The sequence below is a fragment of the Peromyscus maniculatus genome, chromosome X (assembly GCF_049852395.1).
Source record: "Peromyscus maniculatus bairdii isolate BWxNUB_F1_BW_parent chromosome X, HU_Pman_BW_mat_3.1, whole genome shotgun sequence".
Classification (NCBI taxonomy): Eukaryota; Metazoa; Chordata; class Mammalia; order Rodentia; family Cricetidae; genus Peromyscus; species Peromyscus maniculatus.
The window spans coordinates 89,019,722-89,091,810 of record NC_134875.1 but is presented as its reverse complement, the minus strand read 5'-3'; the positions used below and the strand labels follow the sequence as shown (position 1 = coordinate 89,091,810).

The window sequence follows — 72,089 nt, the reverse complement described above, 5'->3', positions numbered from 1 at the left end:
CTTTCAGAAACAGGATTGGCTGAGGAGTTGGCGAGGTGAGGTTGGCTGTGGCTTGCTCTCTGATCTTTCAGCTTTCACCCTAATATCTGGCTCCAGGTTTTTTATTGATAAGACCTTTTAAAATTCATGTTACAGTAAGATGTGCATAAAGGTAAATAAATGGCACACCTATGTTGGTGGCAATCAACAGATGTCTAATTGGACTTAAGGTCCATTCAACAGGAAGGATATCATGTTTGGTACTAAAAACCTAGTCAGCTTCCTGAGACTAGTAAGCACATGAACTTTAACACATAATCTGTTATGTCACTTTTCTAGACCAACATGATGCTTTCTACATTCTAAACTTTGTCCTTATACCCACAGATAAGTGTAGCTATCATCCCTCATCAAAGAAGCTTCTTTTTACAGGAACTGGAGAATATAGCAGAAAATGAAAACTGGACACAATGCACAGAACTGTGGATCACGGTGAGTCCAGCCCCAATTGATGCCCTGAGTATACATGGGAACTGTAACAGTTCCCCCCTTACCCTGAGTCTGTGGCTCAGGGAACATCTCAGAAGAGGGAGCAGAAAGATTGTAAGAGTCGGAATAACAGGAAGTCTGATGTGAAACAGGCTGCCTTAGAAATGGCTGCACAAGCAAGACAGTGTAGTAAGAATGGGTAGTAAAAATGGCCATGTTAATGTATAAGGGGGGATTTTTGCAGGGTCACACACCTAGACAAAGATCTATGGGCAACTAATGATTCCTGGGAAAGGGAGAATTAGTTTCTCTCAGGGATGAGCCCCTTTTTGTTTTTCAAATGCAGAATGGTCAGCCCTTAAACCATCCATGTGCCACTAGTATACAGCAGGTTATATTTATATATTTTTATGTATACACACACACACACACACACACACACACACACACACACACACACACACACACACACACACTTTAATCTACCAACTTGAGAGTATGGGAAGTGACATGTGTGTGGGTGGAAGGAGGGTAGTGAGGAGGGATTGGAAGGAGCAAAGGGAGAGGAGAAAGTGATATAGCTGTATTTTAATTAAAAACATTAAAAGGTGAAAAATAGTCTGCTTGACTTCAATTCCAGCACTCAAGAGGCAGACACAGGTGATCTCTGTGATTCCAGGCCAGCCTAGACAATATAGTGAATTCCTGGCCAGCTACACAGTGAGACCCTGACTCAGAACAATCACAGAGTCAAATAAAGTAGTCTATTTTAAGCAGAATTTTTTGCATATTTATTGTACATGACACTGTGTTGCTTGAAGGACGTTTTATAAAGTTATATATTGTAAATTGACTATATCTCACCACTAAATTTTTTTTATAAAGAAAGAAATCATTTATGTAATGTGTTTTTTTAAAAAAAAGAAACAAAATTGTGGGACATTAGAGCAGGGTGGTCTTCAAATTCTAATGTGTGATTTTGAATACTTTTTATCTGAAGTAAACTAGCTTACAGTTAGCACCTCAAACCTATGTAAAAGTAGAGAGGGGACAAATGCCACCGTATTGACCCCTGACTTTCACATATGTGTTGTGACTCTCTCTCTCTGTCCCTGTCTGTCTCTCTGTCTGTTTGTCTGTGTCTGTCTCCTATCGTTTCCCCCAGAGCCTTCTGGGATGCCAGGAATGTCATATTCAGATGAGGCTTGGACATGGGAACTGTAACAGTTCCCCCCTTACCCTACATGGCCCTGAGATAATTTTCCACAGAACTACCTGGTGTAGAGGCATGGGAGAACGCTGACTCCATTGTCTACACTGTCCCCGTTCTCATCATATTTTTAGGCTGACACAACCAGAAACCTACACGTTCTTGTTTGTCCTCCAGGGCCAAGTCTCAAAAAGAAGAGGGCTTTGATGTACTAGTGGATCCAGAGGTCAAGGAGTGAGATGCAGGCAGAAGAGGAAAGAGTAAATTCAGAAGATTTGGGCACTCAACCTAATGTTTTTAATGGTCCTAAGAAAGTGTTTGATCATCAGGAATGCTTAGTAGCAAATCTTCTTGATTTGATGGGGATGAGAATGAATGATTTTGATACCTACTCCTTACACCAGAGCACCTCATGCTTATCTTTTCCTTTGGACTAACCTTCTCAGGATGCATCCTTGAGTTTAGAATAAGCTTCATGCCGAGAATCTAAAAACAAAAAAGCTAATGCTTCACTGTAAGAACCTCAGACCTCAACACAAGCACAGTGTAGAATGAATTTAGACTATAGAAGCTTAAACTGCAAAATCACCTTGCAACTCAATCAATTTGTACAAATTAAGTTAAATGACCTGTTGTGCCTTATATTAAGGCTTTCATAACTATCTACCAAGTTTAGGATCTATACACAAAGAAAAGTAACACCTCTGATACAGTAGGTGATGTTTCTTTATGTCTAAAGCCCCCTCCAAGGAGAACACAAAAGGCAACAGAACTCACTAAGTATCTTCTTCCCCTCTTGGAAACCACACCATCTTTGTATTTTCCTATATATACCAAATTATACAAAAAGAGGTGTATTATTATTTTACACAATACTGAGTCAAAAATATTGACAAAAGCAGCTTAAGAAATGTATGGTTTATTGTATATTTGAAAGATATAGTCCATTAGACTGGGGAAATCATGGTGGCTGGAGCTTGAGGTTGCTGAGCACACTGATTTTGCAGGTAGAAAACAGAGAGATGACCACACCTGCTTAGCTCACTTTCTGCTTTTCATTCAGCTCAGGACCCCAGTCCATGGAAATGGCGCCACCTACATTGGGGGGGGGGGTTTCTTCCCACTTCAATTAACTTAATCAAAGCAATCCTTCACAGATGTACCCAGTGATTTGTTTACATGGTGATTCTAATCCTGTTATACTGAAACTAGAAACTTTAACCTTCACAGGAGAAGACCAAGTCCTGTGATAACATAAGAAATAGAGTATTGAGTTGTCTGACTACCTTTGTACCTACAACATTCCCTAAGGTGCTTGGGGACAATTAGAGTTCATGTCCCTTTTTCAATTACTGACCTAAAGCAAAACAAGGATTTGCTAAGACAATGCTCTGAGGAAGTATTCTAATTTATCAGTAATTTTCAGTCATTACCTTTAATATATGATTTTACACAAATGTATATATATTTTATCCTAATAACTTAATGTAATCCTGAGGGAAAATGGAAGTTTTTGGATAGAGTTAGAAAGCATGCAGATTTGTTCAAAATTCTACAGACTGCCTGTATCTCAGTACCTTCCAGATCAGGACTCTACTACTTTGGATTGTAATATCCCAATAGGAATCCACAGACAAAGGATGATTGTAATGACTGTCATAAAAAAATGGCACACTGCATGACAGCATCAGAAAGGAAGGAGAAAATGCCCTACATTATTTATCAATAGATTACTTAAGGATTTCATGAAACTCATCAACTATGATGCCTCACCCTCAAAAGGTCAAGCTGTTCTGGGACATTTAATTATCCAGCCAGTTTCCAATTTCTGCAGAAAGCTTCAGAAACTACAGATGGAAACTGACCCCACAGACCTAGCTGTTAAGACACGGGCTTCTCAGTGTTCAACAATTGAGATAAGGGAAGACAAAAGGATAAAAAAGGTGAGAACGGGGTCTAATCTGATTTTTTTTTCTTATCTTGCCCTTTTCCTCTTTACTTTCACTACCATCCAAGCTCTAAGACAACTCATTTATTTTTAATCTGTATAATACTGGAGATTCATCAGTGGGTTCTTCATGAATTCATTTATAGTGCTAAGTGTGGATATCACAATTTAAGCATTCACAAACAGAAAGATATGTAAATTGTTTCATGAACATTTCTACACAATTTTTTGTTGGAAAGTAAATTTTCATCCAGGCAGGATAAATGTGAGCAAAGTTTTTGTTAATATAGTAGTTATACACTCCATCTGAAACATTCTCTGTATTAACCTTGATGGTGGATACAAAAACCACATTGTGATAAAATCAGAGAATTTATCACATCCACAAATACAAAGAACAAGTACTGACTTCTGAGTTAACTTGATTAAGGTTGGTGGACTATATTTGTCCATATATATATACTATACTTTTCCCTATGGAATTAGTTAAATTTGTGAATTGCATTATTTTGTGTTATATTGTGGTGATAAAACACCATGACAAATATCAACATGAGATTGAAAAGGTTTATTTGACTTACATATCCCAAGTCACAGTTACTGAAGGAAGTCAGGGGAGGACCATGTAGGCAGGTGCAAAAGCATAGACTGTGGAGGAATGGGACTTGCGTTCCATTGCTTGTTCCACCTGTTTTCTTATAGGGGTTTCATCACCACCAACAGTTATTAATCAAGAAAATTCCCTAGAAACATTTCTGAAGGCAAATCTGGTGGAGGCAATTCCTCAGTTGAGGTTTACTCTTTCTAGATGACTTTCATTTGTGGAAGGCTGACAGAAACTCCCCTGTCTATCAAGAGATTAATGGATAAATAATAAATAATATTGTATATATAGAAAATAGAGTTTAGTTAATACACAAAGAAAAAATTGTCATTTGCATGAAAGTAGATTGAATTGGAAAACTGTAAATCAAAATAAGCCATATTCACAAAGATAAACTTTCATGTAATAGAAACATTATCTTTTCATTATCTTCATTTAGATGTCTTTGATATCAATTTACATGCAATTCAGGCATCTGCAACTTAAATAGTCTCATTTGAAATCCTCATTTATTCATTTTCTTTGCTCTGGTCAATACTAATCAGTCCTCCTACAGTCTTTCTCATAGCTAAATGATGCAGTTACTTCTTAACTGGTGTAGAGCTTTTGTCCTGATCCAAGCCACTAGCATATTTCTTCTGAGTTCTTAGAATAAATTTGCTCTCCATGATTCTCAACACAAAAATCAGAGTGATCTGTGGGTCATGTACAGTCATCCTGTTTGCTTCCATGACTGGCAGATCACTCCAATTTTTGTGTTGAAAGCCCTATAAATGTATCTCATGCCTAAGTTAAAAAACAAAAAACTGTCTTGCTTATAATCTGCAAGTCCCCTTATTATTACCCACCCAGTATCTGGCTGTCTGCATCTATTCTCCCATTTGATCAATGTGCTCTATTCACACTGACTTCTATGCAGTTCTGTTAATATTCCAGGTACCTTCTTTTTTCTTTAGGTACTCAATATTTTATTCCTTTCCAATAGACTACTCTTTTTCCTGATACATGAATGGTATCACATCTTTGCCTTTTCCAAGTCTACTCAAATATTGACAACTCAAAGGGGCCCTAAACTTTTATATTTCTACTTTCTTGATATTTTATTTTCAACTTCTGAGTTTTATTATTTTCATTAACATTTACAAAAAAAATTTCACCAAGAATGTTGATACAACTTTCAATTTGTGATTCATATACGTACCAACAGAGAAATTCTTTGTATTAATCTTTAGATTTATTGTACATTATTTCACTTGGACAAGATATGATCTCATTTACATCAAGGAAGGAAAAAAAAACTAGATGGTTTCCTGGACATTTCTGAGTTCTTTCAACTGGTTTCCTGAGCAGAAAAGAAAAGATAACAGTTGGAATTACGTCTTTCTATAGATAATATGGCAACACACATTTTAAGTATAGTATGAAAGAATTGTCTCTTGAGGATTCAGACATACCTGATTCAGACACTAAAGACAGTTACAAGACTGTATTTCTGTGCAGTTTTATGAAAACACTGTCTTCTTAATCCTTTTGAAAAGAGGAAGAGAATTGTCATGACTTTAGACAAGGGTGATTGCATCTGAAGACATTTATATTTTTTTTTCACTTGGACTGGTGTAGCTTGGTTTACTGGGTAGAGAAGGTGCTGGGTAAGGTGCTTAATCTCAGAATTCAGAGGTTTGGGGTACTTAGAATCTTATCTTACACACTCTGTAGTCTTCAGATAAGGTCCATTATATGCAGAGAGGCAAGAAGCTTCAGAAACTCCCAGTTTCCTCCATTGCTTCTTTGGGTTTAGAAGCATCACCTAGTACCATCCTCTATTTTTGTCCATACCACCAAAGGCCTGAAGTACTTCTCCAGATGCTTCATGCTTTGAAGTTGTTCAATATGCTGGATACCTCCTTTAATGGAATATTTTGACACATTATGAGTCCTACCTTCCAAAGCTGTAAGTAATAAACTTGCATTTTCTCTCCAGATAATGGTGGCTGAAATTGTGGCATCTATTATGTGACCTGTGACTCCTATTCCGAGATATGTGCTTTTTGAACAGTTTTGTGTTGGATCTGAGACTTATTTTTATTTTTAGCAATGGACCATTACAATCTGAGTATGCATGTTCCTGTCCACATAAATATAAAAAAGCCCATAAACTGCCTAAGTTTTCTAAAAAGATTTTAAAATCTAATTTGCAAATAAGAAACAACAGTTTTGCTTTCCAAGCATTTTATTATCTTTCACTCACATCCATCAAATTATGGAAGCTCTGTATTTAGGGAGAAATGTAAAAAGATTATTTTGGTATAGAATTTGTTACTTTTCAGCTATGACTTAAAATGATTACTTTCTCCATCAATATTTGGGATCTTATATAAATGTTTGTGAATATTCACAATAAGTATGAATCATAGAAAAATATAAAAAAATCAGTAGTTGCTATTGTCATAAATAATTTATATTTATTTGAAGATAAAAGTAATAATCCCAGTTAGAAGCTTGCTGTCTATCTCCATACTATCTAGGTAAAATATTATCTGAAGAACTTGCTAGCTGTACGATCTCAGGAAAATTCAATAAATTATTTCAGGCTTTGGTTTTTCTATGTGTGAAATGGAAATGTTAGTTAGGATATTATAGAACTATGAGGATTAAATAAAGAAATATTTAAAAATATATATTCACCCAAACATAACAGTGAAAAAGCACATATGAACTCACAGCAATTGTGATAGCCTGCACATAAGATATGCTTAAACTCAAACCAGACAAAATCCCATCATGAGAAGGGAAATCCCATCATGAGAAGAAAATCCCCATCCCTAGCTGAGGAGCTATTGGCATTTGATTGTTGCTGGGAGCAGACGATTCGGCTCTTTTTTTTTTTTTTTTTTTTTTTTAATGGTGTGATGCCTGGTGTATCAACCGTACTTCAAGGCAGGCTTCATGCCCAGGAATAGTTGGCTATTACAAACTGGACTCTGTAATTGAGAAGTGTAGTTACTCCAGAAAACAAACCTCTCTATATAATTTAAAATGTGTGAGAATCTATATTTTCATGAAGTTTGTTCTGAATTTTTGTTTTCTTTTCTTTGCAACCAAAAAATTTGAACTACTATATATATTGTTTTAAATAAAATCTATAAGTGAAAAAAGAGAAAGTGTGTGTGTGTGTGTGTGTGTGTGTGTGTGTGACAGAGAGAGAGGGGGGGGAGAGGAAGAAGGAGAGGGAGAGGGAGAGGGAGAGGGAGAGGGAGAGGGAGAGGGAGAGGGAGAGGGAGAGGGAGAGGGAGAGTTGGTTAATATTATGCTACCAATTGTATTGTGTATCAGGAAAACATTATAGCCCTGAAGTCTCTGCTGCCATAGCCCTGTGACCAGTGCATCCTTATTGCTTTCTTTCTCCAGATGCAGAAGATAAGAAGAAGGCAGGTCTATAACCTCTATTTACAAGAAGTCTGGAGGGATCTTAGGGAAGGCCTCCTGTGGAGGCAAATTAGGAGTGTGGACCCATTGATTGTTAGTCAAAGAATAACCAAATGATAGTCTTTTAAATGATAGTCTTTTACATCTACTGGCTATTCTTATAAGAGTGATCCTCAATAATTCAAGAAACTTTGAGTTTAATCCCAAACACCACCATAAATAAACATAAGAAATGTGAATTCATCATGTCCATAGAAGCCTTTTATTATTTCCTTGCAGTTACCATAGTGCATGACACATAGGTTTAGTACAGCATTTATTTACCATATAATGTACTGTAACTACTGGGTTGTGTGTCTTGTTGTTTGACATTAAAATTATTCAGTGGGTATGAGTTATCAGAATATATATATATATATATATATATATATATATATATATATCCTGTATTATTGAGAACTCATAAGTTTTAGAAATTGTTCTAAATTAATCTCTAATATAAATTAAAAATTACAACCATATTAAGTAAGATATTCATTATTCATTCATTTTTTACAGTTTTGAAATGTGATGTGATGGCAAAAGAAGTTAGATATATTGCTTAAATCTCTATATTTTTCAAGATTATTGGGGAAATTATCTGTGTTTTGTTTGATTGTTTAAGATCCTGTATAGAGAAAGGTCTGTTGCACACTAATGAGTTCAAAATCACCAACAAGCTTTTAAAGGCAACACATCTAGGCAAGGGGAATCATGGTATTTTTAAATGATTCTAGACACTGGAGCATTGGGTTCTGTAGTCTTGGGAATAGTGTTATGTTATCAAAATTTTAGTTCTCATGGTTTTACTTTTCCCGTTTCTCAAATTTGCCATCCTCCAAACATTTGTTCAAGACCTTAGGCTTTAGTTTAGTATGGACCCAACTTACCAGCCAGAAAAGGCCAAGATTCATACATTGCTGAGAATCTACAGTGGTATGCATTGCTTGATTCTAGAATCATTTTGTTTGCCAAGATTCAAAGAGAAAAAGCTTGCTTGAAGTTGAGGTAGTGTGATCCCCCCAGATCTGGAGATGCTGTAGTTGGCAACACTAAGGTTTTCGACTTGAAAGGGCCAGAAAACATGACTCACCCCACCTGACATCTCCCTCCCATGTGGAAATGAAAAGACATTATTGTGTGTAACAGGAGATGGTATGTTAAGAACAAGAGAAAGTGGATTGAGATATGTAGGCACAAAATAGTAAAGCAAGGAAACAGAAAGGAAAAAGGAATTACACGTGAAATAACCCATGAGAGAAAGTTATGAATCATCACAGTTTCTTAATACTATTAAGAGTATGTAGTGAATCCTCGAACCCACTGACCAAGAGCAAGCTCTTGGGAAAAACTCTTGGTGCCAGGAAAAAGCAGGGTAGGGTTTTCAAAGTCAAAACGTGGCAATCACATCACACCAAGTGCAGGCTGAGGGTTTTTCTCTCTTTTTTTACAATGTAACCTTTGATCTTGAAAAAAATCACACAAATCATTCCTTCAGAAAAACCAAACTATTTGTACACATCAGGACTCTCTCTCAGCAGGGAATGAGGGCCCTTTTGGTTGTGTAACACTTTATCAAAAAGAGTGAGAAGCCATTTGTTTACAGGCAGTTGTGGCTTCCAAGTGGAGGGGGTGCTATATGAGGGCAACTTGACCTTTTCTAAGTCATTTCTGTGGTGTCAAAGAGAAGAGTTCACATACCTTACCATGGGCACAAAAGATGTCACCTGGATATCACTTTGATATCCTCTAGGTTCCCAGGTCTGCTGGAACAGGATACAAGCTACCTGTGTTTAAACTATTTCTTTTATTTTTAAATTATATTTTCAAATGCACTTACTAAGTAGTGGGTTTCCATAGAGTTTTTTTCATAACTTTGTCTTCCTTTGTCTTCTAACTACTGATTTTTTTGCATGTTAATTTTGTATCCTGCTGCTTTGTTGAAAGTGTTTATCAGTTCTAAGTGTTTATTGGTAGAGTTTCTGAGGTTACTTATGTGTATAATCATATCAATTACAATAAGGGCATACTCATTTCTTTTCTTCCTGTTTGTATCAGTTTTGTTGGTTTTCTCATATTATTGCTATAGCCATGACTTCCAACACCATATTGATTAAGAAATGGAAAAACTGGGTGTTTTTGTCTTGTTCCTATTTTAACTGGAAATGCTTTCAGCTTTTCCTGCTTAATATAATGTTTACTTAGTTTTATCATATATAGCTTTTATTTTGGTAACATGTTCCTCTCTAGTTTCTTACAGACTTTTATTACAAGGGAATGTTGGATTTTGTCAAAAAGCCTTGTTTCTATCAAGATGATCATGTACTATTTGTGCTTGAGTCCATTTACATGATGTATTACAATTATAGATTTGCTTATGTTGAAGGATAGCCTGTCTGGAATTAGCCCAATTTTGTCATGGTAAATGATTTTTTGATATGTTCTTAAATTCAGTTTGCAAGTATTTTATTTAGAAGTTTTACATGCGAATTCATCTGGGAGATTGGTCTGTAATTTTCTTTTAAAATTGTTTTATTGTTTTATATATTTATACAATCCCTTTTATTTCTTTCCAATGTCCCCATTCCCCCCTCTTATCTCCAATTCCAATTTAAATCCTTCCCACCAAGTCCAGTTCCTATATTCATGTCTTTGTTTTTCATGTGAATTTAATTGGAGTATTATACTTGAATGTTGGTGGGGGTTATTTATAGGAACCAGGGCAATTTATCAGTGGCCACACTATTACTGAATATAACTCCCTTCCTCTAACAACTGTTAACTGCTAATAGTCTCTCAGGAAGGAGTATGGCTTCATGGATCTCTCCATAATCCACGGTGCAATGTTGATGGGTCCAGTCATATGTAGGTTTCATGCAGATAACCACAGCTATAGGGAGTTCATTAGTGTAATTTATATTTTATGTCAAGAAGATGTATTTTTCCCAGTCCAATGACTCTTACATTATTTCTCCTCCTCTTCTATGAGTGATACAGCTGTCCTATATTGGCATGTTGGCCAGTTATGGGTTTCTGTACTACTATTCTCTACTGTAAGAAGCTTCTCTGTGGAAAACTTAGTATGGCACTAATGTATGAATATAACTATACTTAGAGGGCAGTTTGAAACCTGACCATTAATCAAAACAACAGCAGTTGGTTCCATCCTAGATTTCATGACTTCAAAAGTCACAGACTCTTGACCAAGTTTACAGAACTAAGAATGAGTTCTTATTGCTCAGGCTTTATATTCAATCTAAAAGTGATCGGCTAACCCCATGCAAGTAATGTAACGATTCTACTAGAGTGGGCACATCTTACCTGGTAGTTTGCCGAATTCATAAAAGACTGAAGGCTAGCCAGCAGAGAGGGAAATTTCAACTCTTTTCTAGCTTGATACCTCTATATCCTGTGGCCAAAGTGTGCAATGTATTCAGCAATAGGACCTTAGAATAAGGTTTGGAGGGACTCCAAGTACAGTAGCCTGTACTGTTTGGAGTCCTCTGGGAATTTTCTGATTAAAAAAAAATAGGGCGGTATCCCCTACAGCTAGCCCTGGGTTTCAATTTAATAATCCATGACTTCTGAGAGGAGAATTATCCATTTATGGAGAGTATCTCCACTCAAACTTCATTTTACATTATAGATTTTGAAGATTTACTTATTCTTATTCTATATGTATATGTGTGGGTGTTTTGCTTGCATGTATATCTGTGTACCATGTATATGCCTGGTGGCTTTAGATGTTACAGATGGTTTTGATTTGCCATGTGGGTGCTGGGAATTTAATCTGGGGGGGGGGAAACCAGTACTGAGTCATCTCTCCAGCCTCCAAATTATATTTTTTATAAAGTTTATAAAATAATAGATTTTCATATGGCTTTTTCATAATCCTTAGTTTTTGTTACTCTGCTCTCCAACTTCCTCTTCCCTAGTCTGTCACCCATCTCCCAACTTAGACCCCCAGTATTCCCTTCTCCACTTTTATGTATGATGTGTTCTACTATCCCCTTTCTCTTAAAGCTCCGTCTACCCTAACACCTCTTTCTATTCATAACTGGCACCCAACACAATGCTCTCAAAGTTCATATGAGTACCTGCATGTAAGAGAGAGCGTGAGGTGTTTGTCTTTTGGACCTGGCTTAGTTAACTCAGCATACTTTCTAGATCCATTATTTTTCCTGAAGGATTCATTTTTCTTTACTGCTGAATAATAATTCATTGTGTGTATGTACCACATTTTCACTATTTATTTATTTACTGATACACACTGATGCTGCTTCTATTTCCTCGTTATTGTTAACAGAGTCACAAATAATCTGAAAGTACAGATATCGCTGTAGTTAGAAGTTGACACTTTTGAGATGCCCTGGAAAATTTCTTCTTCTTCTTCTTCTTCTTCTTCTTCTTCTTCTTCTTCTTCTTCTTCTTCTTCTTCTTCTTCTTCTTCTTCTTCTTCTTCTTCTTCTTCTTCTTCTTCTTCTTCTTCTTCTTCTTCTTTTTTAACTGTGTGTCAGGGTTTGTTAGTGTTCCTTCTCCTATTTTGTGGAATAGTTTGAGAAGCATTGGTGTCATTTTTTGTTTATTTCTCTGGTAGAATCCAACAGTGAATCCATGTGAACTTACAATATTTTTTACTGAGGATGTTTTTTAAGTTATTGGTTAAATTTGTTAAAATATAAGCTCTTTTTGGTTTGAGCCTAGAAATTCATCTATTTCTTTAAAAATGTGACCTTACATTCTTCCCTCCATGCCTTTCTCACCATGATGTATCCTTGAACCAAAAGTTAAACTAAATTCTTAAGTTCCTTCTTGACAAGTATTTGGTCAAAACAATGACAAAGATCATATATATATATATATATATATATATATATATATATATATATATAATTTTCATCGTCTGTACTGTTTATATCTTTTCTATACTTGCTGAAGCTCTGTCTAATTATTCCATTAAGTAGTTGGAGTAGAATAATAATTTCCTAAATATAACCATGGATTCTTCTAACTCTCAGTTTCGCTTTAGGAAATTTATGAAGATTATGTTTCTCAATACATATTAGTATGAAATTGTTGGTTTTATTGAATGTTGAAGTCTTTAATATAATAAAACATTCATTTGATAGTAGAATTCTAGGAATTTCTGAAATATACTTTATTAATATCTGTATAGTATAGTCAATACTATTTTTGTTTTTATGATTTTTGGTATGGCACATATATTAATTTATTTTTATTAAAAATTTTACTATATAATATTTTTGATCATGTTTTTCCTCCTTCAACACCTTCCAGATCATTTCCATTTTTCCTACCCACCCAACTTCATGTTCTTTGTCTCCTTCTCCTTTCTCTCAAAACAAAACAGAAACAAAATGAAAGTCAAAGCAAACAAACAGTACGACAAAACATAACCAAAACAATTCAAAGTGAAACCAAATCTCACCTTCTACAAAAATTTGGAGTCTGATTTGTGTTGGCTAACTATCCTTGGGCATGGGTCCTGAGCTAGAGTGTGGTTGATATATCCACTAATTCTCCATAGGAAAAAACTAATTTTCCCTTTCTTATCAAGTATCAGTTGCAGATAAATTCTTGGTTAAGGGTGGGATTTTGTGTCTACTTTCTTTTTTCAGTCCTGGATTCTGTCTGGTTTGAACTTGTACAGGTCTTATGGAAGTTGGCACAGTCCCTGTGTATCAATTTTGCTTAGGCTGGAAGATGCTGTTTCCTTGGAGTCATCCTTTGGCTCTTACAATCTTTCATCTCTTCTTCATATATCCCTAAGCCTTGAGAGAAAGGATTTGATGAAGTTATTTCACTTAAGACTGAATTTGTAATGTCCCCCACTCTCTGCACATTGTCCAGTTTGAGTTTCTGTGTTAATTTCCATCTACTACAATTAACTGCAAAGTTCAAAGCCTCTTTCTTTACTAGTTTTTATTACATGCATATATATATATATATATACACACATTCCTTAACATAACCTGTTCAGTCCATATAATATTACTTGTAAGTGTATTTTCAGGGCTCACCATTTGGGGTAAAGAACCTGAGATTAGATAGGTTGTAGTCCTAGGGAAAAACCTACCACTATTATTCTGATAAAGGAACATAGCAATAAGGTAACTCCTAATAATGTATTGCTATACTCATAGATGAGTGCATTGCTCAACCATCCTCAGAGAAGTTTCTATTACTTTCAATCTACTAATATTATGATAGTAGGACTGAATTTCTTACAGACAAAACGTTGTCATATCATGATCTTAAAAATTATTCTTCCAATCAGGGAGTTTGTTGTGAGATTGTGTCTCTTAGTAACATTAGAAGCTATGCCCATAAAGTCTCACTAACATGACCTACCAAACAAGAACTCAACAAGAATGACAATAATGGACATGCCAAAGTGGATAGGGAAAAGCCTATTAGGTCTCAGCTCTGTACAAAGAACTATAGGAAACTGGAGAAAGCTGGGAGCAGGAGAGGTGGTCTTCTCAGAGTATACCACTTCATTGTCCAATGCCAACTGGTGGAGTTAATGGAACAGAATGTATGCTTTCTTGATAATAAGCAGACAGTATATACAGATGGCAGAGTGTATCCCAGACATAGGAAAAGATTGCTGCTTTTCTTAAATACACCATTTAATGATCACTGTGGATAGAGCCAAGTGTAGAGATAGTTAAAGAAAGGACATTTAAAAAAAATAAATGCAGCTTTCTTGTATGGTGGCTCACATCCACAGTCTTAGTATCTTGGAGGAAGAGACAGGACAATCCAAAGTTCAAGAACGTTTCAGCAATATAGTGAATTCAAAACTAACCTGGGCTACATGAGACACTGTCACACAAAGACAAGACAAAGAATAGAAAGGAACGAAGAAAGAAATGTTTCTGTAAATTTTATGGTTTTTTGAAATTCAGTCCTCTGAGCAACTACTGTGTTCCAAGGCCTCTACTTGGTGCTAGATACACACAAAACTAAGATTATGCATGTCCTGAAGAAAATCTGAATCTTGTAAAAGAGATCTACATATAAATAAATAAGATATAATAGTGGATGAGGTTCTAATGTTTTTCAGACTGGGAGTAAAAAGTGGCTAAAATTAAAATATCCAGTAGTAGTATGCTAACAATGCTCAAAATTTCATTCCCAATAAGACAAAATAAGCAACAAATTAATTTTCTTACTCATCTATCCATTTAAAAAGTATGGGACTTTTATATGCAGTTGACAATGACACTACATAAGTAAACAAAACAAAGTTCTGAAGTTCCTTTCATTGTCCATATATCACAATAGGAGAAAAGAGTCAAGATTCATATGAAACTGTGAAAGACCCTAAGTAGCCAAACCAGTGTTGAACAAAAAGAACAAAGATACAGGTATTAAATTATCTTATTTCAGAATATGACAAAAAATGATAGAAATGGCAGTATGATGATGGTATAAAATATGAATTATAAGCTAAAGAAAGAGAAAAGACAACCCAGAAACAAATTCAAATGTTTTCATGGGCTTTGATAAAGTGCTAGTGAAAGTGGATATTCTTGTGCAGAAAATTAAAACTGGAGGCAACGGGGTGAGGCGGGGGAGAGAATGTCAAGAGTTTAGTGGACATTGCTTCAAACAGAGTGAACAGTAAGTATAAATGCTAAAATGATCGTAGTGATTTTCTGCCAAAGAAGGGTGAAAAGGAAGGTCAACATTCTTGGTGTACTGTGAGTAAGAAGAGTGATATTAAATGAAGCTCAAGAAGAAACCAAGTTCCACATGCTGGAAGACTTTGCATTTTGTTCCTAATATGAGAAACCATTAGCTGGTTTTGAATAGGGAAGTTAACTTGTCTCGTTTTCAATTTTAAGAGTTCACTTTGGCTTCTTTGTAGAGAATGGGTGATAGAAAGGTAGGAATAGAAGTCAAGGTCCAGTAAATTTGGTATTGCAGCTGTTCATACAAAAGATAACAAATTCCTTTGAAACGGTATTGTTGAAGAGAAGAGTGGATGGATTCAGGACAGGTTTCAAAGATAGGGACAAGGAGAGGTGGTATCTACGTCTTTAGCTTGAACAATGAAAGAACATTTTGTTCTAGATTTGACCTGAGTTAAACAGAGACACTGTCTCCAGTTCTGTGTAAGTGGCACAAAACAAGGGGGAAATCTGACAGACTGAGTTCACAATATCTAGAGGTTGTAATGGTAAAGGTAGTATTGTTGAGGAAGTTTTTGTGTACATGTATTCATGCTTGTGTGTGTACAAACACATGTAACAGCACATTAACATATATGTGTGTCTGTGTACCTGTGTATATATGTGTGTGTACAGGTCAGAGATCAAACCTGGGTATCATTTTTCAGGTACCATTTACCTTGTTTTCCTAAGGCAGGTTCTCTCTCTCTCTGTCTCTCTGTCTCTCTCCTCTCTCTCTCTCTCTCTCTCTCTCTCTCTCTCTCTCTCTCTCTCTCTCTCTCTCTCTCTCTCTCTCTCTCTCTCCTCTCTTAACCTGAAGATCAAGAAGTAGTCTAGGTTGGCCAACCAGCAAGCACAGGGATCTGCCCATTTCCATGCCTGCCTGCTGCGATTGCAAGCACACACTACAATGCGTGACATATTTAGTTGTTTGGGTTTTGGTGAAGTCCCTATGTTTGTGAGACTGAGTTCTCTTACGAGACTGAACTGTCTCCATAACACACAAGGAAACTCTTTTTGGCTTTATAAACCTGATGTTAATATCATGCTTTTTTTTCAACTTCCAAAATTTAAGGCTATATTATTTACCCTCTTCTGTATCTCTGTCCTCCTAAGATAAATGACAAGATAAGCATTTCTCAAATTTCTATCTTTTTTGCTGTCTTTATCGCCTATATGCACCTAAGAAAATGTCAAGTCCTGAGTGATGGGCCTTTGGGAGTGAGTGTAAACAAACTAGGGATATAACATGATAATTATAGGTATGCCATATTTTCTTCAATTTTGTACCCCAGAAACTTGCTTGAACGGGTACTCATCAATTGTCCATATGACTCTGTAACAAATATATTTTACAAAATTCAAGTTACACCAGTAATGAATGCTTCTTGGTAGCATAAGGAGTGATTTTCATATGTACTTTCCTTGGCAATGTTGTATAACAGACACAGATGGAGGCCCTATGAGTCAGACAAAACAAAACCATCCTCAAGGGTTGCATTAATTTTCTTTCATTTAAAGGCAAAGCAGCATCTGTATGCTCCAGTCAACTGTTTTGAGAATAAGCAGGGTCCTCATGACTTCTTTTCAGCAGACATTTTCATTGAACTAGAGGTGGAAAGATATCAAGCAATGTGCTACCTAAAAAATCTACTGAACTTCAAAGGGAAACATTAGGTTCTGGATTTTGAGATGCTCTGGGAAGAATCCAACTTGGATCTATAGCTGTTCCTGTTGCAACTTTCCCTGTAGAGCATCTGGTCTTGTAATTCCTAAGCCTTTTATTGCTCTGTGGATAGCCATTTATTTATTTATTTATCTATCTATCTATTTATTTATTTATTTGTTTGTTTATCTATCTATTTATCTATCTATCTATTTATTTAATGTCTATGACTGATTATTCTGCATGTGTATGCACTATGTGCATGCCTTAACCTACAGAGGTCAGAAGAGGGTATTGAATTCCCTGGAATTAGAAATACAGATGTTTGTGAGCTATAATGTGGGTGCTTTAAGCAGAATCCAGGTTCAGTGTAAGAGCAGCAAGTGCTTTTAACCCCTTAGCTATATGTCCATTCCCTGAGTAGATTATTTTGACAAAGACAAGAGCAATGGAATTGAGGAGATATCTTTTCTTTGGTGAATTAGGATCTTCAACGTCTACTTGGCATCAGCTCTGGGAACCTTTACCACTTATTGCCATACTTCTAATCACAGAAGGACAGTGTTGATGTACCACACATTCTTGAGCATCATAATAAAAATATATTTATAGTCCTTTAAAAAGATAAGCTTTTAAACATTGATAGATGCCAAGTAGTTACTGGCCTAGAAATTGTGCTGGAGAACTTGTAATTTGTTCTGTGTAGACACCATAGAGCCATTAAAGTTTCCTGATGACAGTAGTGATATTATCTCAAAAAATTTTAAGATCATTCTGTCTGTGGGTTAGTGTGTGTGTGTGTGTGTGTGTGTGTGTGTGTGTGTGTGTGTGTAAAATTAATGGGCCTGGACACTGCAGTGGTCCAGATGAGAGATATTGGGGATTCAGGATTAAGTGAAAATAAGTATATTTACTAAAATAATCAATTGGTTTTATTGACTTGTCAAATGTAGGCATATAAAATTAAGGAATAATTGAAATTAAGATTATTTGCATGGCAATTAGAAGACTGATGATCTCATTAATTAGTATCTCAAGCAAGAGAATATGACCTCTCGGAAAAATAACTGGACTCTTGTTCACTTGCTAAATTTGAAGCCTACTAGAATATTAGATGAGATACTCAACAGGAAGTTAAAATTTGAGTCTTAGAGATTAGGGATGAAGGGTAGAGCCAGAATGAGTTGCGTGATGTACTCACCTTGAACAACATATTTGATCATAATAAAGTAAAACGTTTTGAGCCAGTTTCTGTGTAGCTCGGATTGACCTTGGATTTGTGATCCTCCTGCTTCAGCCTCCTGAGAGTGCTAGGATTGCAGGCATGCACCACAATACTCTGTCTTTAGTGCACATTTAAAAAGATTAAAATTAGTACAAAGACCTAAGATGAACATACCTTTAAACAATGACCACTCTCCTTTTTACTTCAGGCTGCAATATATTTTGATACACACTTGTGGGAATAGAATACACAATATAAGAAGCAGCAAGCATCTTTTTCCAGTTTATTTAACAAAGCTCTCCTGGGTTAAGATTGTATATATAAAAACGTTAGATTAGATGAAATAAAATCTTTAAAATTTGTAATACTCTCCTCACTCTCATCAACTCTTGCACCCAATTTATAAATTAAAAAGACTTTGCTCAGTCAGTATGAGACAATTCAAACAAGATGCAGGTTTGTTCATAAATAAATGTTCCAGAGATTTTCCATAGCACTCATCAAGAATGACACCCAGGAGATAAGATACGCATCTACTTAGCATTGGCTACTACTCTTGCAAATCACGAGCAAGCTGTTAATTCTTAATCCAGGCAGTTAAGTAGTTACTATGTGTCTCTCACTAGAGGCTGTTTCCATGGCATTTCAATACTCTCCAGCAACAGTTCCACATATATATTTCTACGAATGGTCTAGAGAAGAAAATTGAAGCAGAATTCTGAAAGTGTCAAGTGAAAACATAAATGTTTAATGTTGTGATCTGTTCAGCAAAGCTGACAGATTCAGGAAACAGAAGGCTGCAAAACAGAGGCCTCAAGTCAGAGGACACACACAAGCCGTTTCCACCATGTGTGGTGGTATTGGCCATTCAGGAGGGAAGATCTCCTCTAGAAATGGATGAGTAAAGACATCCATATGCAAAAGTAAGAGAGACAATTGGGGAATTCAAGATGTGAAGAAAATAATGTGGACAGAAGGATTTTAGGGATTTGTGATTCTTATGGGATGGATCATTGTGTGAGACAGGAGTAATCATATTTTTTCTCTATGAATAAGCAAATGCCAGGGACTAAAGTGCTCCCTGTATTCTTGGGACTCAATTCATGGAATTTATGGTCCAGTAAGGAAGATAAGATGACTGATCTGAAATTCTTGTAAATATTGGTAATGAAAATTCATTATTATTGGAAAATTGAGCTCAGCAAGATTTTACTAGCACAGTCTTTGTCTATATTTAGCCAACCCTGCTTGTTTTACTAGTACTATCTGTCTTTTAATATATGTTCATTGGTAACAGATGTGCTTATTGATCTACTGAATTCCAAGACAACCAGGTAAGACTCAAGATAGCTAAAATCCCCACTCAGTTCCCTCTGGATTGTAGCAATCTTGTCTCTTTCTTCCAAGGTGTCCTTGGAAAGAATATTTTTCAAAATACTAGGATACACATTATCTATAAAGACAGTTCTACTTCATTGTTTATAATCTCTTCTTTCACTACTTAAGTCTTCATGATAATTATCATAGACTGAGATTCTTAATATGATTTTCTATTCTCAGCTCTGGAGACTGGAACTCTATGATAAGGCTGAACAGGGCATGTAGATGACTATCATCTCTGTGTCTCCATATGGCCTTGGTGCGTGTGCGAGAGCCAATGAAAAAGAGAAGGGGCAAATGGAGGAAGGAGAGACTTTTGCATCTCTTCTCATTTTTCAAAAATTTCAATCACTATTTTAGTGCACATTCTCCCTCTGCTTCTCTCTCTCTCTCTCTCTCTCTCTCTCTCTCTCTCTCTCTCTCTCTCTCTCTCTCTCCCTCTCTCTCTCTCACACACTATTATGGGTATGAAAAAGTACAGAGTTTAAGACTAAAGTGATGTATTTTGCTTCTAGTAAAAGCTGACTACATAGGAAGTGCAGGGCGAGTAAGATTGATTATATGCTTTTTTGTTTTTGAAATGTATTTTTTAGGAATTTGTTTTATTAATTTTGCATACCAATCACTGATTCCCCTCTATTCCCTCCTCCCACCCCTCCAGCCTTCCCTCCCTAACCCTTCCCCCATTCCCTCGTCCAACAAGGTAAGGCCTCCCATGAGGAGTCAGCAGAGCTTGGTACATTCAGTAAAGGCAGGTCCAAGCCTCCCTCCCTGACCCAGCCACCATATCAAGGCTATGCAAGGTGTCAATCTCAAACACATTTCTTGCATTATCTGCTAATGAAGACACTTTGACATTTTCCCAGGTGAAATAATTTCAGTAGAACTCATGTGACATTGTAATCAGCTTAAGCAGCTCTCTACCCACTTAAAGTTTGTCAAAGTGTTTTACATTTTAAGCTATATTTAGCTAGCCCTTATAGATTTACTCTGCGGTAGAGAGGTGAATTACCAAGTAAGCTCTATGAAAACAAAGAAGAAATAATTTTCCAAAAGATTCAGTCATTTTGTTGCTGGTTACTTGGGTATGTAAAACTTTGGAAAACATCACCGGGCTAAATACTTGAATGTGCTCACATATCACAGGACAATACAAAGTAAAATTTACATTTATTTATTATTTATGGATTGGTTTGCTGATACATTAATTTAAGACATGGTCTCGTAAAGTTCAGGGTGCCCTTAGAGTTACTATACAGCTAAGAATGTTCTCAAACATTTATACTATGCTTAGATTATGCTGTACTGGGCAAAGCTTCGTGCATGCTAGGTAAGCACTCTACCAACTGAATTGTATTTTCAGTCATATTTTTTATTTGCAATTTAAAAAATTAATATATAATCATATCATTTTTCCTCATTCTCTTCTTCTCCTAACCTGTCCTATGTTCCCCATGATTCCTTCTCAAACTCTTGGCCTCTTTTTAAAATTATTATTGTTACACACATGCATATACATGCATAGATATATAAATGCAACCTACTCTGTCAGTTTAGTACTGGTTTTGTGCATATAATTTCAGGCCTGCCTTCTGGTACTGGAGAACCACTTGGGGGCTTACCCACAGGGGAGACTAATCCTCCCTCACTCAGCAGTCTTAACTGCCTGAAGGTCTTGTCTTCAAGGGGGCAGGGCCCCATGACATTTCCTCCTTCTACCCTAGCATGTTTATTGGTGTCATTGTTCATGTTTTGTTTAGGAACTCATATTGTTGAGGTTTCATGGGTGTAACTTCCTGGTCATTTCTAGAAGACACAGTATCCTAGCAGACTTCCTAGTCCTCTGGTTCTTACAATCTTTTGGCCCCATCATCGGAGATGTTTCCCGAGCTTTATGTGCAAGTGCTGTGCTGTAGAGGTATCAATTGAATCCAAGCAGTCTGTGATTCTGTGGATTTTAATGAGTTGTGGCTTTCTTTAGTGGTCTCTGTCTGTTGCAAAGAAAGCTTCTTTGATGAGAGGTGAGAACTACATTTATCTGTGAATGTAAGGCTAAGTATTTAGAATGCACATAAGAAATGTCCCGGTTTAGTAATCTGTCAGTGGTAAATTCTCCTCTAAAATCCATGATTTCACCAGCTATGGATATTTGGGCAGTACCAGGCATGATTTCTTTCCTGTTGAACTTTCTAAGTCCACTTAGAAAGCTGTTGGTTACTGAAAAAATGCAAGTGCCACTACTGCTTCTTGAGGCATATCTTGCTCTGAAGCTCATTTCTGTGGTTCTTAGGCATCAAAGCTAGGAATGACTATTGATTACTTTGTTCCCTGGGCAGCTTGCATAGTGCCTTAGTACTATGAATGCTAGTCATCTGGGAGGAGACTTCTGGGTCAGTTTTATATATATATTTTTTTTAACTTATAGTGCAGTTTCTGTGATGTGGAGTGTCTTCACTGCTAGGATGTATCTTCAACTTGTGGGGTGCAAAGGCAACACCAGTAACCTATATTATTTTGGGAGACTCTTGGACTCCCTAGCCAACAGCTGAAAGGAATTTTTTTAAATTCCTGGTACTGGGATTTTTGTTAGATAGTCTGGCTTCTAGGGGGAACAATATTATCAAAAGTGCCACTATTTCATTTAGTGTGTGTGTGTGTGTGTGTGTGTGTGTGTGTGTGTGTGTGTGTGTGTGTATTTATATCTATTACACATAATTTTGGGTAAATATAGAATAACGTCATTCAGTTGTTTTTTTCTATCATATTAGTGTTATTTACCCACTCTCCCTTCCTCTTCTGTGTTGACCTCTCTCCCTGCTTTTCAGTTGTTTTTCCCATTTCTCCCTTAATATCTCCTCTGTCCTACTATTTCAATCTCTAGCGCTCCCCCACCCACACAAAGGAAAGAGTCCCCTTTTACTTTCCTGGTTTCTATGGTAACTCCAGGTAATATAGTCCTCTGAAATTTGGAGCTAGGAACCAAAGATAAGAGAGAACGTACAGAGTTTGTCTTTTTCCCTCTGGGTTATTCACTCTGTATAAAGCTTCCTGGGTTCATTCATTTAATTTCTGGGTTCATTAATTTACCTGAAATTTTCATGATTCATTCTCTTTTATAACCGAATAGTATTCTGCTGTGTATATATACCACATTTTCATTGTCCATTCATCAGTTGAAGGACATTCAGACTGTTTCCATTTCTAGCTATTGTGAATAGAACAGCAGTGAACATGACTGAGCGAGCATCTTTGGAGTATGCTATTGAGTCCTCTGAGCATATGCCAAGGTGTGGTATAGCTGGGTTATAGTGGAGATTTCTTTTTAGGTTTTTGAGAATTCTCCACACTGATTTCCAGAGTGGCTATACCAATTTGCAATGCAACCAACAATGAACGAGGTTTCTCCTGTTCCTGCATCCTAAACAGTACTGGTTATCAACTGTTTTGTTGATCTTAACCATTCTGAGTGGAGTGAGATGAAATGTCAAAGTTTAAATTTGCATTTCTGTAATTGCTAAAGATGATGAACTCATTTTGAGATATTTCCTAGCCATTTTTATATCTTATTTTGAGAATTCTTTGTTCAGTTCTTAGCCCATTTTTTTTTAATTGGGTTGTTTGTATCCTTAGTTCTTTTACTCTTAGTTGTTACATATTCTGGATATTATTCCTCTGTCAGATATGTAGCTATCAAAATTCTTTTCCACTCTGTGGGCTTCCTCTTAACTATATTGATTGATTTCTTAGCTGCACAGAAGCAATTTAATTTTGTGTGGCCCCACTTGTCAATTGTTGGCCTTAATTCCTGGGCAAATGGAATCTTATTCAGAAAGTTCTTTCCTGTAGAGCACTGACTATTTTCTCAGAATAGTTTTGGTGTTTCAGGTTTTAAATTGCGGGTTTTTTTGATCCACTTGGAGTTAATTTTGTGCAAGATGATAGATACCGGTCTAACTTTATTTTTTTACATGCAGCTGTCCATTTTTCCAAGCATAATTTGTTAAAGAGGATACCTTTTTTCCAGTATATGTTTTTAGCATCTTTGTCAATTTTTATTAAATGGCTGTGGTTACTTCACACATGTTTGGGCTTTATATTTTGTTCCATTGTTCTACATGTCTATTATTCCAGTCCATACTGTGTTTATTATTATAGTTCTGTAATACTACATATATATATATATATATATATATATATATATATCCCATTAGTATCCATACTATATTTTTGTGTTAGTTATCTGAAATATTTAAAGGATGTTTCTTTTATTTTTTGAAGTTATAATTACATAATTTTCCCTCTCTTTTGTTACCTCCAAACCTTTCTATATACCCTTCCTTGCTCTTTTTCAAGTTGATGGCTTCTTTTTTTCATTATTAGTTGCTACACACACATGTTCTGTTGTTCTAAATACATAAGTACAACCTGCACAATCTGTGTAATACAAGTATATATATTTTCAGGGCTGACCCTTTCTTATTGTATAACTAGTCTTTTCTTCCCTGGGAAAGGCTATTTTGATTACTCTCAGCATTCTTCAGTTGACTGCAGTTCATTGTGCATGGTTGAATCCTCCTGGGTTTTCTCTCACCCACATTAGCATGTCTGTTGTTGTTCTTGTTGAGCTCATGTTTAGGCAGTCATGTTGGTAAGACTTTATGAGTATAGCTTCTGACATTCCTGGGAGACACAGTCACACAGCAAACTCTCTAATCCTCTGGCTTTTACGGTCTTCTGCCCTCGCTTCCATAAGGATCCATGAGACTCAGGTATGGGAACGTGTGCCTTGTGACTGGGCTCCACAACTTTGCATTTTGACTGGTTGTGGTTTTCTGTAATGGTCTCCATCTGTTGCATAGAGAAGTTGCCTTGGTGCGGTGAGGACTACACTTATCTGTGGACATAAGGACACATATACACAATATTGTTAGGGATTATCTTGGTTTAATAAAGTGACAGTTGCAAGTTCTCTAAGATCCACAAACTGACTAGTTTTTGGTATTTGCCTAGGTTTCTCATAGCAGGCATAGTTTACTTCTGGTTGAGTGGATCTTATGTCCAATTAGAGAGCTGCCCATTACTGCCAATGCATGTATACCATTCCTGTACCCTCAGGGTTATCTTTCCATGCTTGTCATTGCTGTGATTCACAGATGTCATAGTTGGGTAGGACTGCTGGCTGCTTCCCTCCTCTGGAAGCTTCCATTTGCCTTTTGGTAACATGAATGCTAGTACCCAGGGAGTAGGCTTTTGGGTCAGTTCCAGCTCAGGAGCTTCTGGGCCCTGTTTCTGAAGTGCATGCTGTCTTCAGCACTGGAGACTTACCTTTATACCTCTTGGGAGCAACCAAGAGCAGTAGCCTGTAATGTTTTGGGAGTCTGTTGAACAACCCTGGCCAACAAATCAAAAGAAGACTTCTTATGCCTGGGATTGAGATTTTTGTTAGATGGTCTTTGGCCCTTTGAGGCAACATAGTCAACCAGATAGAAAAACTTCATTTAGCCGGGCGGTGGTGGCGCACGCCTTTAATCCCAGCACTCGGGAGGCAGAGGCAGGCGGATCTCTGTGAGTTCGAGGCCAGCCTGGGCTACCAAGTGAGTTCCAGGAAAGGCGCAAAGCTACACAAGAGAAACCCTGTCTCGAAAAACCAAAAAAAAAAAAAAAAAAAAAAAAAAAAAAAAAAAAGAAAAACTTCATTTAAACTGTGTGTATATTTATATACCTACTTATGTATCTTATAGCTACTTTTGGCAGATAGTTATTGTTTTATGTTTTTAAGATAGTTTCTATTATGTTTATAAGATTTTTCTATGCCATCAACATAGTCTGAATACAGAATTTATTTATTGAGCAGAAGTAGTTTTTGACTTCTGTGATTCCAGTCTTGCCTTTATTCCACAGAGAGTTGTCTTCCTTCTATCCAGATCTGATGGAATGATATGACATTTTGTGAAGTCATTTGGTCATTTAATCATGCTAATGTTTCAAAACCCTTTGACTTTTTTTGTGATACTAAGTAATGACAAGTAATTACTCTACTAGTGATCTATATGTTTTGTTCCAACTTTCTCATTATTTACATACAAATGAAGCATATTGTGTTATTTTGTCTTCTGTAATGTGATCTCAATCACCTTTTGGTATATATGCATCTTATATTTTATTTATAATGAACTATATTTTGAACATGCTACCACCTTTGAGAGTTTCCTTATGGCATTTCATATGACTCAAATGATTTTTCCATAGAGCTTTTATTCTGCCTGTGAAACTTATTTCAAGGCAAATACTCATGTCCTCTTCTCAGAGGAATAGTCCAATATTTTTCTAAAGATATAGTTAATTTCTCTTTTGTCTGTCTTTTCAACTTGTTACTCATACTTTTACGTAGCACATTCTTATTATCTCTTCTTAAATATGTTTACAACACTTTTCTTTTTCAATTAATTTTGTTTAAAACAGTTCATTCAATATTTTGATTATATTCTCCCCTCCTCAAACTTCTCCCAAATGCTCCCCAACTCTCTACCTCTCAAACTTCACGTTCTTTCTCTCTAACCCCACCTCAAAATGAAAACCAAAACAAATAAGCTAAAAAAAATTGAAAATATAGTCTTGTTTAGGAGTCGGACTTTGTGTCCACTTCCTCTTCTCCATGATGGGATTTTGTCTGACAACATCCTTTTTTTGTGTACTAGGCTCATTAAAAATGGCAACTGTATATGTGATGCTCATGTCTCATATAGTACATGATATAGTATAGGTTTTCAATACATTTTGCATTAATGAAATAATAAAGCTTTAAAGTGGACTAAATATTAGTGATTTTGGGGTCGTTTAAAAAATTTCTTTACTCTTCTTCCATTTCCTTGATCTTCCAGAGGAAGCTAGCAGCTTGAGATGCAGCTGGAACTGTCCAAATTATAGTTGCTATGGCAACATTGCTTTTAACAGATACTTTCTCTGGCCTGACAAAGGGTTGCGGATTTTAAGAGGACCATGAAAGTGTTTTTTCTGTGTTTATTTGTGTGGGAGTAATGCAAGTGTGTACTGAGTGGTGGTGATGAAGTGGCGGAGATGAAGTGGTGGGGATGAAGCTGTTTGTCCAGCCATTTAGCCGTCTAAATCAAGAAATATGCTACTAGCTTATTATTTGACTTTTTTCACTCTGATACATTTTTGTTCCTTTTAAAAATTGTTTTTAACGGAATTTCAGAAACTCTACTTACATTTTGCTCGTTGAGTAAGAGTCTATCAATTCATTTATTGACTTTTTAAAGATGACTCTTAATAACAACTCCCAGAAATTCTCTTGGGAAATCAATAATAAGCTGTTTTTTTCTTCTGTAAATTTCCATTTTATTCTCAGTGATATAGACACATAGAACATAAATTCATGACTTGATTGCTCATAGATGAGTATAGAGATTAGCTGAGTATAGTCTTCTACTGTGAGATATATTTTCACAATATAATCCTTTGATTGGCAGTGTGATCTTCCACTGCTTTCCATGTCTAGACCATCATAAAACAGAGTAAGGGTACTCTCTGGAGCTGCTGTTCCTCTGCATTGTAGGGTTCCTGAAGGAAGGCAGATTGGAGACTTCTATGCAGCCAATGGGCTTGACCACAGTAGTTGATAACCACTATTTTCCATAAAGATTCACAGCAACTAAATCTTCCATTAAAGACAAATATAGCATAATAGAAAGAAGTTCACTTAGCCAGACTAGGACTCTAATGTTTACTAGCTATGTGTTCTTGTTTAAGTCTCTTAGTTTCTCTGGATTGCTAGGCCTCCAGCTAACTAAATTATAACCAGGGTTAGGTAATAAAAAGTTAATACTGATATGGAATGGGGAGAACACAGATTACTGAGGATAACAGATATTAATATTTTTATGTGTTTCCTGTATGCTGGGCATACTGATTATAGTTTATATGAATTCCACTTAGTTCTCATTAAGACTTTGTAAAATAGTAGACATGTCTTTCATGTTACATGTATAGAAACTAATCCTCAAGGTAGTGAAATACTTGGCTTACATAACTATGCACATTACATATTGTGGTAGTAATATTACATATTATCATAACAGGTGAGTTAGTTAGTATGAAGATCAAATTCCATGTTAATTTTATTACATTTTAAGATTTTGTGTTCTTTGATAACCCTGCTTATTCTCAACAGTTCTTTAATATAGATGTATGGGGCTCAAACTAATCATTAGGGTTTCTGTAGACCCCAGTTGATGAATGCTGCCCTTTAGCCAATACTGGAGGCAGGAGGAATAGATGTGGAAGCTTGTTAATAGCTTTGTCAAAGTTTGTTTCAGGATATGATAGGGTCAATTTCCTCCTGTCCTTTAAAGATATCTTTTCTTTGACTGTGCTGTCTCATTGCCAGGAGCGCCTGAGAAAATATCCAGTGAGTCAGGCAATGAAGAAAACATGTTATACAAAAGATGTGGGATCTACTGCTGAGCTTGTACTAGATTTTAGATTTGGAAAGCTCCGTGAAAACAGGCTCTTCACCATAACACAGTGACTTGCATGTCACATCATCATTTCCGTGTGCAGACATTTAATATTTGGAGAAAAATAAATGGTTTACTAAAGATCTTTCTTCCTCTTTGTAAGTGTCTGATTTTGGCATTAAATGTTACAAATAACTCAGAATATTGTATATATCCTGTTGTCTTGTTCCTCTAGGGATCCTGTTGAATCTTCTTATACTGAATATTAATTCTATTAATCACATCAGTTATGATTTAAACCCTCTCAACTAGCTGGGATCATCTGATACATTCAATTCTGCAGGTGCCATATATACTAATATGAGTTTTAGGGCACATTTTCTAGAAGCTCAAAAATCTTCCACAGCTGAAAGTTGTGTAGATTCTGACCATTTCTGAAAGCTTCAGGTAAGGTCACAAACAAGGCCGGGTTGTTCTCTTCTCTACTGTCCTGTAATTTCCACCCTGATTATCACTTTTTTTTTTTTTTTTTTACCACAAACTCCCACATCAGATCAAATGTTGCAATTCAAAGCAGAGCTTTCTCTCACTGATTGAGAGGACAGGAAAAGAGGTTGGTTTCTTGATAGTGCTGACAGCCAGAGAGATGGCAAGAGTGCCCTTTCTGGGTTTGCCCAAATCTGATAGAAATGAAAGCCTTTGAGAGACGAGTCTTTTATGCTTAGAAGCATAAAGTTTTGCTCCCTTTCACTGTTTCCCAATGAAGACACCCCCCAAGCTTTCTGAATACAAAATACTGTTCTTTACTTCCTTATCTTCAGTTTGGTTGATATGTAAAAAGACCCCTCTTATCTTACCTGGCTTTCCCCCCAGCAATTAGTCTTTGCCTTGAGAACACATGGGCACACTTACTTTAAACTAGAATACTAACTAACAGACTATTCATGGACAAGTTAAATATTTTTTGCTTCAGTACTCCTAACAGTAAAATGGAAACGATTTACAACATAGGATTGTTATGTGCATTTTGATACCTTGTTAAAATCTAAGCATAATGACAAATCCCTAAACAGTCATTCTTTTAATCCTCTTTAATTCCCTCTTACTTCCTTTCTGTAAGGCAGAGAATATTAGTATTTTTGGTTCAATGTTCTTTGCCCTAGAGGAAAGAGGCTAGGAACTTCTTCCTAATAATAATATGCCACTATCAGCAATTGCATGATGATAATATTTGCTCTATAGACTTCAATAAAGCATCAGTATCTCAGTCATGAATAGAATAGACTCAAATATAAATCAGTAAACTAAAGATGAAAGTTGTATTAGTCTGCATTTTCTAAAGGAACAGAACCAACAAGATGAATATATATATGAAAAGGGAATTTATTAGTTTGTCTCACACAATGCAGTTGCAACAGTCCAAAAATAGGTGTCTCACGCTGGAGAGGTCCAGATCCCACTAGTTGCTCAGTCTATGGGGAAGGCTGGGTGCATAAGCAGGGCCAATCTGGTCCTGAAGGTCTGGAGGGTTTCTGGAGAGCTACTGGTCTTCAGTCTACCTCAGAAGCTCCAAAAAATGGTTCTAATATCACCTAAGGAATTAGCAATGGCAGGAGCAACAGTGTAGACAAACTCACCAGCATGACCAAGCAAGCAAAACAGGGAACAGCTTTCCTTTTTCTGTGTCCTTTTTAATTTGGGCGGCTGTCAGATATTACTTCTCATATTTACAGTGAGTCTTTCCGTATCAGTTAAGGCAAGACAATCACCCCCACATATGCCCACAGGCTAACCTGATGCAGACAATCTCTCATTGAAGCTTTCTTCCCAGGTGATTCTAGCTAGTGTTAGGTTAACAATTAAAAGTTGCCATCATGAAGGTCAAGGTTTGCATCAACCAACAATTGAGCACCTACTGTTTACTTTCTGAGTTATAGGGAAAGTGGAAGGGGGAAAGTAAGGCCTGTGTTCTGTCACTTAGGTAATTGACAAAAATGTATGAGCTCACTGGGGTGGTGTCAGGCAGTGTATGGATGAATTATATGAATTATCAGATAATAGTTGCATTAACAACATTTACAGTGTATCTGTCACTATATATATATATATATATATATATATATATATATATATATAATCTATATCTCATAACAACAAACATCACTAACACAGGATTGATACTTAGAGGGAAAAGGGAATTGCTGAAAGTTTCACAGAGATGGGAAATGGATTTGAACCTAGCTCTATCTAACTGTCCATCCTGTATTATTTCTGCTATGTGATGCAGTTTCCAAGGCATAGGTGGGTCGCAACAACTTCAGAAGTCTAATTTATTAACTTTATGCCTTTAATATATCTCTAGTTTCTGGCCATAGCAATTAAATCCTCCATTAAAAGGGTCTACGTCTGCCATACTCACTGTCATGTGCTGAAAACCTTTGCAAATTTAAAATTTTCTAAAACAACCCATTTCATTATTTTTCTTGCACAAATAAGCAAGAAAACTGGGACAAACATAATTTTTAAAATAAAAAACACTTAGCCTCTACAACCCACTATTTTCAACCCTCGACATGTTACTTTCCATGCAAATAATCTTATGGTGTTACCAGTTAGATTGACTTGGAAATCCATTTTTCACTGATTTTTTTCTTGTCGTTTAGCTTATAACTTCCAGTCTTCATTCCTTTTGTTCTACGACCTGACCCTGCTTTCAATGATATATGAGTTGATGGCATGCAAGCAGAAGTCTGGGAGATATTAGATAAGATGAGTTTGGAATGAAATAGTGGGTGACACTGATTTATCTTTCCTCCTTTTCCTCCTCATTTACAGCCAGAACTATTTTCTTGTAAGCTGTCATTGCTTCTTTTGCTTCATGTTACTCCCACTGCAGCCAGACATCTAAGGTTTGTGTAGTCAATTTTATTTTGAAATTAAATGTAACACAGCATAACTTTCTATTGCATTTCTTGTGACAGAGAGAGAAATGGTGGTAAATGGAGAGTTCCATTAAATACCTGGTGTGAAAACACGTTAGCTGTCCATACTGCTTTCTTTAACAGTGCAGGAAGGAACAGAAACCAGACTGAGTGATATAAATTTAACCTATGTAGTTTTAAATTTGACATTCTCTTAGTTTGTAGTGGGAGTTAGGATGGAGAAGTGGGACCCATTCCCAGTTTTTATTTAAGAATAAAGAATCAGAGGAATGTTTACAATGAGTTGGAAACATTAAGATAACATACACATGAAATAGTAAAAAGATACCAAGAATTCTGGTATTATATTTACAATGAATGCTACTGATAGACTTTAAAACCTGTGGAAGCTCTAGAGAGAATATCTTCTGTGTTAACTGGAATGAGAACAATGACTTCCTGGAGAGAAAGAGATTTCAGCTAAGTCCTAAGGAAAACGAAGGTAGACTATAGTCTGACACTCCAGATCATAGGAAGGAGCTAGCTCTACGGTAGGTATCAAAGGATATGTGTGTGTGTGTGTGTGTGTGTGCAGTGGTTTAGCTGTATTTTAGTAATGGTGATGTGCATTCCTATCATTGATAATCATAACTAAAACTTTCTTGTGTATGAGAAATTTCACTGGGTATTATTGTAGTTTGATTTCTGATGCTGTGATAAAATACTCTTACCAAAAGTAACTTAGTGAAAGAAAGGTTTTATTTGACTAATATTTCCATGCCATGGTCTATTACTGACCCTTGAAATCATAGCAGGTTTTCAAACATGAACTTGAAGCAGAAACCATGGAGAAACACTGGTTATTACCTTGCTCACAGGCTCATCCTTATATAGCTTTCTTACACAATGCAGGACCAACTTCCCATGGAATGGTGGCACCTAAGGTGTCCCGGAACCATCTACTTCAATTAAAGTTCCACAGGTCAATCTGATATATACAGTTTCTCAATCAAGCCTCACTGCTCAGGCAATTCTAAGTTGTAACAAGTTGACATTTAAATCAGTCATTAGAGATGTTTTACATAAGTTATTTTTTTACTTTGACTGCTCTAGGTACCATTATCACATAATCATTTTGTGAACAAAGTAGTGAAATGAGGAAGAGAGAGATGAAAATATTTGTTTAAGGTTATGTAGCCTAGTAGAATAGCAGTGTGGGACCTAAAGTTACCTCAATTTATCTGAGCCACTTTAAGTGCCACATTTTACTAAAGCTTCTCTTTCTAAATGATTGTTAGTATCTATACCTGAAGACAAAACTTCAGGATTGAGTCTGGCTGTTGACTCAAAAGACCCACAAAAAGTTCCTGAAGAATATCAGATGTTACACTGAGGGAATTTTTGCTTCCCAGCATTGGTACTTTCTCTCTAAATATTAATGCAAGGGCATGTGAACAAAGAAAAAGGTGGGGAAACAATCCTCTGACTTGCTATTCTTTTTGCACTTGGGAGTCTAGGAGATCTCCAGGCATACATTTCTGTATTCACCACTTAGAAAAGAAAGTTGTTACTTCTTTTAAAACAAAACATATGATTACATTATTTCCCCCATTCCTTTCCAAACCCTCCCATGTACCTTTCTGTTCCCTTTCAAACTCATGGCTTTTTTTTTTACATGAATGCATAAATACAACCGTTTAGTCCATATAATGCTACTTGTATATATGTTTTCAGGGCTGGCCATTTGGTGTTGGATAACCAGTTGGTGCACTCTTTGCTGGTAAAGACTATCAACTTTCTGTCATTGCCTGTAGTTCTTTTTCTAGGGTTGAGGCCTCATGAAATTTCCTCCTTCCTTCTGTATGTATCCCCCAAACTTCCCTAATTAACACTATGTTTTCCTTTTCTTTAATTAAAAATGTTTTAATGTTATTACTTACTCCTGCATGCACCTTATTCTTCAGAACAATTATCACTATCTAAATATCACAGTTTGCTTTTCTATTTATTATTTAAAAGTTCCCATTAGACTATATGGTCCATGACAGCAGGAAAGTTACTTGTCTATATCTTCAAATTCTAACATCATGCCTGATTAACAATATATTTTCAATTAATATTTGTTTAATGTATAGATGAATGGTGGCCTCCACAACTGTTAATGGTTTTGTGAAGTGAAGTATCAATAAAAGGTATCAATAAAAGTGTAAAAGTAATAAAAGACCTACTGTGTTATGGGGAGGCAAGGTAAAAGTGTCCCAGTATGACTTCCTAGGTAATGACTTCATCATTTAGACTAATTTGTTGTTCACTTGGCACAGGTTGGGAACAGAAAGATCCAACGAGCCTGCCATGTTCCAATAACTTCCCTAGAGGATGATGCTTGCTGGTTCCCATGGAGACCAGCACAGCAAAACAATCCCAAAGGTAGATCAAATAAGCGCAGTTGCATCAGGCACTGTGCTTGCAAGGACCCTTGCTGTGATGGATACTAGAGAACAGGAAACATGTGGACAATAAAAGGGAGAAGAATGAAAATTTTTGGTATAATGGGGGAAAAACATGTTGGGTAAAAGCACATTTTTAACTTCAGGCTCAGACACAACTGTGTGACTATACACATGTAACTAAAAGTCTTATAGCTTTTTCAATTACTGTAAAATGCAGGTAATCTATGTAAAATAGTTCTTTGGAGTGTTTCCTAAATTGTATATCTGTGAAAATTCCCATTATAGTATCTGACACATAATAGATATTTAGTAGATAATTGCCTTTCTGTTTCCTATCTGAATTTCAAAGTGATGAGCCTAATAGTATTGGAGTGCTTGCATAAAAAAGTTACTTTTGCTTTAATTCCTCCTGTTCTTTTGTTACTCTGTTCACTCAACAAATGTCTGTCAAATATTTGCACGTAAATCTGGTATTATATGTATTGGGAGCTGTCATTGTGGGACTTTCATTTCAATGAGGGTGAATGTCTTAGTTAGAATTACTATTGCTGTGGAGAGACACCATGACCACAGCAATTCTTATAAAGGAAAACATTTAATTGTGGTGGCTTACTTACATTTCATAAGTTTAGTCCATTATTGTCATAGTGGGAAGCAGGACAGCATGCATGCAGACATGGTGCTGGAGAGATGGTTGAATGTCCTACATCTTGCAGGCAACAGGAAGTAGTCTGAGACACTGGGTGGTACCTTAGGCGTATATGAGACCTCAAAGCCCACCTCCACAATGACACACTTCCTCTAACAAGACCATACCTACTCCAACAAGGTCACATCTCCTAATAGTGCCACTCCCTTTGGGGGCCATTTTTTTTCAAACCACCAAATTCTATTCCCTGGCCCGCAAAAGCTTATAGCTATATCATAATTCAACAATGCATTCAGTCCAATTTCAAAAATACCCTTAGTCTATAGCAGTCTCACACTTTTTTAAAAGTCTAAAGTTCAAAGTCTATTCTGAGATGGATGCAATCTCTTAACTATAATCACCTGTAAAATAAAAATAAAAAAGCAGATGATGTACTTTCAACATAATTGCACAGGATATATATTACCATTCCAAAATGTAAGAAAGGAAGCACAATGAGGAAATACTGGATCAAAGCAAGACCGAGAACCAGCTGGGCAAACTCAAAACTCTGTATCTCTATGTCTGATGTCAAAACGATCTTCAGATTTCCAACTCCTATCAGCTTTGTTGACTGCAACATATTTCTATGTCTTGGGCAAGTACTACTCACTGTTAGCAGCTTTCCTCAGCAGGTATCCCACAGTTCTGTAATCTCCAACATCATGGAGCCTCCAAGGCAATCCAGGCTTCAATTCAGAGCTTCACAAAATGTTCTCTCTGGGCCTCCATTCAAGGATACACCTGACACATGCCTGGTCTCAGTGGCCTTCCTTAGGCATGGAGGCAAATTCCATAACCCCTTTTTTTATCCTTGACAGAATATTTTTTATAAAGCCAGAACCACATGGCCAAAGCTGCCAAGTTCTGCTGCTTGCTGGGCCTGGAACTTGTTAATTGCTTATAGCTCTTTATCTAGGGCTTGGGAGATGGGGGATTTCCCCCATCTACATTGGGTAGTAGCAGGTCCTCTAACATCCATGGTCTCACTAGCCATGGATAGTTGGCTAAGTTTACAGAAACAGACTGTTAAGTGGGCCTTGAGTCCAGTTATACAGGCATTGGTTAGTATAAAATATAGATCACTATTGCAGCTTTAGTGATAGCTTGCAATGCGGATTGTTGTATTTCAAAGGTGTTACAGCTGGGCACAAATGATTACTTTCCTCCCTTAGCAGCATGTATATCACCTTTTAGTACTAGGTAAGCTAGTCCTCATGGAGGAGGCTTTTAGGTCAGTTCTATCTCAAAGGCTCTGATTACTATATTCCAATTGTGTGGTGTTTTCATCAATAGGGACATACTTTCAACATATGGGAGGCAACCAACTGCAACATCCTGTACAGATTTGGGAGGCTTTTGGACTCCCTTGACCAACAACTCCAAAGAAGGTTTCTCATGCTTGGCAATGGGATTTTTATTAGATCATCTATAACTCCTAGGTATAGCATTATCACCTTAGGTGGCTTAATTTCCTCACATAATATAATGTGTGTGTGTGTGTGTGTGTGTGTGTGTGTGTATAAACTTATATGAATTTTACATAATTATAGGGAAATATAGATTCCTTTTGTCTATTTAAGCACCCTTGGTGCTTTGAATCTTCCTCCTTCCCCCTTCTGTACTAGTTTCCATCTTGCCTCCCCAGGTAAGATAGCCTTTCTCTGTTGTTCCCATTTCCCCCTTCATATCACCAGTACTTTATTAGTCCCCTCTCTAGCACACAACCCTCCCTTATGGTACCTTTTTACATTAATGGATTCTGTGGTTACTGTAGGTCATCCATTCATATCTGAAGTTTTGGAGCTAGGGCCACAGATGAGAGAGAATATGGAGTGTTTGTCCTTTTGGTCTGGATTTCTTCAGTCACTATGATCTTTTTTAATTCCATCCATTCACAGGCAAATTTCATGATTTTATTTTTTTCTTTATAGTTGTACCACATTTTCATAACCATTCATTAGCTGAAGGATATTTATGTTGTTTCCATTTCCTAGCTATTGTGAATAGGGTGACAATGAAAATATCTGAGCAAATATCTGGCTAATAGGATTGCAAGCACTTCGGGCATAGACAAGAAGTAGTATACCTGGGTCATATGATATATTTACTTCAAGCTTTTTGGGGATTCTCTCTAGTGATTTCTGGAGTGGATATACAAGTGTGCATTCTCATCAGTATCGAATGTGAGTTCCTCTTTCCCCACATCCTTGCCAGTATTGTCAGTTGTCTGTTAATCTTAGCTACTCTGATGAAGGTAAGATAAAAATCTCAAAGACATTTTAGTTTACATTTCCCAAATTGATGAAGATGGTGAACATTTTTTAGACATATCTTAGCCATTTATTCACCTATTGAGAATATTCAGCTCAAATCCTAGTCCATGTTTTAATTGAGTCATTTATTTCTTCTTTCTTAGTTACCCCACTCAGAATGACCTTTTCTAGTTCCACCCATTTACCTCCAATATTTTTCATGGCTACATAATATTCTGTTGTGGAAATGTCATTATTTATTCATTTCTTGATAGGCATCTAGGTTGTTTCCAGTTTCTGTCTATTACAATGAAAGCATCAATGAACAGGGTTGAACAAGTGTCTCTGTAGTAGGATGAAGTGTCCTTTGGGTGTATGCCTAAGAGTGGTAAAACTATCTTTCTTAGGAATCACTCCACTGATTTCCATAGTGTCTGTACAAGTTTGCAGTCCCACCAGCAGTGGATGAGTGTTCCCCTTTCTCCAAATCCTTGCCAGGATCAGCTGTCACTTGTTTTATTTTTCTTGGCCATTCTGATTGGTGTGAGATGAAGTCTAACAGTAGCTTTGATTTGCATTTCCCTGGTAAATAGGAATGTAGAACATTTCTTTTTTTTCTTTTTTTTTTTACTTTTCTTTTCATTTATCCTTTGTTTCTTTTGCATCATGTCCAACATTTCTTTAGTTGCTTCTCAGCCAATTGAATTTATTCTTTTGAGAATTCTCTGTTTAGACCTGTACCCCAATGTTTAATTGGGTTGTTTTTTTTCTTGATGTCCAGTTTTTTGAGTTCTTTATATATTTTGGATATTAGCTTTCTGTGGGATGTATAGTGGTTAAAATATTTTCTTATTCTGTAGCCTACTGCTTTGCCTGAATCATTGTCTATTGCCTTACAGAAGCTTTTCAGTTCCATGTGATCCCATTTATTAATTATTGTTCTTAGCACCAGTGCTATTGGTATTCTGTTCAGAAAGTCTATTCCTGTGCTAAAGCATCCAAGACTATTCCCCCACTTTTTTCTATCATATTCATTTAACTCACCTCATGTCCAGGTCTTTGATCCATATGGGTTGTTTTATGCAAGGTGATAACAATTGATCTGTTTGTATTTTTCTACATATAGCCATCCAGTTTGAATAGCACCATTTGTTGAAGATGCTGTCTTTTTTCTACTTTGTATTTCAGGCTTCTTTTTAAAAATCAGGTGTCCTTAGGTGTGTGGACTTATTTCTGGGCCTTCAATTTGATTCTGTTGATCAATATGTCTTATACTATAGCTCTGTAGTACAAGTTGAACATGGGGAAGGTGATACCTTCAACAATTCCTTTATCATTCAAGAGTGTTTTAGCTACCTCGGGGTTTTGTATTTACTTGTTTGTTTCCATATGAAGTTGAACATTGTCTTTTCAAGGTCTGTTGGATTTCACTGAATCTGTAGATTACTTCTGGTAGGATGGCCATTATTACTATAATAATACTACTGATTCATCAGCATGGGTGTCTTAAAATTTCTATCATATAAGTCTTTCACTTTCTTGGTTGGATTTCCCCTAGGATATTTCATATTTTTTGAAGCTATTGTGAAAGATGCTGGTTCTCTGATTTCTTTCTTAGTCCACTTTTCATTTGAATGCAGGAAAGCTAATAAGATGTTTGTGTTAATTTTGTATCCTGCTATGTTAATGAAAGTGTTTATCAACTGTAGGTATTTCCTCATGGAATTTTTAGAGTCACTTTTGTATACTATTTTATCATCTCCAAATGAAGATATTTTGACTTCTTCATTTCCAATTTGCATCCCATTGGTCTTCTTCAGTTGTTTTCTTGCATTGGCTAAGACTTCAAGTGCTGTATTAATTAGGTATGGAAAGAGTGGACATCTTTGCCTTGTTCTTCATGCAAGTGGAATTGCTTTGAGTTTCTTTCCATTTGAATTGTTGTACAATGCTTTTATTATGTTGAGGTATGTCAGTTGTACCCCTAGTCTCTCCAGGACTTTTATTATGAAGCGGTGTTAGATTTTATCCAAGGCCTTTTCTGCATCTTGTGAGATGATCATGTGATTTTTTTTCTTTCAGGTTGTTTACACAGTTCATTACATTTATTTATTTTTATATAGTAAACAATCCCTGCATCCCTGTGATGAAACCTACTTGATCTTGATGAATGATTTTTTGATGTGTTCTTGGATTTGATGGGCAAGTATTTTATTGTGAGTTTTTGCACCCATGTTCACAAGGGAAATTGGTCTGTAATTCTCTTTCTTTGTTGGATCTTTATGTGGTTTGATTATCAGGGTAACTGTGTCCTCATAAAATGAATTAGGCAACATTCCTTCTGCTTCTATTTTATGGAATAATTTGACAAGTACTGGCATTAACTCTTCTATAAATCTCATAGAATTCTATACTAAAACCAGTTGTTTCTGGGCTTCTTTTGGTTGGGAGAGCTTCATTACTGCTTTGATTTCAATAGGGGTAATAGGTCTGTTTAAATTGCTTATCTGATCGCAATTTAACTTTGGTGGGGGATACATATTGAGAAGATTATCCATTTCTTTTAGATTTTCCAAGTTAGAAATGTTTTTAAAGTATATCCTATGATTCTTTGAATTTCCCTTGTGCCTGTTGTTATGTCCCCCTTTCCATTTTAATTTTGCTAAGTTTGGATCTTCTCTAGCCACCTTTTAGTGAACCCGCCTAAGGGTTTACTAAGTCTTTGTTTATGATTCTTTGTATTTTTCCCCATTTCTTCTTTATTGATTTCAACCATGAGTTTGATTTTTTTTCTTGCCATCTACTCCTTTTGAACATTATTTCTTCTTTTTGTTCAAGAACTTTCAGGTATGCCATTAAATTACTAATATGAGCTCCCCCTAATCTTTTCTAGGCACTTAGGGCTATAAACTTGTCTTTTAGAACCCCCTTCACTGTGTCCCAGATTTTGGTATGTTGTATTTATATTTTCATCCTATTCTAAAATTGATGGTATTTTCTCTTAATATCTGTTTTAACTCATTATTCATACAGTAGTGAATTTGTTAGTTTTGATGAATTTGTTAGTTAGTTTCTGTTATTTCTGTTGTTGTTAGTATCTAGCTTCAGTCTGTGGTTGCCAGACAGAATATAGTGTGTTAATTCAATTTTCTTGTATTTGTTTTAGTTTGGTTTGTATCCAATACATGGTCAAGTCTGAAAAATGTTCTGGGAGATTCTGAGAAGAAAATATCTTCTTTTGTGTTTGAAGGGAAATCTTCTGTAGACATCTATTAGATCTGTTTGGATTATGACATAATTTAGCCCCAGCATTTCTTGTTTAGTTTTTGTCTGAATGACCCGTCTATTGATGAGAGGGGATATTGAAGCAACCCACTATCACTGTGTGAGGAAGAATATGTGATTTAAGCTGTAGTGGTATTTCTTTTATGAACTTGGCTGAACTTGTGTTTGTTGCATAGATTTGTAAAAATGTAACATCTTCTTTGAGAATTTTTCATTTGATGAGTATGTAGTATCATTCTCTATCTCTTTGAATTAAGTTTTGTTTGAAGTCTATATTGTCAGATATTAAAATGGCCATGCAAATTTGCTTCTTGGGTCCATTCCCTTGGAATACCCCTTTCCAACATTTTACTCTGAGGTGATATCTATCCTTTATGATAATATGTTTCTTGGATGTAGTTGAAGGATAGATCCTGTTTTGGTATTCAATCTGTTGGTCTATATCTTTTTATTAGGAAATTGAAACACTGATTTAGAGAGTTATCAATGATCAATGTTTGTTTTGGTGGTGGTGTGGAATTATTTTCCCACCCATGATTTGCTTCTCTGTGATTATTTATTCTTTGTCTTTTCTTGGGTGTGGTTAACCTCTTCAGGCTGAAATTTTCTTTCTAGTGCCTTTCATCTTGGATTTATAGATAGATATTGCTTAAAATTGGTTTTATCTTGTAAAGTCTTTCTCAATCTATTGTGATAGAAAACTTTGTTGGATATAGTAGTCTAGATTGGCATCTCTGATCTCCTAGAGCAGTGGTTCTCAACCTTCCTAACGCTATGACCCTTTAATACAGTTCCTCATGTTGTGGTGACCACAACTATAAAATGATTTTCATTGCTTCTTCATAACTGTAACATTGCTGCTGTTATGAATTGTAAATATTTTTGGAGATAGAGCTTTGTCAAAGGGATCATGACCTATAGGTTGAGAACCACTATCTTAGAGTCTGCAGAACTTCTTTCCAAGATCTTCTGACTGACAGAGCCTCCATTGGAAAGACAGTTATTATTCTAGTAGGTCTGCCTTCATTCATTCATTGGCCTTTCTTCCTTGCAGCTCTTAATATTCTTTCTTTCTTTTACCATTAGTGTTTTATTTTATGGGAATTTTCTTTTCTGGCCCAGTGTATTTAGTGTTCTGTATGCTTCTGTGCCGTGATAAGCACTTCCTATTTTAGATTGGGCAAATTATCTTCTGTAATTTTGTTGAAAATATTTTCTGTGCCTTTGACCTGAGTTTCTTCTCCTTTCTCTCTTCATATTATTCTTATATTTAGTCTTCTCATAGTGTCCCAGATTTCTTGAATGTTTTGTGTCAGGAGTATTTTAGATTTAATATTTTCTTTGACCAGAGTATTCATTTCTTCTATCTTATCTTCAATGCTGGAGATTCTCTCTTCCATCTTTTGTATTCTGTTGGTGAAGCTTACCTCTGAGGTTCCTAGTCAAGTTCCTGATTTTGTTTTTGTTTTTTTTTTTTTCAGTTTCCCCTCATTATAGGTCTTCTTTAGTCATTCTATTCCCAATTTAATGTCTTGAACTGTTTTCTTCCTTTTATTCCACTGTTTGTTGTTTGTTTGTTTTCAGAATTCATTAATGGATTCATTAACATCAATTTTAATGTCCTTGAGTTTACTCTTAATATGGATTGAATTCCTTGTCTTGTGCTTCAGTTATATTGTATTTCCCGAGGCCTACAATAATAAAGTTGCGGGGCTCTGGTGGAGACATATTGTCCTGGCTGTTGTTGATGGTATTTTTATTCTGCTGTCTATAATCTGGATTTTGGAAGAATGTAATTCTGGGCATTGATATCTGTTCTTGTTTTTGGTGGGTGGGTTTTCCATTTGTTGGTTTCTGTTCCCCTCTCTGTATCTTAGGAATGTGTAGTGGGTATAATATGCTTGGTTGGGAGTGCTTCTGAGTCCCTGTCAGGTGTGGCCACTGGAGGATCTGGGAATAACCTGTTTCTAGGTAATGGGAGTTAACATGCAGTGATAGAGATGGAGAGTGTTCATGGGAAGGAGGAAAGTTAGGTCTATTAGTTTGTGGAGTCTATAGGGAATTGAAGAAGAGAGGGAACAGAGGCACTTGCAGGTGGTCTGCTACAGTGAGACTTTAGAATTGGAATTGGAAAATGAGAATTAGAATAAAAATAGCCTACCTGATTCTTTAGCTGGCATGTCCAGCAGATTTCCAGTGAGAGTGGCCTGGGTGTTGGAGGCTGAAACTGAGGCATGGGATGAGGAAGGGAGGTATGGCAAAAGATCTACTTAGTCCCCTTGTAATGGGGACAGAGAGGTAAGAGAGGCAGCAGCAGGTGGTCTGCTATAAAGCTGGGGAGACCAGGGCTTTGGAATTGGAGAATGGAAAGGAGAATCAAGATTGCCCATCTGTTTCCCTGGCTGTCCTGGCCAGTGGATTTCCAGGGTGTTTGTGGGTAAGACAAAGGAATAGATTTAGGAAGAAAGGCTGTTTAGGAGAGGATCTGCATAGTTCCTGGAGAATGGGGCCAGAGAGGAAAGAGATGGCACAGTAGGTAGTCTGCTACCAAGCTGGGTGATAAGCTTGTTCCTAATTTTAATGAGATTGCTTTGAAGTATTTTATTGAGGGTTTTTGCACCAGTGTTCCCTAAGAATATTGGTCTGTAGTTTTTGTGTTGTTGTATCTTTATCTGGTTTGGTATTATAGTAATACTTGTTTCCTAGAAGGTATTTGGGAGAGTTTCTCTTTCTCCTTCTCCTCCTTCTTCTTTTGAAATATATGCTTTAAAATACTTTAAGAAGTATTGGTTGTAGATCTTTGAAAGTCTGGCAGAATTTCATTGTGAATTTATCTGGGTCTGGCCTCTTGTCAGTATTTTTTCTTTTCATTATTGTTTCATACTCTATTACAGGCATGTCTAGGTTGTTTATCTCTTCTTGATTTTAATTTTGGTCACTAATGAACAGAGAAATTTATCCATTTCTTTCAGTTTCCAATTTAATTGAGTACAGGTTTGAAAGTACTTCCTTACAATATTTTGACTTTTTTGGTGCCTCTTATAATGTTTTCTGGTTCATTCCTGATTCTGTTCAAGTCTTCTTCTTCTTCTTCTTCTTCTTCTTCTTCTTCTTCTTCTTCTTCTTCTTCTTCTTCTTCTTCTTCTTCTTCTTCTTCTTCTTCTTCTTCTTCTTCTTCTTCTTGTTTAGTTGAGCCAAGGGTCTATAGATATTGTTTATCTTCTCAAAGAATCATCTCTTAAACTCATTGATTCTTTGTATTATTTTCTTTGTTTCTATTTAGTTAATTTCTTTTTTGATTTTATTATTTCTTGCCATGTATTGGATTTTGGTTTGATTTGTTCTTGTTTTTTCAAATACTTGAGGTATAACATTAAGTCATTTTTGAGCAGTTTTTGATTTTTTTTTAACAGACAAAGGCTTGTTTTATTTTAATGACTGATCCACCGGAGGCCACAGGCAGCCCACTATGTACAGACATGAGGGAAGCTTTATTTCTTGGTCTCTTCCTCCTTGGACAGAGTCTTGATGATCTCCTCCTTCTTGGCCTGGAGACGCTCCTCCTGGCGCTTTTGGGTTTCCTTGGTCTTAGACCGGCGAGCCTCAGCCTGGTCAGCCAGGACCTTCTTGTGGGTCTTGTCTGCCTTCAACTTGTGGATGTGTTCCATGAGAATCTGCTTGTTTTTGAAGACATTCCCTTTGACCTTCAGATATAGGCTGTGATACATATGGCGGTCAATCTTCTTGGATTCACGGTATCTCCTGAGAAGTCGGCGCAGGATCCGCATCCTCCTCATCCAGGTCACCTTCTCAGGCATCCGAGCGTTGGCGGTACCCTTCCGCTTCCCTATGCCTGTATGCCTGCCCTTCCATCGAGCCAAAGGGTTTTTCCGGCATCAAGCCTGGGAATGGACGGTCACAGGCTTCCAGATGATCAGCCCATCCTTGATCAGCTTCCGGATCTGCTGATGGGAGTTGGCATTGGTGATTTAATTGGTCTCATTGGGGTCCAACCAGACCTTCTTCTTACCACAGCAGAGGACACTGGAGGCAAGCCTCTTCTGTAGCCTGAGCATACTCATGGCTGCGGACACAGCAGTGAATGGCAGTTCTTGATTTTTAATGTAAACACTTAGAGCTGTAAATTTTCCTTATACAACTGCTCTCAGTGTTTCACAGACGTTTTGTTTTATTATGTTTTCATCTTCACTTGGTTACAGAAGTTTTCTTATTTAGTTTTTTATTTTGAAATCACCACATTCCCTAACTACATTCTAAATATTTGCCCTTACACCAAGAGATAAGTGTAGTACTCACTCCTCATCAAGGAAACTTCTCAATAACAGATGGAGATCATTGCACAAAACCACAACCAATCCAAAATGCAGTTTTGGATCCCAGTTTAAAGGGATGCATCCATAAAACTGTCTCACACCTAAGATTCAGGGAACACTGTGGGAAAGGGGGCTGGAAAGATTGTAGAAGCCAGAGACTATGTCCTCTAGGGATGTAATAAACTATTCTCATAAAATTTCAATAACATGAATTCTTAAACATTAGTTGAACAATGACAAGAACAATAGACATGCCAAAGTGGGTGGAAGAAAAAAATATGAGGTTTTAATCTTACAAAAGGAATATGCATGTAACAACAAATTAATTAAAAAAGAGGACCACAAATTTAAAAGAGAGCAAGGAATGTATGGAAGGGCTTGGAGAAAGGATAAGGAGAAATGTAATTATATTATAATTTCTAAAATAAGATTAAAAAGAAAAAATATGTAGATTGCTTAGAAGACTGTCAAACTGGGAAAAAACAAATATTTTTAAAGGTGATTAATTTTGGGATGTTATGATTTTAGAGGGTTAATTTCTACGACATTTGAGGAAAGGCGTGGTGACAGGAATAGCTGAGATCTCACATCTTGATCTACAAGTTGGAGGCAGAGAGAGGAAGAATCAGGATTGTAGGAGTCTTTTGAAACTTCAGAGCCTGTCCCTGGTGACACACCTCCTCTAATTCTTCCCAAACAGTTCCACCAACTCAGGATTAAGTATTCAATCATATGAACATATGGGGACCATTTTCATTTAATATATCACAATATTAATATGAGATATTGGAGATAAACAAGAAAAATAAGATTGCTCTTTAATAGCGTATTCATGTATCAAGTTAACAATAGTTCAATTTTCCTCATTAGTTTTCTGTCAACTTGACATGTGCTATAATCACCTGAGAAGAGGGAACTTCAATTGAAAAATACCTCAATCAGCTTGGCCTTGAATGATGACTAATATAGAAGGGCCAAGACTACTATGGACAGTTGTCATCCCTAGGCATATGGTCCTGGGTTGTATAAGAAAGCAGGCTGAGCAAGTCATCAAGTAAGCTGCATTCCTCTAGTGTCTCTGCTTCAATTTCTATCTCCAGATTCCTGCCTTGAGTTCCTGCCCTTACTTCTCTTTCATGGTGGACTATAAAATATAAGATACAATAAATCATTTCCTCTCCAACTTGCTTTTGGTCATGTGTTGTGGAGTATTAGTTTAAGATGTGTTACTTTTATGTACTGATACAAAGATGTGTTGCATTCTTTTTTGTTGCATTTGTTTAACTCTGTAAAGCTGTGTTACTTTGCCTGTCTAAAACATCTGATTGGTCTAATAAAGAGCTGAATGACCAATAGCAAGGCAGGAGAAAGGATAGGCAGGGCTGTTAGGCAGGGATAATATATAGAAGGAGAAATCTAGGCTTGAGGGAAGAGCAAAAAGCAAGAAAAGGAGAAGGAGAAGAGGACACCAGGTGTAAGTTACCCAGCCACACAGTCAGGCATGGAATAAGAAGGAAAGAAAGATATATAAAATAAGTAAGGTAAAAATCCCACAGGCAAAATGTAGTTAAAGAAAAACAGGATAATTTAAGTTAGAAAAGCTGATTAGAAACAAGCCAAGCTTAGGCTGGGCAGTCATAAATAAGAATAAGTCTCTATGTCTTTATTTGGGAGCTGAATGGTTGGCCCCAAAGAGAAAAAAAAGCAAAAAAAAAAAAACAACACAGTTATGATTTTTAACATAGAAACAGAAAGAAAACTAGAAGAGTATCCCACTTCAGATATAGTCAGCAATGAGTTTCATATGAAATTCTAGTTAATTTTATACCCATACCCTGGACCTGCATTGAGTATGAATAATACTCAGAAAAGGAGGACTTTAAGATGACCCCAAAGCCCCTTGTACAATTAACAATTAATTTGGTGTTTGGTGATCAAAACCAATATTGATATTTGTTAATCCCAGATAATTAAACTAGACAGCCCGGATTGCATATAATATGAGTTGCTATTCTCCCCTATTTTTACTAAGGAGCTTTTCAAGGCAGTCTGTTCCATATGAGGGCTACTTCCTCTAAATATTAATTCTACTTCATTTAAAATTATCTTATGAATAGCTTTTACTCACAAATCTAAGTTTGGAACATGGAGCTATACAAATTGTCTTATGGTGATCTTTTAGAGGTATGCAGATTGTCACTGTGCCTTAATCTCATTTCCTTATTCATTCCCTCAACTCCATTCCATCATCTTACTTTTCTCCCCATCTTATTGACTGATTCTTGTATTTAAAACAACTATTTATCAGTTTGTGACTTGGAAACATCCACCGAGGGAGAGTTTATCATTTTCTGAGGCATCTCATTTGTGATTTGAAAGACTTAAAATTTAAGCTTTAAGCTATTTTTTAAAAAGAAAGGATCAAATACTGGAGAGAAATAAAATGTGGCTTATTCATACAATAGAATATTATTAAGACATAAAAATGAATGAGAAACTGACAGATTAAATGACTTTGGTGAACCTTCATAATTTCATTTGTAGATCTTTCCATTTCTAATTTATAAATACATTTGGGGTTATAAATTATAAATGTACTGTCTCCTGTCAACATTGTATACTTCTATTTGATGATTTCTGTGTCAAACATTATATGGAAATGTTTCCAAGTATTTTTTGTATTAACTGTGAATGAATAGAACAAAATAAATTGCCTCTGATGGAAAAAAATAAAGTATCTTCATATATGTAAAAAAAAAAAAAGAAAGGAAAAAACCTTTGTTGTGTTTATTTGAAATCTCTATCCCTATGCCCTCTAACCAGGATCCCTGATCTTTTACAGCCACATAGTTTCTATACACTCCTCATTAGTAATGAATTTTCTGAATACAGAGATTATAGGTAACCATTACCCTTTTTGTATCTTTGCCAGGCTTAATAACCCTATGTCCTTATTAGACTTGGGATCCAGGAAGCTCATAGCACTCAAATTCTTCATTTATAAGCAAATTCAACTTTGTAATAGCACTACTTCTGGTGAGTCTTGAACTGCCAAAATAAACATCTTGGGCATCAATCTCCAATATTCTATACATGCAGTTTCTGACACTAACTTTGTTGGTGTTCTTTCTATATTTGCCATCTCCAGGTCCTATACCCATTATCTTCCTATCATTAGTTCTACTCCAGATAAATCCAAATCTACAGAGTAAATGGTTGTTTTGTATGCCATGCCTCTGAATATAGCAACCTGGAAAGTATGGGGAAAAGTGTATACACGACCATAATTGTAGACTTTATACATTGTCTATGACTGTGTTCATGTGTTTAGGTACAGATGTGTGTGGGCAGGGATAAGAAGTCAGTCTAGGGTGCCATTTTCAGGTACTGTCACCTTGATATTTTTCAGATGTCATCTCTCACTGTCCTGGAACTTGCCATACCAAATAGGATGACTGTCCAGCCAGTTATCTTTCTTTCTCTGCCTTCTCAGCACTGAAATTACAGGTGCACACTATCAACTATCACACCCAACTTTTTATGTGGGTGCTGAAGACCAACTTGGGACTCATATTTGTATGGCAATTATTTTACCTACTGAACTATCTCCTTATCTCCTGTACTTTTCTCTTCTATGTTTCCATCTCGTCACTATATATTACCTATCTGTTAGTTTCTGTCTTCCTCCATCTCAGACTTTCACTATAGCCTACTCCTCAATGGCTTTCTCACTTCTAATAGCACTTATTTTTGAAATGTATAGCGTGTTTCTTTTCCAAAAAAAACCCCAAACATTCCAAATTTAAATTGAATCGGTTCCCAGAATCCATTTTCTTTGCCTTAGTAACACATTAACCCAAAATTCTTATGTCATTCTGGGTTTGCTTTTCTGTTCTCTTTATCAGTTTCTTGTTCTAGTGGTCACCTACATAAAAGGTATGGCAATTTTGCTGTTTTGGGAATTAACTTTTAAACCTTGGCTTAATTTAGACATTAGTCTGTATGCTACCATCCTAGGATTGATTCTTCATTTGCATCCTGTAGGAAACTTTAAGCAACTAATACTATATTGAGACTTCTATACTTCTATTCTGCTAAACCTGATATAGGAACTTTACTCAGCCTGTGACTGATCAGTTCTATGACTCTCAGGAAATATTGATTATGAATGACAGATAATTCAGTGATGAGAAGGACAATCATATTCTTCGCCATCAATTAGTCCATAATTACTTCCACTGATGGTTGGAGTTATGGCATAGGTTTTCTGGATTCTGTCTGAAAAATTTACTACTACACAGCAAAGACCAAAATATGGGGCTCAAAGAAATACTTATTAGAAATTAGATGTTGCACTGGGACCATAATCCCAACAACTGGGAGTCAGAGGCAGGAACATTATAAGTTCAAGGCCACCCTATGGCACATAGTCATTTTGAGGCATCCCAAGACTACATAGTGAGTCCTTGCCCCAAAACAGAGTAGGCTGTGAGAATGTATTCAATCGAAACCTTGTCATGGAGGCCTGGAAATGAAACATCTAATTTTAAATAGCCTGGGGCAGGAAGCAAAATTAAATCACACTTTGTAAGGAACACTCCTGTAGCTTGCTGAGTGAAGTTTCACAGAGAGAGACCACTCTGAGCTAATGGTGTCAAAAGTTCAGAACCAAACACCAGAAACAGACATGCTTATTGTTAGTTCTGAGAAAAAAATTGAGCCGTAAGAAATCAGACACTTTCAATAAAATTAAGCCAGAAGATAGAAATTTTTAGTCCTCTCTGTTCTAGATATTAAGACTTAAATTCTAGTCTTAGGTACACTATTGGCCCCTAATGTGTACATGGGTAACTTCACTTCCTATTCTTAGTTTCAGTTTTTCCACTGTCCAGAGAGATTCTAGCCCTGATACTGAATTTATGGTTCTTCTCTTGGATACTGCAACCTCAAGTTTGGCCCAAGGGCAGTGCAGATACTGGCTTGTAATATATCATGCTGCCATCAGAAAGGAAACATGTTTCATCATAGCAGATGCAATTCCTTGCTTCACAAGACTGAACTTGTATAAACAGGGAACAAATATCCCTATCTTCATGCTCACAAAGGTATAGATAAATCATAAACATATACATACACACACATATAAAATTGGTGAAAATATAGAAGACAATAGTGACTCTGAAAGGCAATTTTGTAATTTATCTAAGTAAACATACAACTGTATTCTTTGGAATTTTCATAAAAATTGAATATGTATGTGCACACAAAATATATACATAAATGGCCATAGCAACTTTATGTGTAGTGCTGTAAAATGAAAGCAACTGAAATATCCGTCAACAGGTGAATAAGTTATGGTATATTAAGTGTCACAAAATGCTGCTCCCCGGCCAGGAAGGAAAGGTTTGAGTTGAATGCATTCTAATCAGCTACTCTGTATTTTTGACCATAATCACAAACTGTGTATCCCAAACTGCCTCAAAATAGTGATATGGCCTAGGCTGGCATTGAATTTGTGATATTACTGCATTTTCTTCTCGAATCTCACGATTACAATATTGTTTGTAACACACACACACAAATGAAAAGGCAGATCTTAAAAAGGTTCCATATATGATGTCCTTTATAGGACATCTTCAGAAATTATAGTATTTTAGTAATGGAGAACAAGTCTGCATTTACCCTTGTTAGAGTTTAGGGGGGTTGTAGTTATAAAGGGGTAGCATAGGATAATTTACCATGATGTACCAGTTCTCTATTATTATGATGATGCTTATATGAACCTGTAAATATAATATAATTTTACATGCACAAAGGTTATATGTAACAACAAGTGGGAAATTTTAATATGAAATGTTACTTACTATCATTGTGATTTTATCAGAGTGCTGGCTTTGATAACTGACTACAAATATGTAAGATGTTGTAAGGAAAATTGGCTAAAGGGTACATGTGAGAATTTCTGAAACATAATTGCTACTTCTTAATAAATCTGAAATAATTTCAAGTTAAAAGATGAAAAATTAGTAACAGAGTCCTGAGGGGAAAAGATACTTGAAATTTTGTTTATGAGGCAGGAATGAACAGCCTGGAGTATCAGTATGATCCATTGGACATGGAGTCAGGAATAACTGGGTTCAAATTCCAGCTTTACGACTTAACAATTGAATGGTTGTGGATGAATCACTTGTCTTCTATACTCTTTAATTTACTCATCTAAATGGGAATAATACTATTTACTCCCCTAAGCACACAGAAGTTTAAAGTGCCTGGATCATGATGAGCGTATAGTATTTGTTCCTTTCTTAGAACTTTACAAAGTTTAAAATGAAGCTGTCATTCAGGATTACAAATTCTGTTGGTTGATTCTGGGATTCAAAGCAGAGGAACTCAAGGAAAGACTTCAACAGTATTCAAGCAAATGCAGGGAGACAAGGAGGCAAGGAGGAGGGCTAGTGTATAATTTAAAAAAAAAGTGCCCTAATAGTGTGTTATATCTACAAAGCACCTAGTAGAGCTGCAGAAGTAAGCAACTCTTCTTATAGTGGAGTTAAAACATCCCACATGCATTGGCATAAGAAGACATGTACCAGTGCAATTGTTCATGCTGTTACAAACAGTTTAGCCTCTATATTTAATTAACTTACCTTAAGTACTTGATGGCCTGTTGTCTCTATCTTTTGTTATAAAAAATGTGAATTTAATGTATGCCATAGACTAAAGACTAATTCAGGTCTGACTATTTTATATTGTGGCCTTACTGAAGTAAATTTCACAAAGGAAGCAACTAATGAGCTGTCAGAAAGTAGTAGTAGGCAAACGTCTAGACCTAAACCTTTCAAAAATTGAGTACCATTGATCAAGTCCCTTATGCTCTTTGTGCCTCAGTTCTCTCAGTGTTCGTACTATAGCACAATCAGGCTTGGGCAATTGATTCTTCTTTGTTTGGAAACTTCAAAGACTTTTTATGTGGAATAACCCTGGGCACAAAGATCAATAAACTTGAGCAAGTGTAGTAATATTGAGAACTTGTGCTTGTTAATTTTTACACTTCCACATTGATCAGTCTTTTTTGACTCTCAGTGAGTTTTCCACTGGTATATTTTCTTCTAGTCACCAAATTTCTAGTAAACCATGGCAGGCCTTGTTAACTCATCTGGTATGAATGGGATTAGCCAGATATATAAAAGGGAGATGAGACATGCTTCAGGGAAGTTATTGTAGTCATGCAAAGAAACTTTGCCAACTTACATTCCTCCTATAAAATATATAAAATCTATGGATTTAAAGTCAGCACAGTGTGTGAAGTCTGGTAAAATACTTGATGTTTTTCCTGTATGTACTTTTTATTTTAATTGAATGCAAGATATGTGCTAAAGAGTTAAGGAATATAAAGAGACACCAGTACAAGAATAAGGAAGACCCTGATTCTGGTCTCCATGATCTATGGCTTTATTAATAGAGACAGCATGAAAAGAAATGACCAATGTAAGGTAGGCAAGTAATGAATTGAAGTCCGTGTGAGATGACATGGCTAATAAAATAGGTAACAGAAGAAAACCCTCCATTTACATACTTAACTCAGTGTCTAGAATGGTTTCATTGTGGCTATTAAAGTGACCAAAGCAATAAGTCATCCATGTAATCTGTGTTGTTCAATTAATACTTTCCTTTACAGGTAAGAAAAAAACCCTGAAGTTGCAGTTATGTATGTGGTGACTCGATGAAGGCTGTGTAAGCAGGAAAAGATCCTCTATTCCCTAGAGACTTGATTATTTTGTATATGACATGCTCTCATTCTAACACTGATTCTTAGAATCTAGATGTTCTCCACTGTCTACTCTTTTTAATATAACAATTTTTATTTAGTTAAAATACAATTAGATTATTTTTTCCTCCCTCACTTCCTTTCTACTACTCCCATGTCTACTCCCATCTCCAAATGTATGGCCTTCTCTTCTTCAACTTTTATTTTTATATAAAAATATAAATGAATCAACATATATCTACAGATTATTGGGTCTGTTCAGTCTTGCTAGCATGTATATGCTTCTAGGACTGGTCATTTGGCAGTGGATAACGAATCAAGGGGCTTATCCCTGGAGAAGACCAACTCTCACTTTCTTGTTAGTAGCTAATGCTTGTAGCTCTTCATATAGGTATAGGGCCCCATGGAATTTCTCCTATCTATACTGAGTGTCATTTGTGCTGGAATTGTTGAAGTCTTATGTAGGTAGCCATGTTGTTGAGATTTTGTGGATATAATTTTCATGTCATAGCTAGAAGGCACAATTTCACAGCAGATTCCCTGGTCCTCAGGCTCTTACAACCTTTTCATATCCTCTTCTACAACATTCTCTGAGCTTTAGTTGTAGGAGTTGTATTGTAGTTATATCGATTGGGGTGAGAAGCCCATGATCAGTTATTTTCTGCATTTTGATGAGTTATGATTTTTGATGATCTTTATCTGCTGCAAAAAGAATCTTGGTAAGGAATGCGAGCTACACTTATTCACAGAGTATGAAGTTAAGTATTTAGAATGCACATAGGAAATATACTGGCTTAGTAAAGTGGCATCAGTAGGTTCTCCTCTAAGATCTATGACCTCACCAACTCTGGGTAGTTGTCTAGGTTTCCAGTAACAGGCATGATTTCCTGCCTCTTGATTTGGGTCTTAAGTCCAATCATATAGCTGATGGTTACCACCAAGATATAAATACTGCTGTTGCACCTTTAGGGTTATCTTGCCATACTCATCATTGTTGTGGATCATAGACATCACATCTAGATAAGAGTATTGGTTACTTCCCTCTCTTAGTATAATATCTGGCGTTAGTGAAGATTTTAGGTCATGTCCAGCTCAAAACTTCTGACTTCTGTGTCTGACAAGTGTGGTGTCTGTTGTGAGTAGCATCATTCCCTAGGAAGGGGTCATGAACAGTTTAAAAGACTACAAATCAAGATGAGCAAAACCAAGTAAGGATCCATGTGTTTATTCTCTATCTAATCTTGACCAAGTATGTGTTGCTTTAAATTCCTGCCTTGACCTTCTTGAAATAATGGACTGTAACCAAGAAATGTAAGTGTAATAAATTCCCTTTCCCCTAAGTTGCTTTTGATCAGGATATTTTATCACAGTACCAGAAAGGAAACTGGGACAACATCTATTTTAATTTAAACTAATATTTTTATTTTAATATTTCAACTGAAATAAATATATTTTAAACACCACAGGTGCCATAATTAAAATTATGAGCTGGCGCAACACTTCTCTACCTCTTCTCTACTTAAATACATACCATTTGCCTGCAAACTTTGTTAAAATGAAAATTATAATTCAGCAGGTCTAGTAGTGTGGCCTATTTTGCATTTCTTATGAACTCCACATAATGTGGGTATTTGGGCCATGGATTCTGCTTGGAGCTGTAAGGGACTAGAGGTTGTCTTCTAGGTTGGTTCCCTGAGATAAGGTATGGATGGTAGGAAGAACTTATTCACAATCAACGTCTTCCAGGGCAAGCTGTCTTTTGTTTTATCATCTTTTGTCCACCAAGTAGGAACAATTGAGCTACTCTTACTCTTCAGTTCATAGCAAGATTTCTGATATTGGAATTTCTCACATTCTCCCCCAAATGTTTATAAAAATCACTGAAAAATAATTCCTGAGTTCAAAACTTCAAATATTCATGATAAGGGGACGAGAACCTAATACGGAGGTTTGAGAATCCATAGTAAGCCATGTAGCAAATTTGTGTCTTAAAATACCTTGTTGTTAAACAGTGTTTGCTAGTATATAAACATTTGTGAATGTCACAGCTTTCATATGAGGGTAGAAGGACAGAGATTACTGTGCTCATTTTACTGCTGAGGAACCAAGGCTCAGTGTCGCTTGGTGACATTTCTCAATTTTTACAAGATGAAAGGAGCTGAAAGGAAACCCAAACTCCTGGTCTCATGGCAGCAGTGACTAATGTTCTTTTCATTAAACAAAGAGACATCAAGATCAGCTGTGTGAAAGAGGGAGGGGGAGTGTTCCCAATTTGAATAAATTTGGTAAACATTGCCTTCTCAAAATGCAGAAATATAAAACAATAATAATTTGCTTAAATCTCCATTTATCAGCTAAAGGAAGATGATGGGCAGATGGCTGTTTGGTGATCTCTTGTGAGAAGAATATGAATTATGTCTTTAAAGATATTTGGAATAATATGCTTTCAATGAGAGAAGCTCCCAGCCAAGCACACTGCCTTCTCCAGACAGCATTTTTGGATGCTGCCTGAATCTATAACTACTGTTTTTCAGCCTAATTTCTCTCACTTGTCTTGGTGGACAGTGTCCTACCTCCAACGTTAAGGACCAGTGTCACCAGCAGGGATTGAATTCTACTAGCATACACAATAAGCCTATACAGACAACGTGGCTGGACTTTATGCCTTGTTGATCTCCTCAAACTCCCAGTCCCTGCCTGTATGTCAGTTGGCTGAACTTAGGGACAAAAGTGCTGTAACATTACAGGAATCTGTCAAGAGGCATTATAGCAGACTGCACTAAAATAAATAATAATAAATGAGGCCAGAAGATATGATGAATGAGTAAACAAATAAGCAAGTAAACAGATACATGATACTTTCACACATTTGAACTTCACTTTCCTTGTCAGTGAAATGGGTCTAAATCTGTGTACCTGTAAGCTTGTGGCTTTGATTAGTTGGTGCAAAGGCTAAGAAAGTACCTAAAACATTATATAAGTTGGTGCTGGGGAGACAGCTCAGTCATCAACGTACCTGCTGCATAAGCACAAGGAACTGAGTTTGATCTCCAAAGTCTACATCAAAGTCCAGTGATGTGGTGCATGCCTTAATCCCAGTGCTGGGGAGGCAAATATCTAAGGCTTGTTGGGCAGTCTAACCACTGAGCTCCACGTTCAGTGAAAGACTGTCTCAAAAAATAATGTGGAGAGTGATTGAGGACAACACTGAACATTGACTTTTGGCCTCGACATATACATGCACACAGGTGCATATTTCCCCAACATACATTCCTCTGCACAGGCATGTGCACACATACATGCCCACACACAATCATGTATACATACAAAAAGAGAGTAAATGTTTTTATGATGGTAAGAGTTGGTCATTATAATCCTTTTTGCTCTTTGAAGATGAGAAGAACTCTAATATTACCTTTTACTTCCTTTTTGCTTTTTATCTTTCATCCTAATCCTGGCCTTTTTTTTTCCTATTTCTTAAACACTTCAAACTTATTCCTACGTCAGGGCCTCTTCACTTGTTTTTCTTTATACCAGGGACACCCACCACTTACCTTTAACATTTGCTTGATTGAGTCCTAATTTTTTTTTTACGTAGCAGTCCTAATATTGCCTTCCCAGAGTGGCATAACTCATGCAATCCAATGAGTCACATACACTTCAGCCACTTTCTTTATATGACTCATATTTTCTTCATAGCATTTGCTATAAAAATTATTTAGTTCATTTGCTCACTTACCTGTTGTTAGTTTTTCCCCATGGGAATGAAAATCTGTACTGATAGTGATTTTGTCCATCTTGTTCAGTACAATAATATTTGAGTAGTGTTTAGTAGATACATTTTTAATGGAAAATTTGTTAAGCAGACAAGAAGCAAAGTGTTTACTAAATGCTATGATCGCATCCTTTTGTCCTTGCACTTTTGCATTCCCTGTTTTCTACTCAAAGTTGCTGTTTTTGTAACGTGCATCTAAGAATTACCTTCCCCATCTCTGAAAGCAGAGAGGATTCAATACATCTTTGGTTATTTATATACTTCCCTAGTTTGCTTTAACTGTCAACTTGATATAGTCTAGGATCATATGAGAAAGGACTTTCAGTTGAGGAATAGTCGAGATCAGGTTGGCCTGTGAGCCTGTCTGTGAGGGATTGTTAACTGGTGTAGGAGTGCTTAGCCCACCACAGGCAGCACTACTCCCTAGGAAAGTGGCTTTTGACTATATAACAAAGCTCACTGAGTGTGAGCTTATGAGTAAGTCAGTAAGCAGCATTCCTCTGTAGTTTTTATTTTGAGTACTGGCTGTCAATGATGAGCTGTGTAACCTATAAACTGAAATAAACTCTTTTCTTCCCTAAGTTTCTTTTCTTCATGGTGTTTATCACAGGCACAGAAAGGAAAATTAGAACATACACCATATCTGTGGGTTTAAAATGCTAAACTCTAATATTGCTTTAATGTTATATGTTATGATGCTGATTAACATCACAAGATACTTGAGCTAGAAGTGTCCTTAGGTCATTTAATCCATTTCCTTATTGTATAGTTAGGAAAAGTGAAGCTCAGAAAGAGCCACACAACCCTACAGGTTAGAGACAATACAGGATTCAGAAGTCACTGTTCATAACCCTCAGTTGTGAAAAGACAAAAGTTTATGAGAAATCATTCTCTGAATCAAAGGGATAGGAGGATTCTTCAGAGGGCTCTCAGGAACTTCCAGACTTTGAGATGCTGATATTAGTGAGACAATTAAAAGCCAGAACTCATGTTCTCATTTAACATGTATTTACTAATGGTTTCCTGTGTGCCAAGGAAGATCACACAAAACCAACCAGCTTGTTTCAGGCAGGAGGAAGTAAATAGAACAATGAAACAGAGCCCATAGTCACAAACACAGCAAATGAGGAGATTGAAGGCAGGGAAAAACGTTGGGGGCAGACAGCACTTAGGGGTCTTAGGTTCTAGTGAAGACTCATCCTTTGTGACTTTAGTCCTATCTATTGGCTTTAGTGTCCCTGTATGTGAGAAGATGGACTTTGTTTTGTATGTGATGTACTGCTTTTTAATTTGATGATTTAAATGTTATGTGAGTACAAGCACAATCAACTGAATGAAAAATTTCTGATTTCTAGATTTCTGGAGATGAATAATTGAAGGGGAAGAATAGTGCATGAAATTGGCTAGGACCTCAGCTACCTTGTGATAGATACTTGAAGTGGGGAGACTTGAATCACAGTGGGATTCTTACCAATGTACATATAGGAAGGGCTTTTCCTAGGGGCACAAAAGCACGCACACACTCACACACACACACACATGATTCACTGACTAAAACCTGTATAGAAGCTTTGGACTGAGTTTCAAACCTGTAAATTCGAGATGGGAGCATCTGGACAGAGCATTCTAGCCAGCGACCTTCCCCTGGCCTTTCTGGCACTGCACTTACAGCTAGAGCTACTTACATGAATAAAGAGCCTGAAGGAAGTCTGCCTGTCCTGTTTCCACACCTTTTATAAGATCAGATCTCTTTGCCCTTTTCCTTTCCTGCCTTTCTTACTGTCGTCACTGAAATATCTCTGAGAAGAAAGCCCAGGAAAAGCTATGTCTTTTCCAAATAGACACTTGGTGCTGCCTCCATTGTTCTGTCCACTTCATTTTTTCTGTCTCAGGTATTAGAGATTTGGGTTTTTTTTTCTTTCTTTATATCCTTTTTGTTTCTCTCTTGAAGTCACAAGGTTCTGTCTTCCTCATAGTTATGAACAGATGGGACTCCACAGAAATATGAAGAGAGCCTTGAAATGCCTGCAGTATTGCATGAGGAAGAGCAGTTAAGCTTATTATGTGTAGACCCAGGGAGACAAAGTAGGGTCATAGGCTGGAAGTCTCTGTAAAACAGGAAATCATCTCAAGTTTGCATTAGAACACATAGATATAGGGTGCTAATTTATTTTTCTGGGGTGAGTGAGAGCTGAGTCTGGATGACTTTTTGAAAATGCAATGCCTTTCCTGGGTCCTGTGATGTTATAACTAATAATTATGGGACTCTTTAACTGAAGAATTCACTTTTGATTGTCTCATTGGGTTCATCATCCTCAACAGTTGCTAACAGGATAATCTCCGTCCTCATTTAGAGTGATACAATAGATTTTTTTCCTTTGACTATCCACCTCTTCCTGTTAGTGATTCTGCTATTCTTCCACTGGAGATGTTTTTTTTTCCAGCCTGTCAAATCTGCTAGGGCTGCCTATGCTCATAGCCACATTGACCAAAACTTCATTTAGCCTTCTGTGATCCTCTGGACAGAAGAGTATTTGGCTACACTTTTTGATTATCAAACTGGAGATAATAGGTTTTGTTGCAAAGACAGCCTTTGTACTTGGAAATTAGGAATGAATCATCAAGGATTGTTTTTGAGAACAGCAGAGAATGAAATCCAGCAGAGAGGAGGAAATATGGGATAAAATCAGGATCTGGCTGTGGATTTCTACATGAGAGTAGATTAAGCAGCAAACGGTACCATCCCAGTAAGAGTTTCTGACCATGATAGCAAAGGCTTGTGAGCCTTGCACTGCATTCAAAGTGGGTGGCTGTTTTTTTGTGATTTTACTAGTTTTCATAGTCTCCTAGTAGGAGAGGGGTCAAATTAGTGGGAAATCTTTTGGGGAAATTTTGTTGGAACTTAGGAACTTAGGAAGGAAGCTTCACCAGTTAGCCTGTCCCTAGCTGATAGGAGTCAGATATTAGTAAAGACACCAGGATGAAAGGAATTTAAGTCTTTAACAGGATAACTCAAAGAAAGAAAGACAGCAAAAAACACAGCAAGAGGAAAGGAGAAAGCCAAGGAGTCATCTGCATAAGAATTTGTCCCTTTGTCCCTGAACTTCTTGTCTTAGAAAGATCAAGTAGGTGTCAGGATCAATGGCAAACTTGGTAGTTCTTCCTGAAAGAAGAATGTCACTTCAGATTTATTGAGTGTTGAAGTAGACCAAAGCAGGTGTGACATTTGCTTTTCCTTGTGGGGCATAAAATATCCATGAGAAAATTGAAGTTTCTCAGTGTGGGCTGGGGAAACAAGGTATTACTGACACCAGTGGTTTAGTAAAAGATGTGTTTTATTCTTGTTACTGGTGATTTCATTCGGTTATTCACTTCGTTCCCATTTAAGACTCAAAAACAGAAGTTGTAATTTTACAGAAGAGAGAATGGTCATTGTGAAGCATGGGTGTGAGTGGTCTACACTAAGACACAGTGCATCCAGAGGCATACAGGTGTACCAACTTAGAGCTGTTTTGCCAGGGACGAAGGTTATGTGTGGTTGAGCATTGGAATGAATTTTACAGACTCCAAATGAGATAAATTTGGCTTGTATTTTCTATAGATAGGGCCAATCAAGGTTGTTGTATAGAAACATTTGGTTTGGACACTGTGGCTCAGCATGAAGACCTGGAGAGAAGGGTGAACACATCTGACAATTGCAGAAATCCTTTCCAACATAAATGCCTAATTTTATATAAAAGACTAGGAAGAACACAATGCAGAGGGGGAACAATCCGAACCTGCAAGATGTACAGATAACTTGGAAGTAGTACATAAAGAGAAGTGCTTATTCTGGCTCTTACTGTACAAAGCATCCTTCCTTCTTCCACCAACCACGCTATATAATGATTTTCTTCATCTTGCAACTACACTATCTCCATGGAGATACTCAGAAAACATTGCAGTAATTGATAAATGCATAAGAACAACAAATACTAATCTTTCGATTCAAAACATTTATTTTTGTTCCCTGGAACAAACCAGAAGCATTTCCTCTTTGTATTATACCTACTTTGGAGGATGAAGTTTAATTTCTCCCCCTTTTCTGCTCATCTCTGTCCTTTGTGTTATTCAAACACCAGATCAAATGCTAGTTTATCTGCAAAGCTTCCTCAGATCACATCTTGTACTATTTGTTCCTGTATCACTGACTGTCTGCACATCGTATGCCTGCCTCAATTAAGTATTTCCTGAGTATGGGTTCTTCCCTTTAGTGCAATGTTCAGCTTCTTAGAAATAGATGCTATGGTGAACTCGCCTTTTAATCCCAGATTCCTTCTTCCATTGATAGACTGGGAACATAAATGGCTCACTGGCTCCAGAAATCTCTCTAGATACTGAATGTTGTAACAACCTTTGCAAGGTCTCAGATAGCTGGTGGATATTGAAGACTTAAGGGCCAAGAAGATACCATATGTACACCAGGGCATAAAATAAAAAGAGAGACCATGGTGGTACTGAAGATAATAAGCCCAATTCATAGAGACAAATATTATAGCAGGTTTGGTGGCACATGCTTGTAATTCCAGATCTCAGGAAGCTGAGGCAGAAGGATCCAAAGTTCAAGGTCAGCCTTGCCAGCATGGCAACTTGCTGCTTTAAAAATCCAACAAAACAAAAAAGACAAATATCTTATGTTTTCTTTCATATTTGTAAATTAGAGGAAAAAGTGACAAAAGCAAAAGAGGAAAAGAAGGGAGATGAGTGGGCCCCACGGAGAGCAATAGTGAATAATATCCAATAGAAGGTAAAAATAATTTACATGCATGTTCTTAATGAACCCGACTATTTAAACAATTAATACATGGTAATCAAAATGTATCTAAGTTTTAATATGTGTGAGAATGTTAGTGTGATGCAATGTACATCATTTCCCGCTTTGCAGAATTCACTACTGTAGCTTGATTTTTTTCGCCTTGCCCACAGTCAGGACAAATCTCTCTCACCCGCCAGTCCCACAGCCGCTCAGACCCAACCAAATAAACACAGACACTTATATTGCTTGCAAACTGTATGGCCATGGCAGGCCTCTTGCCAACTGTCCTTATCTTGCTAACTGTGCTTTTATCTTAAATTGATCCATTTCCATACATCTATACCTTGCCATGTGGCTGGTGGCTTACTGGCGTCTTCACATGCTGCTGGTCATGGCAGCGGCTGCAGTGTCTCTGGTCATGGCGGCGGCTGCAGCCTCTCTGGTCATTGCGGCGGCTGCAGCGTCTCCTTCTGCCTTTCTGTCCTTTTATATCTCCTCTCTGTTAGTCCCACCTATCTTTCCTGCCTAGCCACGGCCGATCAGGTTTTATTTATTAACCAATCAGCATACAGACCATCCCCCAGCACAGCCAAGTGCAGACCATCTCAAACACCTGCACTCAGGCCCATGGTCCTAATCATCCTCTATACGGACCTGCTGGGTAATGCCACAAAGAACCTGAGAATGGGCTCCCACAGGACCTACAGAACATCCCACAGCACACTACCATTAGTGTTGTGTGAATCTTACATTTGTATGAGAGGTGAGTCTCCACAATACCTTTTTGACTACTGCAAAAACTCTCACTCAGAGAGACCAAAGAACATGCTTTTAAAAAATGAGGATGCAAAGAAGAGCCGGTATGGAATGGACATTAGACCTGGAAGGAAGTGGGGGTATGTGAACAGAATCAAAATAGAACATGAAATCTCAAAGAATCTATTATATGTAAAATAATAATATGCACTGTATTATATATAACATTATACTAATTATGTGGGGAGGGTGTGGGAGAGGCTGGTAGATCAGCAATCCTGATCCTGCCTTTTCATGTCTGAACCTCCATATCAGAACCCTGACATTTACTCCTTTGCATTTCAGTTAGATTTTAAAAGTCTCATCTTAACTGATCATCTTCACATTATCCCTAAACTCTTTGGGGTCCTGAAAGCCAGGTTAGCATCAAATTGATGTATCTTGACAAACTTCGAATAAAAACTGCTGCAAAGAGATTTGTCTAAAGACCCTGACTTATTGCCTTCTCCAGGATGGGTTCGTGTGAAAGAATTAAGATTTACTAATTCCTTCAAATGTGTTTATGCATGTGTCTCATCTCTGTGAGTCACCAAACAAAACACAATTTGCTTCTCTCTGATCTGCTACTCAGTGTTAGCCCATCCACTACCATCTCCTCACCAGCCACAACATCCCAGGAATACTGCAACACCCTCAGATCTGCCTCAATCTTTCTTACTTTCTTAATCTATAATCAGCAAGATGTGTTCCAGTGCAAGCACCCAGAAGTTTGCTTATCTGCGTCATGGCTCCTTTGTGATCTTTGATGACTGGACAATGATGATGGTGATGGTTCTAAATCGATTCCTGCTTATTCCTAAATCAGTAATTATTGACATTCTTGAGATTAGGTGTGTTTCTTTTCTCTTCCTCCAGGAGAATAGCTGTGTAGCCTCTGGGCAGTAAAGGGTGGCTAGAAAGTCACGAGGCTGGCTGTAACAAACACCAGGATTTCTTAAACAGAGTGATTGCTGCATAGCAGAGGTATCTGAATGCCCTTTCTCATTTTTAGTTCTAGTGCTTCAACTATTCCCCCCCTGACCTTCTATAACCTATCTATTCCAGTTTCTCCACCCCTTAATTGCTGGAAGAGGGGTGGCTGAGGATAGGTAAATGGCACGCTGTGAAAGACTAGGGTCTCCTCTGTCCTTTTAGGGAGGCAGCTTAGTTGTTCTGGTTCTTACTTTAACATCTCTGGAATGGAGACGTAGCTAAAAATTTCCAAGGCAAAGGCTAGTCTGGGACCACCAGTCCTAGAGTGTTTCCACTGCCACCCTCAATGACTAGGATACATCTCCCTCTCTCTGGTGTTTAGATTTTAGCAGCATTGATATGCAGAAGCTTCCCAAATCCTAAATCTTCCCCAGGGACTCACCCTTTAGAAATCTGACTAATCTGACACAGTCTAGCTTCCAAAACTGTTACTTCCTGGGTGTAGGATGATAGTGTCCTGTTTCCAGAGGCCAGGATCAGAGTTCCCTGGTCAGGGGCATGCAGTTTTGAGGCTAGAAAAAAAAACAGAACATCATGTTTGAGCCCACTCCCAGGTGACTCTTTCTTGTTTCTCATAAGCTAAACTTCCCTCCTGATTCTCCAGTTGTACCCCGCCTCATTCTTTCTGTGAAACCCCCACAGCTGTGCAAGTCCTTCATATCGACCACTCTCCCCAGACAGCTGACTGGCTTGCTGGTCCAGATGCGACTGCAGTCTCCACAGCCTCCATTCAGTACCTGTGTCACAGCCTGCCGGTGCCTAGGGCGATGATGCAGAAAAGAAACAGAAAGCAAGGGAAAGTCAGGAGATGCTGAATTCAAATTATACGAAGGGCGATGTTAAAAGAAGAACCCATTAACAATAAATCCAGGCTCCCAACTGCAGGATTAGAAGAGGGAGAGCTAAGGAGAGCAGCGAAAGGAGGGGCTTGAGACAGGAGCGACTTTGCCAGCCTCTCAGACTCCCCAGCCCAGAAGGACAGGGCGGGGGTTGAGTCGCGGCTCCCCATTGGCTCCAGCGCGGGCCCCTGGACTTTCTATAAAGGGCAGCTGCAGAGAGCAGGCTCTGCACGGGCTTGGAGCTGGAGTGGCAGTGCCTGACTCCGCCCTGCCCACAGCGCCAGCGGGCCTTGGACAGAAAGACTTACAGACTGATGACTGACTGAAGGCAACAGAAATTGGGTAGGAATTATCACTGGCAGCATGGAGGAGGGTCTGTGCTTGAGCGAAGCCTGACGCCATCTCCAGTTTGGAGCAGGTGCTGTGGGCACTCTCCAGGAAGAGCGTTTGCAGACAGCCTGTCCTGGGCTCAGCTGCCCAGCTCTGCGCACTTGCCCACCCTGAGCAGGTCCAGTCTTTTTTTTCTGGCTCCTGGTATTTCTCCCCTCTCCCTGCTCCAGATACCTTGGAGAATACCTTATCAGCTCAGAGCTCCAGGATACTGAATAGATTGCCTGTCTGTCTGTCCACGGCCTCAACTTGCCCTCTCCCTTCTTTGAGAGGCTCCTGAGAGAGTAGCTTAGGGACCTCACGGTCCACTAAAGGCACTGGGATGGATGCCCCAACTACAGAAGTGCCCGAAGGGGATTTCCAGAGCCCTGGCACCATGGGCTACGGGGATGAGCTGACTCCAGAAGCTCTGAGTGTACCTAGTGGTTTCGATGACTTGATCACCTCCACCACCTCTCAGGTGCTTCAGGCCGCGTCCAATGCCATGGGCCGAAATGGTGAGCTGTCCAAGTTGCCAGGCCACATGCCAAACTCGGGTGACCTGGCCGACACGTCAGGTCCCCTAGATTTGGAAATTGTGTCCCAGGATGAGCAGGTACAGTTCTGGTTAGTGGTAGGGTACACCATAGTGGTCTTTGCTGCCATCATAGGCAACTGGGTCTTAAACCATATAATTATGAAGTACAAGAGGGTACATACAGCCACCGGCCTCTTCGTTGTCAACATTTCTGTGACCAACATGATGCTCGCTCTTCTCAGCTCTCCCTTCACTATGGTAAGTTGGGGGTACTGAGGAGGGTAACTTGGGGAGCAGGGCATGAACTAAAGTAAAACTTTGTACTTTCAACAGTGAGTGCTGTGTGGTTGGAGGGAGGGGGATTTAGAAAGGGCTGGTTTGTTTTGGAGAACATTTTCATAGGAAATAAAACAGAAGCTGAGAAACATTGAAAAGAGCTTGGGAATGTGTTAGGAAGACTGGCAGGATAGTTGTTGCGTCGCTGAATTAATCCCTTGCCATGGCAGAGGCTGAGAGAGTATTGGGCTGCCCAGGGAGGCAGGGGGACCTGTTGCTAGTGAGTTTTGGGCTAATGTGTGAATCCAAGTTTTGTTATAAATATTAACTCTGTTACTTCACCCTTCAAATGTTATGCATGAACTTGAAGTTAGTTAACAGGTTTTGTGGTTTAGTATCCCTCCATGTCTTCAAGCCAGGATGAGAGAATGGGAGAAAATGAGATGAGTATGAGAACTGGAGTTTGAAAATATTTCTTTGTTTATTGAGAGAATGACACCAGCAGTTTGGTGAAGCAAGGAATCTTTGATTTGTGTTTTGGGGATTTTGTGAAGGATGGACACAGGTTCCTGTGCATCACCAAACCTTTTCTCCTACAGGTGCGCTATCTGTGTAATTCCCTGGTGTTTGGAAAGATGACATGTCACCTCAGTCGCTTTGCCCAGTACTCATGTGCCTATGTAACTGTGATGAGCATGGCAGCTATTTCCCTGGATCGACATCGGGTATGTGCCCCCTAGATCTTTCCAAAGATAGAGTCCTCTCTTGTATGTATGGAGACAAGTAAGGTCACCAGTAATCCACAAAGTTTTCCAAGTCCTTAAGTCCATATGTGTAAATGTTTATGTGTAATTTGGCTAGATTGAAAGATGGTGACATATAGAATTTCACCAAATTAAATTTAATAAAAATGCTACCATCTTTTCTGTGGTGCTATGGGAACAGAGATGTGGCAACAAACACATGATACATGTTCTTTGGAAACCTTTTCTGTTTGCTGCATTGCAGGACTGGCTAAAGAAAGGAAGAGGGCAGAGATAAGTGAATGTGGATGTACTATTAGATCTGACTGAGAGTTTAGTCTGGAAGGTGGGAGTGGTCTGTGAGGAAGGGTTGGGGAATTAAGTGGGTGGATGAAGAGAGTTGAGGAATAAAGAGCTAGGAGGAAGATTGAAGTCAATTAAAAGGAAGTGAGGCAAGGGATAAGAAGCTGTGGGCATTGCATAGTTAATCATTTAGGAGGGAGACAGAAAATGAGTGGTATGGGAAGACCAAAGGATTGAAGCTGGTTAGATCCAGACAGGAGAAGCTATAGAATGATCTAAATGACAAAAGATATGAGACAGAAGGGAACAAAGCAAAAGAGAGAGGAAGAAAAGAGTGCCTATGAAGGGATCAAGATGGGAGAGGATGGGAGGGGGTGTGAGAGGATGGGGGAGGATGGGAAAGGGTGTGAGAGGATGGGAGGGGTAGAAGAGGATGGGGGGGCGGATGAGAAAGGCCATGGAGTAAGTCAGGTAGAAGGGTAGAAGAAGGAATTTGTAGGGTCTTTTCCACCCATTAGAAGGTAAAGAAAAAAATAAGTCAAACTACTGGACATCTGTCTCTTTTCTCCACAGAGCTGCAGACAGAGAAACAGGAGCTTTAAAGTCAGTCCACTTGGATTCCTGACTTCTTCAAATGCAGCAGTGCTGTAATTTCATGAGCAAAATGCCACATACATGTTAAATGAACTAGTCCACAAAGCACATTACCACCCACAAACTGAGTCTTTGTACCCTTTTATCAGAATAGCAGTTTATGAATGTCTAACTTCAATTTGAGTTGTTAAGCTGGCCGGGGTCCTTTTCTTTCCAGGTGATGCTTTATCCTTTGAAGGCCCGGATTAGTCCCATGCAAGGCAATGTTTGCATCATTATCATCTGGATTGTGAGCACCTGTGCTGCTTTGCCACATGCCGTTTACCAGAAGCTTTACCAGGTGGAAATTGGGTAAGAGGAACATGAGATGAGATGATTTCTCTTATACTAGCATCCCCAGGACTTGGAAGCCATAAGGAATGATTTAGGAATTAGGGGCTAGAATAACACATTTCAAAACGTAGGTAGAAAAATAAATTTTTCTAAACTGTAATTTGTCATTATTTCCCTAAAACGCTCATGGCAGTGGGTTACAATTTCCATCTTGGGGGTCATGGTTTTCCTATAGGTACATGAGAAGCCTGGATCACTTGAATCCCAGTACTCCTGGTTTTATGCTCAATACAGACACAACACAAACAGTAAATATATCTCAACCTCAAGGCCTAATTGCCTAATTGCCTTAAGGAAAAGACTAAATCACTGGTTTTGATTTCTTTCTCTCAAAACCTAGAAACACCACTGAGGAAAGTGCCTGCCTTCCCAGTTTCCCATACACTTCAAAATCCACATGGAAATACCTTGACCTAGGCACCTTCCTGCTCTTCTTCATCTTGCCTTTGCTGGTGTTGGTGGCTGTCTATGGTCATGTGGCTAAAAAGCTGTGGATCCATGATGCTGTTGATGACATCAATATCCACACTTACATCTGCCAGCGTGGGAAGAAGAAGCAGACCCTAAAGATGCTGATGACGGTGGTGCTTCTGTATGCAATCAGCTGGCTCCCCCTCAATATCTACCTGGTGCTGCTATCCAGCGAATCCATCTCAAGCCACAATGGTCTCTACTTTTTCCTCCACTGGCTGGCAATTAGCAGCTCCTGCTACAACCCCTACATCTACTGCTGGCTCAGTGATAGCTTCCGTATTGAAGTGCAGAAGGTCATCATGGAAATCCAGAAGATGCTGCTAGATAAAATCAGCCGCCTCAGGGGAGAGCATCGCCGACTGAGCTCTGGGTCTCAAACCCACCCCCCTGCCTGCGTGGATCCCAATCCAGGAGTGCCCAAATTCCCACGATTCAAAGATTTTGATGAGCTGCCAAGTCCCCCTCCCTCCCCAGTAGTGGAGATCTCCTTTCTCCATTCAGTGCCTAGAGTTTAAGCTGCCCAGACCGCGATTGACTATCATTTCTCAAAATATCTAAGGTATGATAGGATTAAAATAACTAGAATTGATTACTCTCTCATGTGTTTACGTAGAAGGAAGTGCATAGTATCGGAGGGGTGGGGGTCATGTGAACCAACCTATGTCTTACTCACTTGGATTTCCTTTTCTCTGGTTTTATGCAGGTTTCTCTTTTCTGTTTTTGTTCTCTTTCCAAATTGAATACACTAAGAGTATTTGATCATCTCTCAAAGGAAAATTCTTCTCTGACTTGGGGTTTTTATAACTCTATCTCTGTTTCTGGCCCCCGGCCTCCTTTTATGGTTTTGATTACCACCCAGATACTGTGATTGTCTACCAATAATGCAGGCCTCAGGAGCTCTGTGAGCTCCTAGGTATTATTATTTATATTTTATTTAAATGTACACAAGACTGATTTCATTACTATGTTCCCATGGAAATGCTAGGAGACTAAGGTATCATTTCTGAAATTTCTTTGGATTCTCTGGGAACTCCATTCACCTTGTAAGTGCCAGTTCTTAGTCGTATCTTCTCTCCTGTGGTAGTGAGGATGGGAAATGTTACAGATGTCCAGGAACAGATAAGGCAGTGAAGTGATTCACTCCATGTAATCAGAGTTATTTCCCCAGGTTGCCATACAACAATTTGGTGATAGCTTCTCTCTGAATGCAAGAAAAATTGAAGTGCCCAAGTTCACACTTCAAAATCCCAAACCTCCTCCGTGTTTCTGACTATACATTTAGTTTCATACTTTGTTTCATGTAAATTTGTACTCTCTACTTTTGTCTTTCTTTTTCTGGAAGAAGAGAAAATATAATGTGCTTACTGTTGTTTTAATTATCCCCATCTCTTTAGCTTATGGACAATTTCAACTCAGCAGAAGAGAGGAGGAGGAAGAAGTGATACCTCATCCTGTCACTGCCATTCTTCTGGAATCAATGTTCTCAAGGTTCTTTGAACAGCATCCATGGTTGCGTGTGTCAAGATGATACCAGGATGAGAATTGGACTGGTGGTCCTCCTCATTTACCTCTCTTCTTCTTTGCCTCCTCCTCCTCAGTATCCTTGTCCTCCCCCTGGTCTCTCCCCATCCCCTTCGTCCATTTCCTCCTCCTTGCTCCTGTTCCACTTTCTACTCATCCTTTTCTTCTTTCACGTCCTCCTCTACTTCCATTTCTTTCTCCATGATTATATTTCTTCTTGTTTTAAAAATCTTAATAATGACAAGTTATCCAGTCTCTACTGAGATATCTCCTGGTTGGTAAGGTGTGGATAGGTTTCTAGGATCAAGAAATGAGGTCATGAGAGTCAGCTTCTGGATACTCACTTTTCACTTAATGAAAAGATGTGGTGGGTTTTGGGGTTCAGAACTTTAAAAATGTTTCTAGCAAATTACCATACTTGCCATAGTGCTGTGTCCCTTTTAGGATCAAGGACAAATTGGAAGAAAGACCTAATTGAAATTTAAACTCAGTTTCATTCCATTGTCTCTTTTATGTGTCCTTTCCATCCTTTTAATTCAGTCCATTCTTCCTGTTCTATCATTAATACCCCAATTGCAAAACAATGAACTTGTATTATTGAAGTACAAGAATACATATTTGGAGTAGCTTTAGGCTGAAAACGTGACTGTATCTTCTATTATGAACATTATAAACTGCCAACCTACCTGTGATCTTTTGGCTTCAGCTGTTTTGGGTATTTGTAGTCTTTGTGAGTAGTGAGCTCTGCTTGTGTATTTTCCAACTTCCTATGTAAATATTTCTGATTATCTTAAGGACAGATATATGTATTTCCTTTCCATTCATATTTGATAGAATAGATATTTCCCAGGATAATGGACTGTCTGCTTATGGTTCTGCCTCCCCACATGGAGAAGACAAAGTCGAATTTTGCTTGAGTACCCCACGATTCTTAGAAGCATTGTACCTAGCTCTGATAGCCTTCTTCTCCAGTTTAGACTTAGGAGAAATTTGGGTAAAAGGGCTATCATTGTAATTTAAACGAACAGTGTACTTTATGCTTTAACCTTCTATCTTTCCTAAGAATGCACTTCCCCATCCCTATCCCTATTCTGTACAAAGAATCAAATTTCTTTCACTCCCCAGTAAGGCTTGGGATCTGGAATGTTCCATGCTTGACAGATAATCCAGCTTCAAGGTTTGTTACTGACTTGGCTGGAAACTCGACAGATCCAGAACTTTATACAACAGTTTTAGTGATGTATGGATGTTTGAAGACTTGGGCAGATGAATAGTTTTAGCATCATGTGGGCCTTTGTTTAGAAGTTTTTCAGCAGTATCAAATTGGAATTCAGTACCCAGCCAAGTCTGAGGGTGCTACAGTTGTGAGAAGTTTCTGGTTGAAGGGCTCATTTGGTTGGAACATGGTGCTAATGAGCTCTAGATCCTAGACTCTAACCCATGTGCAGCCATTTAGCTCTGTGGGTTTGGGCATGGTGCTAAAGTACTGTGGTCACATGGTTTCTAAAACCCATGTGTGTCCTTTTTCATAGACTGCACCATTCACCCTAGTCAGCCTTTTTCTGCACAAAGGTTATTAGTCACCTGGAAGGCCCAGCAAAACTGTTGTGTAAAAATTATTTCAAAATCTGTTTTCAATTCTGGAGACAACAGTTTATAGTATATCCCTTACTGGCTGTGTGTTAGCAGTGCCACATTACTCAAAAGTTATCACTTTTGAAATGTACAAATGAGAGAGTGTACCAGAGTGACAGATAAGAGAAATTGCTAGATTGCCCCCCTTTGACAAATTCAAATGCATATATTACATGTGTTAAATGCCAAGAAACTATATCTTGGTACAAATTAGGATATTTGGAGAAATGGTTTGATGAGTGTAAGATCTACATGTAGCCTGTCTGATATTCAACCTTAACAACAGTTTGGAGTGGGGGAATTCCTCTATTGGCATAGATATCCTGGATTCTGGTAATCATGTTTGGGTCACTGTATATGAGACATATACATTCTTTCTCATGTGTTGTGATCTGACAGTCTCTTTCACTGTAAATTCCTATATATCTTCTAAGTTAAGGTATCTTTCCACACTATCACACAAAGTTCTACAAATGCATATACATATACTAACATAAATATATAAGTACATACACATACACCAACACACACAATAGAGCATATTAGCACAATAAGCTGTCAGATCTTTGTTGTTTCTGAAGACTCTCAACATCTGAAGACGCTGAGGCAAAGTTTCACAGATGGACATACTATTGTCTTCTGGCACACATTAGGAAAGAAAGGAAATATACCTGGTATAAACAATATGAGAGTAAAATAATGTTGTTTATTCTAATACTTCTTATTCATATACTTTTATGTGTCAATTTCAAACTTACTTCCCTTATATTAGTAATAGTAATCTCTTGTATGTGGTTATACCTTTGTATTATAATTCTCAAAGTAAGAGCTTATGATATTTATCAATAATTGTTCATTTTCAAGATTTTATCTCATATTGAAAAACTGAAGACTTTTGGGGTATTATAAAAAGTTTCAGCTCTGAATATGGACTTCTTCCTCAATACTAAAGGAAAGAAGAGCCTTATCTGGCTGCTCAAGACGCACATGGAAGAAATGGTGTAGATTAGCCTGGTGAAATTTTCCTGACATAATATATTCAGGCCCCAATAAAAGTGTCTGTGCTCAGATTTATGTAAATGGTTTATGTTAATTGGACTAGTTGAAATGTAGCATCTGGAATGAATTCCCTGTTCTTTTGTGATGAGACCTCCTGGAGATAAAGTTTGCCAGTTTATTTTTATAGAAAGATCTTAGAAGTCACCGAATAGATACTGTGCCTCATGGCTTTTGATTCATAGGATTTTATAGGTGGCAGTCTGTATTAAGAGTGGGGAAACTGAATACTATATTTGTAATTTTAGACAAGAGGCTGTCAATGCTTTTGTACCTACAACTTAATTCAGAAGAAAGTCAGCGTAAAAATACCCCAGAATAAAAATATTTAAATACAAAAAGTAGAAATAAAAAGCGTCTTTAAACTTAGAGTCTATAGAGTAGTTAGTGAAATGTCATCCATCACCTGCCTGTGTAGTCCCCCTCCCCCATGGAATGGAACTGAACTTGATAATACCTTAATGCTTTCAGCTTTTCAGCTTTGCTTACAAGCTCTGTGGAAGTATGGAATATATCCTATGCGTGTGTACATAAGCGCATCGAACACTTGCTACTTGATTCAAACCTACAAGTGATATGGACTGTGTGGAACTGAAGCCTTCTGGGAGAAAGACTGACACTGTCAAATTCTACTTAAATGACAGAGGAAATCAGGCTCCCTGAAGTGATATTGTGAATTATCCTGTGACAAAGGAAAAGAAAGAAATCTTACCATTCTACAACAGGAGAAAGAACATTATTCCTACCAAATGTGCTTGTTGCTTATTTACCTGTAACTGTTGCTTTAAATATTATCTACTAATGCTGTTATTTCTCTCTACTCTAATTTAATGTTTGACTATGTATTCTATATCAAAGAGAGGAGGGGTCAAAGGGAAGGGGGATAGTGTCATGGCAGGGGTAGTAGTAGTAGATTAGGATATATATTTACATAAATATATACTAAATAAAACTATTCATTCAAAGCACTCCTGATCTCTTCTTGTCGATCTAATGGGAAAAGGTAAAAGGATGGGGGGAGGCAGTTGGGTTGCTGGATATTTGTGATCCACAGTGGCTTATTAGCTAAAGTCAACATTTAAACCTTTCCATGTGATCAACATATGGGCATTAAAGTATAAGTGGATGGGGGTGAGGGTATAACAT

The 72,089-nt window shown here is 37.5% G+C and overlaps 1 protein-coding gene and 1 pseudogene across 1 annotated transcript; one reads left to right on the top strand and one right to left on the bottom strand.

Annotated features, from left to right (window-relative positions):
- Window positions 1-43,158: 43,158 nt before the first annotated feature.
- LOC102923830 (large ribosomal subunit protein eL19 pseudogene) lies at window positions 43,159-43,824 on the bottom strand (annotated as a pseudogene).
- A 19,431-nt stretch (window positions 43,825-63,255) lies between these two features.
- LOC102923525 (G-protein coupled receptor 83-like) lies at window positions 63,256-68,944 on the top strand. Its single transcript, XM_006981178.4, has 5 exons — window positions 63,256-64,206; window positions 64,824-64,949; window positions 66,082-66,215; window positions 66,598-67,290; window positions 68,126-68,944. The coding sequence occupies exons 1-4, from the start codon at window positions 63,754-63,756 to the stop codon at window positions 67,244-67,246; spliced, it is 1,362 nt and encodes a 453-aa protein (XP_006981240.2). The 5' UTR covers window positions 63,256-63,753; the 3' UTR covers window positions 67,247-67,290; window positions 68,126-68,944.
- The last annotated feature ends 3,145 nt before the right edge of the window (window positions 68,945-72,089 follow it).

Coding starts and splice junctions, on each gene's coding strand:
- LOC102923525 (XM_006981178.4), top strand. CDS start 63,754: ATGGATGCCCCAACTACAGAAGTGCCCGAAGGGGATTTCCAGAGCCCT. Junction 64,950..66,081: donor TTTCCCTGGATCGACATCGG/GTATGTGCCCCC, acceptor TTTTCTTTCCAG/GTGATGCTTTATCCTTTGAA. Junction 66,216..66,597: donor CTTTACCAGGTGGAAATTGG/GTAAGAGGAACA, acceptor CTCAAAACCTAG/AAACACCACTGAGGAAAGTG.